The 72,089-nt window shown below is 47.4% G+C and overlaps 1 protein-coding gene and 1 non-coding gene across 3 annotated transcripts; one reads left to right on the top strand and one right to left on the bottom strand.

The window, feature by feature from the left end:
- The first annotated feature begins 25,009 nt into the window (after positions 1-25,009).
- Positions 25,010-25,082, top strand: TRNAA-AGC (transfer RNA alanine (anticodon AGC)). Its single transcript has one exon. It is a non-coding gene; the product is annotated as a tRNA-Ala (tRNA).
- A 10,887-nt stretch (positions 25,083-35,969) lies between these two features.
- LOC143768334 (uncharacterized) lies at positions 35,970-63,383 on the bottom strand. 2 transcript variants are annotated; one of them, XR_013213815.1, is made up of 3 exons: positions 62,945-63,383; positions 60,201-60,298; positions 35,970-37,619 (listed from the first exon to the last, which is right to left on the bottom strand). XR_013213815.1 is itself a non-coding variant. In XM_077257017.1 (3 exons), exons 1-3 carry the CDS (start codon positions 61,727-61,729, stop codon positions 37,581-37,583), a joined length of 774 nt encoding a protein of 257 aa, XP_077113132.1. In that variant the 5' UTR covers positions 61,730-61,733; the 3' UTR covers positions 35,970-37,580. The 2 variants fall into 2 exon arrangements, 1 of the variants encoding a protein (XP_077113132.1); XM_077257017.1 differs by lacking the exon at positions 62,945-63,383 and adding an exon at positions 61,093-61,733.
- Between the last annotated feature and the right edge of the window lie 8,706 nt (positions 63,384-72,089).

Below are 72,089 nucleotides of genomic sequence, written 5' to 3'. Positions count from 1 at the left end.
ACTCGGGACCCCTATTCTTGACATTGTGGGACCCTGTGATCAGCAAATTATTACCTATCCTGCAGATATTTTGCAATCTTGACAAAATACCCATAACCGCCATGCTTTACACTACTATTTTGTTCCAGGGTAATGGAGCACACCTTAATCTGGTCATTTTTATGACTATTCTTAAGACCATGATTCTGTCATGGATGTTGTTTGTGGATCCACTGTGCCACGGACAGCGGAGAGACCATGATTCTGTCATGGATGTTGTTTGTGGATCCACTGTGCCACGGACAGCGGAGAGCATGGGGGGCGTAACTAAGCAAACCGGAGACTGTTCACTAGAGCCTCTGACTTGTCTCCCGATGAACGCCAGGTGCCACTCCAGGACAGACAAATGGTCGCGCAGCAGCTGGACCCAGAAGGACAGACTGGATGGAGCAGCAGGCAGAGCTTGTACCAGAATGCAGAAGACCAAGTTCGTATCCGAGTGCAGCAGACAGAGTTTGTGTCAGAGTGCAGCAGACAGGGTCTGCATCAGAGTGCAGCAGGCAGGATTTGCATCAGAGTGCAGCAGGCAGGATTTGCATCAGAGTGCAGCAGGCAGGATTTGCATCAGAGTGCAGCAGGCACGATTTGCATCAGAGAGCAGAAGGCAGGATTTGCATCAGAGTGCAGCAGGCAGGATTTGTGGAGCGACCCCCAAACGCAGGGCAGCGGGGTACTCGGTACCGGGTCCCTCGGTTCTGGGGATGTCACGGTGGCCTGACCCGGTCCGTGGCCCTGCTAAGGGGCGCCCAATTAAAGATGTAGGTGACGGTGTAGGTCGCAGTAAATAACGAGGACACAGGGTTGCAGTCTCTTTACCTCTTTACTGAAGGCTTCGGCATCCGCAATCCAGAGCACTGCTAACAGGGCTGGCTGAGACCGGCCGGTCCGAAGGCACATCCAGAGTTCCCTTTACCGGTGGAAATCAGTAGCCTACCTACTAGCGCCTGGGTGTTGTAGTACTTCCCTGCTGAGCACCACGGGATAGTCCTCACAACTGTCGTGTATGTTTCTGTTCTTTCTCTCCGTCCCCCAGATGGTTTGGATAGGACGCACCCGTATGACGGGGTAGGCCTGGAGTTATTTTATAGGGACCCTAGAGACGCCCCTCTCCCACAATTGCCTCCGTTGTCTTGATTAGGTGATTAAGGTGAGACAGCCAACCTAAAATTAACTGCCCTGCCGTTGGTTTGAAGTAATGCGTGGAGCCCAATACTTCCTCAGCGTTCCGGCCACCGGCTACGCGCCTCAGTAGGATGTTGCCGATCTCGGGGCACGACTCCTCCTGGTTCTATCACCTTTGTGCTGTGATCTCGTTTCTCACTTCTCCACAATATACTTCGCTTCGTGTCCTTTCTTAAGATGCCGCCGCAATGAGGTACAGGCGCGGCTCCGTAACGATCTGTCCTTTCGCTAGGCCTCTGTCAGTATCCCACCCCTGACAGGGACCTCCCTGGATCTTCCCAAGCAACGGTCTTCTCTCACTAGATGTTACCTGGGCAAAACCCAGTCAGCTTCTCTCTGACTTCCTATCCAACCCCCAGTTTTACCAGAGTGTGAGGAGTGGCCTAATACATAGGACCCTTTGCTCCCCCTGGAGGCCAGAGTGTGAAGTGCAATGTGTGTCTGTGATACCTGGTCAGGTGAACTCCTTTAGTGCAATCAGACGTAACATCGCTGCCCTTAGTGGCGGAGCGTCAGTACTGCAACGACCAGGACTCTGGGGCGCTGCATTTGCATCAGAGTGCAGCAGGCAAGATTTGCATCAGAGTGCAGCAGGCAGGATTTGCATCAGAGAGCAGAAGGCAGGGTTTGCACTAGTATGCAACCTTACACAACATAGACTGTAAACAGGAAGGTTGCTGAGGCACCTCCCCAGTGGGGAGGAAGCAATATATACATAGTGTCCCACAGCCATTGGCTGGGGAGGAAATAGCGAGTGCACGCACTGACCCTTTAAGAGGGCTGGAGCACCCTAAGGACATGGCTAGAGGACTGGCTGGAAGCATGCAGAGCATGGGGAAGGGAAGAACTGTCTGCAGCACGGGTGAGTGCAGTGACATAATGATGCTGAAGACCCTGCCTGTCAGAGCAGGGATCCGGTGTGGTGCTAACAGATTCATTAAGGATCTTCGGCAGCTTTCTTGAGTAAAACTGCTTGAAATGTGGCCACATCTTTTGCACAATTTGTAATTGCACTAAATTTGGTGTTTTTATGTCCCAGACAACTTGGGTAAAGTGGGGCCAACAAAAGAGGCTTAAATGACGACAGAGACCGTCTCCGGTGCATTTCTTGCGGTGCCGCGGCTGCTGAAGAGGCGCCAAGTTCATTAGGAGATGCAGCCCCCCATGGTAAATTTGGTGTATCTTACATGGGGTACAAAAGGCCACGTGAACGGCTGAGCCACTAAACTCGGAGTTACTGTCCTGGGCAGGATTGTGTCCCAGAGAAAGTAGTTTGTTTTCTCCAACTAGACAGAGACGTTGAGATGAATCTCGCATCCGACCGAGGTCATGGTACAAAGGCGACTTTTATAAAATTGCCTCCCGGCGGCGTCACACTTATGTAATGTGTTTCCCTGTACACGGTTAGATAACAGACCGTGGCACGGGACGCACCGAGCAGCAGCAGCCCCGACGCTTCCAAACACTTTACATAAGAGATGGAAAAGGGCTTAATTGGACATGAAATTACAGTAATTAGATTTCTTCATTTTCTTCTGACGCAGTTTTTCCTTTTATCACCAACTCTGTACAATTGGCCGTATATTAGTAAGTCAGTCTGTAGGTAGCCGGCAATCACCTGGAGGTGTGATGTTCCTTAGTCGGGCTCAGACGGGCATATTTCATGGTCCATGCACAGACCTCAATGGCGGCACTGACCGCGGCTCTCCCAACCCGGACTTACACCTTATCGATGTCTGTGAGGCTGTAGGTTTAGGTCAGGAGACCCGCGCTCAGGCCGGGCATGGTGGGCCGTGTACCCCGTCTACACCCGGGCTTACAGATTTATTGGTCATTTTCTGTTCTGTTGCGGGGACATTTTTGGAGAAGTGCAGCCATATTGGTGTCACATTAGAAAACCAATTGTCATTTTATCATTCATCAGGTTTAAGCATCAAAGTGACAATTTCCTAAGAATCTAATTTAAAAGTGGCAAAAAATATGGAGGCTCTTCCTGTTGTCCATTTAACTGAAATGTCCGCCAAGACCGCTGTAAATTATAGAAATTCTGTGGAAGTATCAAACTTATGTTGCTAACTAATATTCAATTGTAGTCCTCTCGTACACATACACTTCGGTGTTGGCCGATAAAGTCTGCACGCCTGTGTGTTCTCTATAGGAAGAGGTGCTAAAGCGCTATAAGACCTCCAGTCCCCTCCAAAGCCATTTATATCCTCCAGACACCTCTGCCTTCTCCATCAACTCTTCATTTTCCCCACCAAATCCATCTGTCCATTCCAAACTCTTCTGTCCCCTTCCAGAAGCCTCCACCTCCTCCTGATGACGTGTCCTCTTCCAGACCCCTCTGTCCCCTTCCAGAACTTCCATCTCCTCCTGACCCCATGTGTTCACTTCCAGACTCCTCTACCCTCTCCTTCAGACCTCTCTGTCCTCCTCCTCCAAAGTCCTCTGTCCCCTTCCAGAACCCCCATCTCCTCTTGACCCCATGTTTCCCCTTCCATGCCCCTTTGTCCACACCAAGCCCCTCTGTCCTTTCCAGGCCCCTCTGTCTTCTCCAGACCCCTCTGTCCCCTTCCAGAACTGCCATCTCCTGACCCATGCCCCTTCCAAGCCCCTCTGTCCTCTTCAGGCCCCTCTGTCCTCTCCAGACCCCTCTGTCCCCTTTCAGAACTCCCATCTCCTCCTGACCCCATGTGTTCACTTCCCAACTCCTCTATCCTCTCTACTCCTTCAGACCTCTCTGTCCTCCTCCTCCAAAGTCCTTTTTCCCTTTCCAGAACCCCCATCTCCTCCTGACCCCATGTGTCACCTTCCAGACTCCTCTATCCTCTACACTCCTCCTGACCTCTCTGTCCTCCTCCTCCAGAGTCCTCTGTCCCCTTCCACAACCTCCATCTCCTCCTGACCCCACCTGTCACCTTCCAGACTTCTCCATCCTCTCCATTCCTCTTGACCTTTCTGTCCTCCTCCAGAGTCCTCTGTCCCCTTCCAGAACCCTCCATCTCCTCTTGACCCATCTGTCCTCTTTTAGATTCCTCTGTTGCCTTATTTCCCCTTACAACAAAATGTAGCTGACATTCAGCATGCCCAATCCTTCGCACTGGGGCAGTCGGGAGGCGCTCGGATGACGGTACCAGCCGTGCGGCCATGGGAGAGGCAGAGATGGTAAGAAATGACTTTTAGCCTCTTCAGTTTCCATTACACCCTTTAGTTTGGATGGAGAGAGCGCTGTGCAGCCACCGCTCATGTAGGAGACAGTGGATGAGCCATACATGTCCGTGTTAGGAGTTCCCCTTTAAGTCTGTTTTTACACTGAGTTTGTAGCTTGATTCAAAGGCTTCTACCGGGGATTTCCTGAAAATCCAGAACTAATAGGCTCTTATTTAAAAAACATACAAAACACATGCCTTCAACTTAGAAAACGGAAACCACAAGGGGTTAAATAAACTTCACAGTAATAAATGAAATCTAATAAGAGAACGATCAGCCCTTGTCACCCGGCGGAGGCGGCTGCGGATCAGCGCTGTGACCTCAGTCCTTGGACACCGGGATGAGTAATGTGGCCTCTCTGGTGTAATCGCACCCACGAGCAGATTAGTCCGTGGATGGTGCGGCCCTCGGGGACAGGGTCCCTCTCGGTCATGATGGAGGAGATAGCGATACCGTCCTACACTCCACACCTCATCCCTGGGCTTATTCCCAATTTATGTGCAGAGATAATTGGGAAATATTCCACTCTCGTCAGAGGCGGCTGGGCCATGAGTGCTGGGCTTTGTGCTCCTCTCGGTCTATGCTCGTCATTCTTACTCAGGATCATATGACCTGAAAATAACTCAAAACTTTGTTTTTAAAGATAGTTGTAGAAATGCCAAGCAGGAACGTCCACATCTCAGTGAACTTAGTGGAAAAGCAAGTGTATAAAACAGTCCATGTTCTCTAGTTACCTCTAGTTATCTTCATAGTGTTACAACTCCATATATTAGATATAAAGCTCCAAATCCCCTTCATAAACATTGCCTATCAGCAGCCACCACTAGGGGGAGCTCAGGATCACTCTGCATACAGATTATACAGTGACTGCTATAAGAACACCGACTGCAGGAATCTCCTGAGCTCCCCCTGGTGGCCACTGCAGACAAAACATATGGTATGATTTAAAGGGAGTTTATCAGGAGATTTCTATGTGCTAAGCCAATAACATTTCTGTAATTTTTATTCTTTATGTAGATAATGCAGATCAGCTCGCGAGTGCCCCGTGGGCTTGGCCGGCAGTGCTAGTGCTTTGGCTTTAATCACTAAACCCTCCCCATCTTTCCTTTGCTGTATACAGACAGTCCCGTATTCATTTCCAGCACTGAAATCCCTCTCCTGTGCAATTCATACTGCGATCGGAGCATGCGCATTCACTGTCACGGGACCGGAAGCAAAGACACGGGCGAAGGATTTCAGTGCCACCATATCACACCAAAATCGTCAATCAACCACGAAGAGTAAGAGCCAAGAAAGGCGTGGACATCGGTGCTGGTTCTGCTGACCGTCCCTTTAAGTCGCTCTCTATGCAGGAGATTTGGGGCTCTGTATCATTTTCTAAAAAGGGGAACATTTTCTTTAAAAGTCCCCTTCCCTTTAAATGACAGTAGTTCCCCCAACGTCTAATCAAGTGGGATGGCATTTATTACATTTCCGGGGAGTAAAGGAAAATCTGTCTAAAGACTTCGTAAAGCTGAAGGTTCGTCACAATTGCACTAATGGATAAGAAACTGTTGCAGCAGAACTGCGCCACTGATGCCCGTTCTACTGCACTCTACTTACAGCTGAGGGTTTGTTACAGTTGTATCCAGTATAAATAATCCTCTGTGCTTTTAACACAATGGGCCCCGAGTCATGATTTGCAATATTCTTAAAGTCACTTTTATTTTTTTGTCTTTTGTTTTTCTCCAAATATTTCACTTGTGATTTTTGCACAAAATGCTCTTCATTTATGTCTTTACCTTTTTTGTGTGTCTTTTTAGATCAAAAGTTGTATTTTCCTCTGTTGCACAACATAAAATCACTCCGGGGGGGCCTGTAGAACTTTGAGCAAAAGTTATGTGAGCTTTTAAAAAGTAGAAATAAGCCAAATACCCGGGGTTTACTAATAAATTTCACAGGCTGATAGGCCAGCTGCTTATGGCCGCTAAGCTACATATAGCTACCAGCTGGAGGTCGTCGTTTCTCTCTGTCCAGGCAGTTAGAGATAAAATGAATTCAATCCTCTTAAATTATTATTATTATTATTATTATTTATTGTTATAGCGCCATTAAATTAACATATACATGCGACTAGGGAAGATCTGTGGGAGGCCTTCTACCAGATTTGGAAACCGTGGATGGATCTTAACACGAACTTAAGGGTATGTGCACACTAGGGTGACCGGATCCTATATGGGTTTGAAAAAATGTGGGAATCTTGTCCGTCTGGACCCCACAAAACGATTCCCCTTTCCGGATATTGAGATAGCCAAAATTTGAGCTCGATCAAACGACGTTAACCCGTGCCGCTCGTCGCTCAAAGTTTGAAAAAATCTGAATTTTTGCCCAAAAAGCTGACATATGAAGCCATAACTCCAGAATGGTAAATAATAAAAACACGCTTAATATCTCAAAAGAAAGCTAATGTTGTTCTTCAAAATGTATATTTTATACATAATTGTTATTTTAAGTCAAACTGAGTTAAAACATCTTTTAGCCCCAAGAACGTGACCTGGTACCACTAGGAGCATACTTCGTATATTTTGTTATTAAGTGATACATTTTTTTTTTTTTGGTATATTTTTGAGTTTAAAGTAGAAATATAATAAAAAAAACAAGTAATACTGATAAGTCTAATGACTTTTTTTATTTTAAAATATAAAAATGAGGTATTTAATACATACAAAACAGACAGAAAAGATACAGACGTAGTACCTACATGAGTTGATAATTTTACATAGTTATCTAATCTATTCTAGAGGTTTTGTTAAAGTAGTTTTTGAAACGTCAGAATATAATGCTCGGCATTTGCTTACAACTTGCAGGACATATTGCTTTTGTTCTTCATTTTTTGTCAGAAGGTCGTTAAAGTCAGTTATTAATTTAACACCACGCTCAGCCATATCATTAACTACTTTTAATGTTTTGACAATTTTCAATCCTTCTTGGAAGTCATTATTTTGAGGCCAGGTGTTTGGATTTTGTCTTAGGAAATCCGTTTTTATATTAAATCGGTCAAAGAATGTAAATGTTTCTTTGGTAAGTAAATTTAACAATCCTCCATCAACGACCTCTTTTACTTTTTCTTTCTTAACTTTTGGATTTACAACCCTAGCGTGCTCTGATGGTTCATCTGTGCTACTGAGCAATTTATTAGCCATTAACAACTTTTCATCGTCTGTAATGTTGGGATCAAAAAACGATAATCCCACCAACTCTGCATTCAAATACCACAAATGGTTCGAAAATTTGGTCAGGGCTATTTCTGCAATGTCGTTGTCACATTCTTTATAGTCTAACAGACTATGCAAAATACCTAAATCTTGCTTTGGCACAAGATGAGCTTTTGGAGCATTGAACCAAGCTTTACAATAAATTTTAACTAGGAAAACAGAAATGGCATGCACAGAACTTTCTTCTTCTTTAGACATCTTAAATTGACGACGAAAAATGAACATTTTTAAGCAGTAAATAGCCTTTGCCATCCACCTAGCATGATGAATGGCTCCAGGAGTTCTAAAACCCACAACATTGCTGTCTAGTGATCCAACAAATACGAGAACCAACTGCAACAGCTCCTTGTAGTCATCTCTGGGGTGGCTCTCAGTTAATTTGGTCTCGAATTCAGCAGTAACATTTGCAATTACTTCTGTAGTTAGCTGCTTTTGTATTAGCTTGTCACTGATACCTGTGTCGTATTTTCCTTTGTCTATCTTGGGCCACGCAGTGAGGAATCTTTTGAAAATGTCTGCATGAGGTCCAGTGGTTGATCCCATTTTTGTGTCGAATACGCCTCTTAACACAATTTCCAAGATATGGTGACGGCAAGCTAGGTGTAGCAATTCTCTTCCTAACATTTGCTCCAATAGGACGCATGCTCCTTTGAGTCTTCCCGTGTTCGATGCTGCAGTGTCGAAGCACATCGCCTTGACGGTGTTGGGAAGACCCCATTCCTGTAGGCATTCATATACGGCTACGGCTTGCTCCTCTCCAGAGCTGCTTGCTGTTACAGGAACTCCCAGCAGCTGTTCCTTTTCGCCATATGAAATAGCAATAGCTATTCGCTCACATTGCTCATTTTTTAAAACACCCGGTAAAAGTTTACCGTCCCAATGGACAACCACGGGCTCTTTTTCAGGAATGTTTACTTTATCTAACATGTTTTTAGTATATTGTTCTCTGAACGTTTGCCTTCTAGCATGTAATAAAGTTTTCGAGACTTTGTACTCAAGAGGGTCAAGGTATTATATTATAAATTAATATATTTATATATATTAATATATTAATATAATATTAATTTATTATAAAATAAAGCACTTAAGACTTGACGATTTGAGGGTAGTTTACAACCGGTGATCTGGTGAATGGGATAGCCCACAAGAAATAATTTATCCTTGTTCCGGCTTTGTACACCTGATGTGAATGCCGTTTCAGAGTCCAATAGGTAAATAACAGTTAACTAGAAAAACGAAAAAAAATATATTAACTTAAATTTCAATAAAATATTTTCAAATATCTTTTAAAATAATACTATAATAGCTATAAAAACAATAACACACACTTGGAAAATTTTAATCAGCATGTGCTTGTTTTTATGAGGAGCGCAGTCAGATTAGATTAGATAACTATGTAAAATTATCAACTCATGTAGGTACTACGTCTGTATCTTTTCTGTGTCTGTTTTGTATGTATTAAATACCTCATTTTTATATTTTAAAATAAAAAAAGTCATTAGACTTATCAGTATTACTTGTTTTTTTATTATATTTCTACTTTAAACTCAAAAATATACCAAAAAAAAAAAAATGTATCACTTAATAACAAAATATACGAAGTATGCTCCTAGTGGTACCAGGTCATGTTCTTGGGGCTAAAAGATGTTTTAACTCAGTTTGACTTAAAATAACAATTATGTATAAAATATACATTTTGAAGAACAACATTAGCTTTCTTTTGAGATATTAAGCGTGTTTTTATTATTTACCATTCTGGAGTTATGGCTTCATATGTCAGCTTTTTGGGCAAAAATTCGGATTTTTTCAAACTTTGAGCGACGAGCGGCATGGGTTAACGTCGTTTGATCGAGCTCAAATTTTGGCTCTCTCAATATCCGGAAAGGGGAATCGTTTTGTGGGGTCCAGACGGACAAAATTCCAACATCGATTTTTTGTGGTCACCCTAGTGCACACGTTCAGGATTTCTTGCAGAAATTTCCTGAAGAAAACCGGAAATTTTCTGCAAGAAATCCGCATTTTTTTTTTGCGTTTTTTTTCCGTTTTTTTCGCATTTTTTTAGCATTCTGCAAGCGTAATTAGCTTGCAGAATGCTAAAGTTTTCCAAGCGATCTGTAGCATCGCTTGGAAAACTGACTGACAGGTTGGTCACACTTGTCAAACATAGCGTTTGACAAGTGTGACCAACTTTTTACTATAGATGCAGCTTTTGCAGCATCTATAGTAAAAGATAGAATGTTTAAAAAAAATAAAAAAAATAAAAAAAATGGTTATACTCACCCAGACATCTCCTCAGCGGCGTCCGTTCCTCTTCCTATAGCTGGTGTGTGCGCACAGGACTTTCCGTGACGTCACGGTCACGTGAGCGGTCACATGACCGCTCACGACCAATCACAGGACAGTGACGTCATCGGCTAGGTCTTTCACCGCACACCAGCTACAGGAACCGAAGCAACAGCGTGCAGTGGAGGCGGGAAGACATCGAGGGTGAGTATAGGACTATTTTTTATTTTAATTCTTATTTTTTGACCACTTATATGGTGCCCAGTGCGTGGAGGAGAGTCTCCTCTCCTCCACCCTGGGTACCAACCGCACATAATCTGCTTACTTCCCGCATGGTGTGCACAGCCCCGTGCGGGAAGTAAGCAGATCAATGGACTCCTAGGTGTGCGGAATCCCTGCAATTCCGCATTTTAATGAACATGTTGCTTTTTTTTCCGCGATGCGATTTTTTCGCGGAAAAAAAGGCTACATTTGCACAAAAAATGCGGAATACACTTAAAATAATAGGAGGCATATGTAAGCATTTTTTTCGCGTTTTTATCACGTTTTTATAGCGAAAAAACGCGAAAAAAACGCGAAAAATACTTAACGTGTGCACATGGCCTAAATCTTGAACAAACCTTGACTTTATCTATTTGAGACTCTATTGTCCTGTGAGAGATCCTGATAACACTGGGGTTGAGCCGGAGTGGGGTGGGGTGCGGGGAGGTGGGAGGCAGAACTCATAAAACGGAACATAGTACAACCTTGTCTGGTAAATATACTATAGCTTACCACGAAATAAAGTGCAGTATCTCATTTCCCTTCCCACTTTCCCTCTTTTATGTCTCCCTATGTTCTTGTCTTGTCATATTTGTATTTTTGATTTTGAGTTAATATACACTCACTGGCCACTTTATTAGGTACACCTGTCCAACTTCTTGTTAACACTTAATTTCTAATCAGCCAATCACATGGCGGCAACTCAGTGCATTTAGGCATGTAGACATGGTCAAGACAATCTCCTGCAGTTCAAACCGAGCATCAGTATGGGGAAGAAAGGTGATTTGAGTGCCTTTGAACGTGGCATGGTTGTTGGTACCAGAAGGGCTGGTCTGAGTATTTCAGAAACTGCTGATCTACTGGGATTTTCACGCACAACCATCTCTAGGGTTTACAGAGAATGGTCCGAAAAAGAAAAAAAATCCAGTGAGCGGCAGTTCTGTGGGCGGAAATGCCTTGTTGATGCCAGAGGTCAGAGGAGAATGGGCAGACTGGTTCGAGCTGATAGAAAGGCAACAGTGACTCAAATCGCCACCCGTTACAACCAAGGTAGGCCTAAGAGCATCTCTGAACGCACAGTGCGTCGAACTTTGAGGCAGATGGGCTACAGCAGCAGAAGACCACACCGGGTACCACTCCTTTCAGCTAAGAACAGGAAACTGAGGCTACAATTTGTACAAGCTCATCGAAATTGGACAGTAGAAGATTGGAAAAACGTTGCTTGGTCTGATGAGTCTCGATTTCTGCTGCGACATTCGGATGGTAGGGTCAGAATTTGGCATAAACAACATGAAAGCATGGATCCATCCTGCCTTGTATGGAGCATCTTTGGGATGTGCAGCCGACAAATCTGCGGCAACTGTGTGATGCCATCATGTCAATATGGACCAAAATCTCTGAGGAATGCTTCCAGCACCTTGTTGAATCTATGCCACGAAGAATTGAGGCAGTTCTGAAGGCAAAAGGGGGTCCAACCCGTTACTAGCATGGTGTACCTAATAAAGTGGCCGGTGAGTGTATGTATGGTTTTGCCACATTGTTCAGATTTAAGCTTATTGAACTCCCTTGTAAGGGAAACTGTTGTTCAATTGCTATGTTATTGAAAATAAAAATTATTGAAACTAAAAAGTAGAAATAACTGAAGACCCCAAACCCGGCCCACAATGACGAACAGAAAAAAAAAAAAAAACAAGACGGGGAAGAGCTTAAAAGAGGCGCAAATAAATAAAAGAATATGGTGGAAATGAAAAACAGGTGAAAAACACCTAAAATTATACAAGAAAAAGTGTAAACGCAACAATGAATGGAGCCCAGTATCTCTCCTGTCCTGTGTGTGCAATGTATCAAGATATTGTCCCTGGCTAGATACAATGTATCAAAATATTGTCACGGCTGGATACAATGTATCAAAATATTGTCACGGCTGGATACAATGTGTGTATATGAATGTGTGTGAAGATATTGTCCCTGTTGGATACAATGTGTGTTCGGTCCACTCATATGATGGTGGGGCACAGTTCTGCAGATCCACGGCAGGGAAGGAGGTTAGGGTCAACCTGAGTCACGCCGGGTCCAGACGAGCGCAGCACAATTATCTATATTTCAGCCCCCAAAAGATAAAATCAAATGATTTCTCTTCCGTATCTCCTCCGGTTTTTGCATCAATCACGAATCACGATTCATTCAATAAACAATGAAAGGCTAAATAGGGTTTGCAATGTTAATATTCCATGAAAAGCGCATTTTGCACATGGACCTGTCAGCGTGTAAACGTGTGAACCATTCCACTGGATTCCACTGGTCCTTATGAGGTCACATGGATCGTAGAGGATCAATAAAACTCTATGGGTCCATGTGCAGTGCAAGAAAAATAACCAGCGCGCACACAGACGTGTCACATGGATGCAGTCTGATGTGGACAGTATATACCCTATAAGTATATCCGCACAGTTTACACCCCTCGTAGCTGCAGCACGCCGACATTATCATCTGTCCGCTGTAATAATTGTATCACGCCGTCACATAGACTCATCACACGACGTGACATCGATCCGCACTGATCATCAATGCATCGTGTAAAGTCACAGAAATGAATGAAATGCTGCAATTATTCCTCACCGTCTGCTCATCACCAGTCACAGAAAATAAGAAACCAGCAGCGGTATTTATAGATCTGTGAGCAAATGTGTAATGAAAAGGAGAAGAAATTCACTGTCACTATTAACACCACAGGAGCAGATATCACACCCGAAATACCAGAAAAAGACCAGAATGTCAGGGTCCAAAATACACACAATGTAATCAACCACCAGTGTTAGGGTGTTTCCACGTTCAGTTTTGCTTCAGGCTTTGGTCAGGATTTTATGCAGGTAAAATCCTGACCAAAACTGCACCTGAGGTCACTGGCAGGTCACCTGCGGTGTACCTGCGTGTTTTGCTCATTGTAGCAACATGCTGCGTTTAGGAAAAACGCACCACGCATGCGTTTTCGCGGCAAAAACGCATGCGTTTTTTAACGCATAGTGGAATCTGGATTTCATGCTGCGGAAAAACGCAGCGTCAAAAACGCAGCGTTTCCTGAACGTGGAAACATACCCTTATATTCCCCAACATAGGGGCAGTATTATAGTAGTTATATTCTTGTACATAGGGGCAGTATTATAGTAGTTATATTCTTGTACATAAGAGCTGTATTATAGTAGTTATATTCTTGTACATAGGAGCAGTATTATAGTAGTTATATTCTTGTACATAGGAGCAGTATTATAGTAGTTATATTCTTGTACATAGGAGCAGTATTATAGTAGTTATATTATTGTACATAGGGGCAGCATTATAGTAGTTATATTCTTGTACATAGGGGCAGTATTATAGTAGTTATATTCTTGTACATAGGAGCAGTATTATAGTAGTTATATTCTTGTACATAGGGGCAGTATTATAGTAGTTATATTCTTGTACATGGGGGCAGTATTATAGTAGTTATATTCTTGTACATGGGGGCAGTATTATAGTAGTTATATTCTTGTACATAGGGGCAGTATTATAGTAGTTATATTCTTGTACATAGGGGCAGTATTATAGTAGTTATATTCTTGTACATAGGGGCAGTATTATAGTAGTTATATTCTTGTACATAGGGGCAGTATTATAGCAGTTATATTCTTGTACATAGGGGCAGTATTATAGTAGTTATATTCTTGTACATAGGGGCAGTATTATAGTAGTTATATTCTTGTATATAGGGGCAGTATTATAGTAGTTATATTCTTGTACATAGGGGCAGTATTATAGTAGTTATATTCTTGTACATAGGAGCAGTATTATAGTAGTTATATTCTTGTACATAGGAGCTGTATTATAGTAGTTATATTCTCCTACGTAGGGGCAGTATTATAGTAGTTATATTCTTGTACATAGGAGCAGTATTATAGTAGTTATATTCTCCTACGTAGGGGCAGTATTATAGTAGTTATATTCTTGTACATAGGGGCAGTATTATAGTAGTTATATTCTTGTACATAGGGGCAGTATTATAGTAGTTATATTCTCCTATGTAGGGGCAGTATTATAGTAGTTATATTCTTGTACATAGGGGCAGTATTATAGTAGTTATATTCTTGTACATAGGGGCAGTATTATAGTAGTTATATTCTTGTACATAGGGGCAGTATTATAGTAGTTATATTCTTGTACATAGGGGCAGTATTATAGTAGTTATATTCTTGTACATAGGAGCAGTATTATAGTAGTTATATTCTTGTACATAGGAGCAGTATTATAGTAGTTATATTCTTGTACATAGGAGCTGTATTATAGTAGTTATATTCCTGTACATACAGTGGGGCAAAAAAGTATTTAGTCAGTCAGCAATAGTGCAAGTTCCACCACTTAAAAAGATGAGAGGCGTCTGTAATTTACATCATAGGTAGACCTCAACTATGGGAGACAAACTGAGAAAAAAAAATCCAGAAAATCACATTTTCTGTTTTTTTAACATTTTATTTGCATATTATGGTGGAAAATAAGTATTTGGTCAGAAACAAAATTTCATCTCAATACTTTGTAAAATATCCTTTGTTGGCAATGACAGAGGTCAAACGTTTTCTGTAAGTCTTCACAAGGTTGCCACACACTGTGGTTGGTATGTTGGCCCATTCCTCCATGCAGATCTCCTCTAGAGCAGTGATGTTTTTGGCTTTTCGCTTGGCAACACGGACTTTCAACTCCCTCCAAAGGTTTTCTATAGGGTTGAGATCTGGAGACTGGCTAGGCCACTCCAGGACCTTGAAATGCTTCTTACGAAGCCACTCCTTCGTTGCCCTGGCGGTGTGCTTTGGATCATTGTCATGTTGAAAGACCCAGCCACGTTTCATCTTCAATGCCCTTGCTGATGGAAGGAGGTTTGCACTCAAAATCTCACGATACATGGCCCCATTCATTCTTTCATGTACCCGGATCAGTCGTCCTGGCCCCTTTGCAGAGAAACAGCCCCAAAGCATGATGTTTCCACCACCATGCTTTACAGTAGGTATGGTGTTTGATGGATGCAACTCGGTATTCTTTTTCCTCCAAACACGACAAGTTGTGTTTCTACCAAACAGTTCAAGTTTGGTTTCATCAGACCATAGGACATTCTCCCAAAACTCCTCTGGATCATCCAAATGCTCTCTAGCAAACTTCAGACGGGCCCGGACATGTACTGGCTTAAGCAGTGGGACACGTCTGGCACTGCAGGATCTGAGTCCATGGTGGCGTAATGTGTTACTTATGGTAGGCCTTGTTACATTGGTCCCAGCTCTCTGCAGTTCATTCACTAGGTCCCCCCGCGTGGTTCTGGGATTTTTGCTCACCGTTCTTGTGATCATTCTGACCCCACGGGGTGGGATTTTGCGTGGAGCCCCAGATCGAGGGAGATTATCAGTGGTCTTGAATGTCTTCCATTTTCTAATTATTGCTCCCACTGTTGATTTCTTCACTCCAAGCTGGTTGGCTATTGCAGATTCAGTCTTCCCAGCCTGGTGCAGGGCTACAATTTTGTTTCTGGTGTCCTTTGACAGCTCTTTGGTCTTCACCATAGTGGAGTTTGGAGTCAGACTGTTTGAGGGTGTGCACAGGTGTCTTTTTATACTGATAACAAGTTTAAACAGGTGCCATTACTACAGGTAATGAGTGGAGGAAAGAGGAGACTCTTAAAGAAGAAGTTACAGGTCTGTGAGAGCCAGAAATCTGGATTGTTTGTTTCTGACCAAATACTTATTTTCCACCATAATATGCAAATAAAATGTTAAAAAAACAGACAATGTGATTTTCTGAATTTTTTTTCTCAGTTTGTCTCCCATAGTTGAGGTCTACCTATGATGTAAATTACAGACGCCTCTCATCTTTTTAAGTGGTGGAACTTGCACTATTGCTGACTGACTAAATACTTTTTTGCCCCACTGTAGGAGCAGTATTATAGTAGTTATATTCTTGTACATAGGGGCAGTATTATAATAGTTATATTCTTGTACATAGGAGCTGTATTATAGTAGTTATATTCTTGTACATAGGGGCAGTATTATAGTGGTTATATTCTTGTACATAGGGGCAGTATTATAGTAGTTATATTCTTGTAAATAGGGGCAGTATTATAGTAGTTATATTCTTGTACATAGGGGCAGTATTATAGTAGTTATATTCTTGTACATAGGGGCAGTATTATAGTAGTTATATTCTTGTACATAGGGAGCAGTATTATAGTAGCTATATTCTTGTACATAGGGGCAGTATTATAATAGTTATATTCTTGTACATAGGGGCAGTATTATAGTAGTTATATTCTTGTACATAGGGACAGTATTATAGTAGTTATATTCTTGTACATAGGAGCAGTATTATAGTAGTTATATTCTTGTACATAGGGGCAGTATTATAGTAGTTGTATTCTTGTACATAGGGGCAGTATTATAGTAGTTATATTCTTGTACATAGGAGGCAGTATTATAGTAGTTATATTCTTGTACATAGGAGCAGTATTATAGTAGTTGTATTCTTGTACATAGGGGCAGTATTATAGTAGTTGTATTCTTGTACATAGGGGCAGTATTATAGTAGTTATATTCTTGTACATAGGAGGCAGTATTATAGTAGTTATATTCTTGTACATAGGGGCAGTATTATAGTAGTTGTATTCTTGTACATAGGGGCAGTATTATAGTAGTTATATTCTTGTACATAGGAGGCAGTATTATAGTAGTTATATTCTTGTACATAGGAGCAGTATTATAGTAGTTATATTCTTGTACATAGGAGCAGTATTATAGTAGTTATATTCTTGTACATAGGGGCAGTATTATAGTAGTTGTATTCTTGTACATAGGGGCAGTATTATAGTAGTTATATTCTTGTACATAGGGGCAGTATTATAGTAGTTATATTCTTGTACATAGGGGCAGTATTATAGTAGTTATATTCTTGTACATAGGGGCAGTATTATAGTAGTTATATTCTTGTACACAGGAGCAGTATTATAGTAGTTATATTCTTGTACATAGGAGGCAGTATTATAGTAGTTATATTCTTGTACATAGGAGCAGTATTATAGTAGTTATATTCTTGTACATAGGGGCAGTATTATAGTAGTTATATTCTTGTACATAGGAGCAGTATTATAGTAGTTATATTCTTGTACATAGGAGGCAGTATTATAGTAGTTATATTCTTGTACATAGGAGCAGTATTATAGTAGTTATATTCTTGTACATAGGGGCAGTATTATAGTAGTTATATTCTTGTACATAGGGGCAGTATTATAGCAGTTATATTCTTGTACATAGGGGCAGTATTATAGTAGCTATATTCTTGTACATAGGAGTAGTATTATAGTAGTTATATTCTTGTACATAGGAGCAGTATTATAGTAGTTATATTCTTGTACACAGGAGCAGTATTATAGTAGTTATATTCTTGTACACAGGAGCAGTATTATAGTAGTTATATTCTTGTACATAGGAGCAGTATTATAGTAGTTATATTCTTGTACATAGGGGCAGTATTATAGTAGTTATATTCTTGTACATAGGGGCAGTATTATAGTAGTTATATTCTTGTACATAGGGGCAGTATTATAGTAGTTATATTCTTGTACATAGGAGCAATATTATAGTAGTTATATTCTTGTACATAGGAGCAGTATTATAGTAGTTATATTCTTGTACATAGGGGCAGTATTATAGTAGTTATATTCTTGTACATATGGACAGTATTATAGTAGTTATATTCTTGTACATAGGAGCAGTATTATAGTAGTTATATTCTTGTACACAGGAGCAGTATTATAGTAGTTATATTCTTGTACATAGGAGCAGTATTATAGTAGTTATATTCTTGTATATAGGAGCAGTATTATAGTAGTTATATTCTTGTACATAGGGGCAGTATTATAGTAGTTATATTCTTGTACATAGGGGCAGTATTATAGTAGTTATATTCTTGTACATAGGGGCAGTATTATAGTAGTTATTTTCTCCTACATAGGGGCAGTATTATAGTAGTTATTTTCTCCTACATAGGGGCAGTATTATAGTAGTTGTATTCTTGTACATAAGGTACATATATATTAGATTAAGCTTAGATGGGTGCTTTAATGATAACATGATATGATTCTTTTTCAGATAATGAAGGCCTGGAATCTTTGCTCTATTACGACACATGGTGGGAGTTTTATTCTGAATATTGCCATATGGTTTTGGATATTTTATGTAGTCTCTGACATATCTTGTTTGTCTCATCTCTGTCGGTGATATCAGACATATAATAGCTGTCGGCCCATTATCCTACATTTCTATTATTTGCCGGTATTTGCTTCTGATCTCAGCTTCTGTAATATACGGCTGAGCACAAGGCTGCTGTGTGATAGCAGGAGGCAGAGGGTTAACCCCCACCCACAACCCGGTGACACCAGGATTACACATTATCAGTGAGGTGGGTGACGAGCGCTGAGTAACCAGGCGTGATAATAACATTTCTTATTCACAAAGAAAACTATTTGTGATTGAGAGGAGAAAAGATGTTCTGCAGGTGGAGTTTATTGAAGTGCTGCAATGTGCAGTGCCGGAACATCGACGCCTTCAGGGCCTATTGTAGTCTCACGTATATCTGTTATTTGATGGAGGCACAAGGGCACCTAGAGACCAGCGAGTCTTATGAAATTCAGTTTTGCCAGATTCACAGAATTTTCCTCTCCCATTAATCTTTTTCACTGCTGAGCTGTCACTATCAGCGTTGCATGGCTTTCTCTTCCTATCGCTATGGCTGAGCCTTGACTTCCTCTCACTATCCAGTTTCATCACATAATGGCTGCTGCATTCCCTGCCTCGGCTTTTAAAAAGTCTATGATAGTCCCTCCTGATTGGCCGTTCTATACCATGTGAAGTGATAGCAGCAAAGCATCATGGGGATGTCTGCACATGTGCACCCGAGGTCAGGTGAGCCTTCTCTGGCTGGTGCAGACTTCGGACTTCATTTTATAATATTTGTCTGAAGACATTAGCAAGTTGTTCAAATCCCCAAATATTTGATACAAATTCAGTTTACATCAAATTGATTTTCTCATCTCTTGTTCCTGATGATACAACGTCCCCCTGCTGTGATCCCCAATCTTCAGCTGTAATCTCAAGGAGAAAGTGCTCAATTTCCCTGCAGTGCCCCCGCAGGTGAACAGAAGCATTACACAGGACTCATTACATTCAGTGGTCGTCTAGGCGGTGCACGGTCCTGCCGGGTCCTCCAGGGGGGGAGACATTGTTGGGAGCCTTTCTTTGCCTTGGGTCATACAGGGACATGTTTTACTGGTGACCTGCAGTTATGTCCTCCACAACACGATATCTAGTTATTGGTTTTCTAAACTATAAGGCGCTGTTCACACTGGTGTCATGGTAGCATTCATTGTAATGGACCAATCAGCAGGTAAAGACAAAGCTATTCTGTTCATCAGAGGAAGCATCTTAAGTCAACTGGATCCAGTGTAAAAGGAATCTGTCATGTGCCCTAGATCCTGCAAACCTGGAACCCATGACGCAAGTCTGAACAGATCCTTAACACAGGGTGATAATCGGGTGATAATCAGCTGATGAAGGAGCTTGTTCATTGGCTCGTCGCATCTTGTATACAGAGTTAAAGGGTCTTTTGACTACTGGTGAAACAACTTTCTTAAGAGCTGCAGTCTGGTGCATAAAATTAAAAAAATCTGCATAGTTATGTCTGGACCTGTGTCGTGTGCTCCACATACAGACTCTACGGGATGCTGGATTTCCTTTAGCCTTTTTGCCTCTCCCTAGACATCTTATTGTTGTTATATAATTATTTTTCTCCTACAGTGTTTCCCAATTATCACAGGTAACAGGGAAAATAGGAGTTTTCTTATATATAAAAAGGACCTTGAGGGCCTCCTTAGACTCCAGGGTCTATGACCTTGAGGGCCCCCCTAGACTCCAGGATCTAGGACCATGAGGGCCCCCTAGACTCTAGAATCTAGGACCATGAGGGCCCCCTAGACTCCAGGGTCTATGACCTTGAGGGCCCCCCCTAGACTCCAGGATCTAGGACCTTGAGGGCCCCCCTAGACTCCAGGGTCTAGGAACTTGAGGGCCTCCCTTGACTCCAGGGACAAGGACCTTGAGGACCCCCCTAGACTCCAGGGTCTAGGACCTTGAGGGCCCCCCTAGACTCCAGGGTCTAGGACCTTGAGGGCCCCCCTAGACTCCAGGGTATGTGACCTTGAGGGCCTCCCTAGACTCCAGGGTCTAGGAACTTGAGGGCCTCCCTAGACTCCAGGGTCTAGTACCTTGAAGGCCCCCTAGACTCTAGGGTCTAGGAGCTTGAGGGCCCCCCTAGACTCCAGGGTCTATGACCTTGAGGGCCTCCCTAGACTCCAGGGTCTAGGACCTTGAAGGCCCCCTAGACTCTAGGGTCTAGGACCTTGAGGGCCCCCCTAGACTCCAGGGTCTAGGAACTTGAGGGCCTCCCTAGACTCCAGGGTCTAGTACCTTGAAGGCCCCCTAGACTCTAGGGTCTAGGACCTTGAGGGCCCCCCTAGACTCCAGGGTCTAGAACCTTGAGGGCCCCCTAGACTCCAGGGTCTAGGACCTTGAGGGCCCCCTAGACTCCAGGGTTCTGGTGCGACTGCAACAACAATATTTATGACCCTGAAACCAAGGATGCACAGCTATTTTTGGTCTGCAAAAGTCATGATGTGATGTCATCTAATTACAGGGATTTATGTGCTTTTATACAAGTAGTTTTGTCATTTGTTTCTTTATCTACGACAGTCAGATTCGAAATGCTTCAGTATTATTTTATGTCCATTTTAATGAAGTCTCAATAAGGAATTTTTTTGCTTTGCTTGATTGAAAAACCTTTTTCATCCCTTCGATCAAAGCTGCCGGATACCTCGCAGCCTTATGGGTGCACAGGAGATCTTGAGGGGGCGATGCGTATGCAGGGCTGTCACCATTGTAGTCTATGGACACGTCCGCAGACAATGGGGAGAGTCATTCTAATGCACCACAACCACCTCTTCCCATCTGAAGCTGTGGACAGACGTGGGGTGCCAGACATGGCGGCGGTCCTCACAGAATGGTGCCCCTCTGGTATAGACTCTGTAGTACCGTCCCATGGAGGCCGCGTCCCATCGTTAGGTATCATCTCTTCCATTAGGCTGCAGGATATTGCAGAACGGACAAAGTGCTCTCCCCCATAGAATCAGACCCAGGAAGGAAACATTAATAATTCATACGTTCAGTTCCGTGCGGAGACGCAGGATTCATTTATTTGCACTTAATATTAGATCTGAGGTGAGCTGCGTCTTGCCAACTTCTAAAAGCCTTCAGGAAGCGCGATTATCAAGATGACAAGTGGATAGGCAAATCCTGCAGAAGACAGCTGTCCTAAGAAAACCTTACCAGCCACAGCAAGAGCAGAACTCCGCACGTGGCCAGAGAATGGCTCCATAATGCCCCGAACATTGGACACTACAACCCCCAACATCCTAATACAGTTCTGCTATATTCTGTGCTTAGAGCACTACGACTCCCAACATGATCCGACCACGGGACATGATCATAATACGGTTCTTTCTGCTATACTCTGTGCATAGAGCACTATAACTCCCAACATGATCCAGCCACTGGATATGATCATAATACAGTACTGCTATACTCTGTGCATAGAATACTACAACTAACAAACATGATACGGCCACTGATCATAATAAGCTGCACTTATACAACCCCTGGCAAAAATTATGCAATCACCGGCCTTGGAGGATTTTCATCCACTAAAAGAAATCAAGAACAAAAATGTGGTAGTCAGTAATGGTTACTTTTTTAGAACAAGCAGAGGGAAAAATTATGGAATCACCCTGTAAATTTTCATTCCCAAAAATAACACCTGCACTAGATTAGATCTGCTCGTTAGTCTGCATCTAAAAAGGAGTGATCACACCTTGGAGAGCTGTTGCACCAAGTGGACTGACATGAATCATGGCTCCAACACGGGAGATGTCAATTGAAACAAAGGAGAGGATAATCAAACTCTTAAAAGAGGGTAAATCATCACACAATGTTGTGAAAGATGTTGGTTGTTCACAGTCAGCTGTGTCTAAAATCTGAACCAAATACAAACAACATGGGAAGGTTGTTAAAAGCAAACATACTGGTAGACCAATGAAGACATCAAAGTGTTAAGACCAGAAACTTCAAGCAATATGTCTCCAAAACAGGAAATGCCCAACAAAGCAAATGAGGACCGAATGGGAGAAAACTGGAGTCAACGTCTGTGACCGAACTGTAAGAAACCGCCTAAAGGAAATGGGATTTACATACAGAAAAGCTAAACGAAAGCCATCACTAACACCTAAACAGAAAAAAAGGTTACAATGGGCTAAGGAAAAGCAATCGTGGACTGTGGATGACTGGATGAAAGTCATAATCAGTGATGAATCGCGAATCTGCATTGGGCAAGGTGATGATGCTGGAACTTTTGCTTGGTGCCGTTCCAATGAGATTTATACAGATGACTGCCTGAAGAGAACATGCAAATTTCCACAGTCATTGATGATATGGGGCTGCATGTCAGGTAAAGGCACTGGGGAGACGGCTGTCATTACATCTTCAATAAATGCACAAGTTTATGTTGATATTTTGGACACTTTTCTTTTCCCATCAATTGAAAGGATGTTTGGGGATGATGAAATCATTTTTCAAGATGATAATGCATCCTGCCATAGAGCAAAACTGTGCAAACATTCCTTGAAAAAAGACACATAAGGTCAATGTCATTGCCTGAAAATAGTCCGGATCTCAATCCAATTGGAAATCTTGGGTGGAAGTTGAAAATGGTTCATGACAAGGCTCCAACCTGCAAAGCTGATCTGGCAACAGCAATCAGAGAAAGATGGAGCCAGATTGATGAAGAGTCCTGTGTGACGCTCATTAAGTCCAGGCCTCAGAGACTGCAAGCTATTAGAAAAGCCAGAGGTGGTGCAACAAAATACTAGTGATGTGTTGGAGGGTTTTTTGTTTGTTTGTTTTCATGATTCCATAATATTTTTCCCTCTGCTTGGTTAAAAAAGTAACCATTACTGACTAACACATTGTTTGTTCTTGATTTCTTTTAGTGTTTCTTAAAGCCAGAAAGTTGCCATTAGAAATGACTGTAGTTTTGTGCCATGTCTGTGATCTGCTTTTTTTCTACAAAATTAAACAACTGAATGAACATCCTCCAAGGCCGGTGATTACATCATTTTTGCCAGGGGTTGTACTCTGGACATAGAGCACTACTACTCCCAACATTGATTGTTCTCCATAGCAGAATATGTTGATGGCCGCGAGTCTGTCTGCTCGCAGCCTTATTTATCCCATTAGGACACCGGGCAGCTCGGCGGACACTATATGTGACCGATGCTATGGATGGTGACGCGCGCCGTCTGGGGGTGGAGGACACGGGGTCCTTATAATGTGCTGTTCTTGTGTCCTACAGTTTCCCGACACCTGGACGGGGGGAGTGATTGTCCGTGGGCGCTGCCACATCATCCATCTGTTCTTTAGAAGACTTTTTAATCATTTCCAGGAGTATGAATTGGTCATCGTGCTCCTGATAAAGGTTCCCAGATCGTGCGCTGGATCGTGTGGGCATCGGTGCCGCTCTCCCTCCTATCTGGCACCATTAGTCAGAGCCGCTGTGCAAGCCAGAAAAGGGTTAACGACGCCGTGTCCCCGATAGTTCTGCAGCCTAATATGTATCATCCACTTATGTGTCTCAATGTTGCACTGCTGTCAGTGTCTCTGCTTGCTGTCAGTGTCTGAGCTTGCTGTCAATGTCTCTGCTTGCTGTCAGTATCTCTGCTTGTTGTCAGTGTCTACGCTTGCTGTCAGTATCTCTGCTTGTTGTCAGTAACTGATCACAATCTTGTTCACATCATGACAGAGTGACACTGAGCCAACATCACCCCATACAGGGCGACCTAAGCCGTCATCAAGGGAAGACGATTTCCTATGTCAAAAGCAAATGACCCTCAAACAAATAATAAATGAGATCTGGGGATTAATGATCTCGCCCTTGGAAAAAGCTAAATGGACATGAAATTCGACACATTCTCACAGCTGAGGGTTTGTTACAATTACATCCAGTCTAGACAACACTCCCTAGTCAGTGTGGAATTGATACAATGTACAGAGATTTGTGTCACTGATGTTTAGGGATAAAGCTGCAACAATGTAACCGGGCCCAGAAATGTGATTATATGGGGATAAGAAGTGATAAGAAGTGATGTCCCCTGCCCCTCCGCACAGGAGCTGGGACACAGCAAAGCACTACAGCCCCATATATGGCTGATAACAGGGAGCAATAGGTTGCAGTCACCTGTCCTACAGTCACCTCCCCCAGTAATGGCTGATAACAGGGAGTAATAGATTGTAGTCTCCTGTCCTACAGTCTCCTCCCCCAGTAATGGCTGATAACAGGGAGCAATAGGTTGCAGTCACCTGTCCTACAGTCACCTCCCTCAGTAATGGCTGATAACAGGGAGTAATAGATTGTGGTCTCCTGTCCTACAGTCTCCTTCTCCAGTAATGGCTGATAACAGGGAGTAATAGATTGCAGTCACCTGTCCTACAGTCACCTCCCTCAGTAATGGCTGATAACAGGGAGTAATAGATTGCAGTCACCTGTCCTACAGTCACCTCCCCCAGTAATGGCTGATAACAGGGAGTAATGGCTGATAACAGGGAGTAATATCAGGGGGATTAGCTCAAATGGTAGAGCGCTCGCTTAGCATGCGAGAGGTAGCGGGATCGATGCCCGCATCCTCCATATTTTCTGTCTATTCCTAATATTTTCATTCTGAATATTATCTTCATTATCCATAATTTCCCACGGGATCAATAAAGTGTATCGTATCGTATCGTATCGTAATAGATTGCATTCCCCTGTGTCACAGTTGGCCTCTCCCCAGCCCCGGGGGCCGTGTACCCCCAGGAGATGGTGAGCAGGCAGAAGTCCGCAGTTATGACGTCCCTATAACTGATGTCTTTACTCTCCTCCCTGCTGACCTGGATGTTTGCTGTGGTCGTAGCCCTGAGACAAATGACTCAGGATTCCTGCAGTGAAGGAGTTAATAAAGTCCCTTCTGGTTTAGGTGCTGCAGGAAATGCCCAGGGCAGCTTGTGCCCATTTGCATGAGAGGCTTGTAGTCATTCATTATCCTTGCTGTGCGGAGCTGTATGCAGATGTCTGGGCACGCTGCGCTGCGCTGCGCAACTCCATTACAGAGCAACAAGGCATTAGAAAAATGTCTGCTAGTCACAGTGCCCGGGGGAAGTGTGTGAAGTATGTTTCACTCTCTGCAGCTGTGATGCACAGCCCCAGGGCACCGCCAGCTGAAGACACGGGCTGCAGGGAGCCCCCCTACCATGGGGGTCTTCTTACACGATGAGCCTTTGGACCCCACCACCTTCTGATGGCTGTAGAACATCAAGGGGGGATTCTGCTATTTCCATCCTCGAATTAGTGATGGGGCATGATCATGGGCGGCAGCGCCTGGATGCGGGTTGTCCACAAATAAATGGTCACTTTAATAAACTTTGTAAAAGTTTAAGCGAATGTAAGAAACGTTGTAATCTATCTTATTAGAGAAATCTGCTTCTTTCTCCACTCCCTATATTCCCATTAACAGCTGACGGACCTGAGATGGGATTTACTTTTTTGTGGGTAGAAGCTTTTATTGGTGGCATTTTGGGGTACAAAACATTTTGGATCAGTTCACATTTATCCTGCACTCTACGCTGAGCACTTACATCTAAGTCTCTGAATGGCATGATTCAGACGATACCCCCGAAGGATCCATTCACTATTATGAGGCAGCAGAGTTACTATGGACTCCTTTGTTCAACGTTGTCCTTTTTTTCAGAGGTGAAGAAAACTGTGGCTGATGGCACTTTTATACTCACCTAAATAGACGGACACCACCGGATCACAGGTCCTATGGCGTCTACAGTGCCTCCATCTGCCTCATTACAGTAAATCTTCTGCAGGGGTCTCGACTGAATCATGTATTTCAGAGATTTACACAGAAACCCCGATGCAAGTGCTCAGCGCAGAGCACAGGATAACTGTGCGCTGAGCCTTCCTGCGATCTTTGGGAGGCAGAATGAACAAATCAACAGCATGTGAAGAATTGGTCTTATTTATTTTTTTACGCCATTCCCCGTGCAGTATAAGTGACTAGACAACTTTATTGTTTGGTTTCCTGATTTATATCGTGGTTTTATGTTTGGCTGCTGTCACACTAAAAGATGCTTTTCATTGCAAAAACTATTTTTGCTTCGCCATATTTTGAGAGCTATAATTTTCTTATTATTCAGCCCACAGTCATGTGATGGCTTGTTTTTTGTGGGACGAGTTGATGATTTTTTATTGGTACCATTTTCGGTCACATGACATTTTTTGATTGCTTTCTATTCTGATTTTTGGGAGGCAGAATGAACAAAAACCAGCAATTCAGAAATTGTTTTTAGTCCGTTTTGCGTGTGGTAAAATTGATAAAGCGGCTTTCTTCTGGTCAGTACGGTTACAGCATATAGTTTATTTTTGCATCGCTTTATCCATCGGCTGATGGAGCTTGTTTTTTTTCTGGGACAAGATGACGTTTCCAGCTATACCAATTTTATTTAAATTCATTTTCTGATCGTGTTTTATTCCACTTTTTTCCAGCAGTATGATGAAAAAGCATCGTTTTTTGCCACTTTTTTTTACGAACTTCACCGTATTAAATAACTAGTGTGACAGTTTTATAGATCGGGTCGTTCTGGATGCGGCAATACCAAATATGTGCACTTTTGTTGTTTATTTTTGTTTTTACATAAATAGGTGGATTTATTGGTATCATTTTTTGTGTTCTTTATTTTGTTTTTATTTTGTTTTCTAATAATTTTTTCAGTCTTCTCAACATTTTTTTATATTTTTTACTTAGTCCCTCTATGAGACATTAACACAGTAAAGACATAACGGGTTTAGCCCGTCATGATGGCGACCTGACATCTGCTCATGAGGTGCTATAAGGGGTTAAATATTACTTATCTAGTTCTGCCTGGAGGAAACCTGGCCTGCAATGAGCAGAATATGGGGCCAGCTGTCAGCTGAGAGGTGATTTCCACCTTCTTCCCCTTCCACTTCTGTTTTCGCTGACCACAGAGTACAGCGGCCGGGCGATCTGTCAGCAGAAATCCCCTCACTATGATGATGACCATTATATAAGGGTTTCCTCTAATAACCGAGCAGATCCCACAAGAAAACTCAAAGCAAAATTCCACAATTTGTAAAAAGTTTCCAAACTTTTTCTTTACTGTTTTTGTCTCAATTTCATGATCATTGATCTCCCATTATTCCCCCCAAAAACACAAGTTATCCTTTACCTATGTGCTGATCGCTGGAGGTCCAACCGCTGAGACCCCCAAAGATCCTAAAATGAGGGCTCTTGAATGTGATCATGAGGTGACCATGCTCGGTCAGTGGGACTATTGGACCCACGTGATCACTAACTTACTTTGGGAATAACCCTTTAACGCTCCGGATCATTTCTTACAGTCTCTTGCGGTCTCAGCTCGCCACAGATGGCCTGAGTCTGCAGGTGGGAGTCTCATCCTGGGATTACTGGTGGTCCCAACAGTTGGAATCCCAGTGATCTTAGGATCAGGGAAAACTTGCTATTTTGGCAATGACCCTTCAATGGAGCAGAAATGCCATGGATGTTGGACCATCAGTATTGGGGGAACCTCTTCAGCTTCTTCGCCCCATCTTCCCACCATTCATGCTTTCCTTGGCTCTTCTTAGATAAAGCCCATTGATATATGTCTTGTCCTTGTGCCTCCAGGTAGTGCACACTCGAGGGTCAGACAGCCCCATCAGAGCATCCAAGGAGGAGGCAAGAATCCAGCATGCTGGGAGTTGTAGTTCCTCCACAGCTGCACAGTTGCAGGTTGGAGACACATTAGGAGACGAGGCATCATCCAGCTCCGCGCAGCTTCCGGCCCCAGCGTCTGGCGCGTCTCCCTCCATTTATTTAATAGCTCTGTAAATGGTTTCTGGGTCGATTTCCTGCAGGAAATATACGGAAACGACCAGAATAGAAACACCTTAATGAACTACTTGTGTCCGGCTCATCCCAGACTTGGCACGGTCGTATTTCTATTCTATCGGTAGTGTAGATATTGTCCAGAAAGTCCTACAGGATGAGCCGGATAAACCTTGGAAGTGTCCAGGGTGGACAGGCGGACGGAGATCATTACTGTGCGAGTCTACGACAGAGAAGCCTGTGGGTGTAAAACACAAGTGATGGCACTCAATGCCAGCCTGCTGCACCGAAAGCTGCTAAAAAGTTGTGTGATATTGGGAAAAGTGTTTTATTCTACCCTAAACCTTAAGCACCCTGGCATAAATCAGTTTTGGGCTGGTGTGTTGTACAGGGATATGCTCCATTCTTTTCTTTCCTTTATCTGTGGCTGTAGCCTAACGTGCATCATAGAAGTCAGTGGATCTGGCCCATATAGAGGGGCCCTCTGTGGTTTACTAAGAACAGAGCACCGAATAATCCCCGGCTGTAAAAATGTCTCCACATTCACATTACACATCCGACAGATCCACCACATGTAAACGAGGAGGTAACGAGCGCGGACAATGTTGTTCCAAGGTTTGCAAATATTCTAATCCACAAGTCACAAGACTGAGATCCCGACATCCAGGTGCGGAGGACACGACGTCTGCAGATACCGACCGTCCGTCGGCCCAGAGTCACCGAGGATCAAATAATAATCCAAACCCCAGTGATCGCTCGAGGACGACGGCGCCTGTCCGGGAAACGATATATTCACCCGAAAGTGATCACCCACTATTTGGAAGCCAGGAAAGTAGGCAAATGTAAGGCTTCATTCACACTCCATTGTCCACCGTGTTCTATGAGTGTTTTTCACGGATAGGACACACATCCATTATAGTCTATGGGACTGTTAACAAGGTCATGTTTTTTTTTTTTGCACAAATGTACATTTTCTGTCCAAATCACAGATACAAGTCTGTGGACCTCACAAATAAGAAAATCACGGATCCATTCATGTCAAATATGGGAAAAAAATGGACGACTGAAGGCCTAAGGGTCTGTTCTCTTGCGGTGTACTTGGTATATGTGTATATATATATATATATCTATATCTAGCACGGTGGTGCAGTGGTTAGCACAGCAGCCTTGCAGCGCTGGAGTCCTGGGTTCTAATCCCACCTTGGACAACATCTGCAAAGAGTTTGTATGTTCTCTCCGTGTTTGTGTGGGTTTCCTCCAGGTTCTCCGGTTTCCTCCCACATTCCAAAGACATACTGATAGGGAATTTAGATTGTGAGCCCCATCGGGGACAGCGATGATAATGTGTGCAAACTGTAAAGCGCTGCGGAATATGTTAGCGCTATATAAAAAATAAAGATTATTATTATTATTATATCTATATATATTCTCGGATCTTGTTGGATGTTTTAGGTATACAGTTGTTCTTGTTCCCTGTATACGGCCGCTCTTGCGGGGTGTTCCCGGTATATGGCAGGTCTTGTGGGGTGTTCCCAGTATACAACGTATACAGCTGGTCTTGTTCCCAGTATACGGAATAGACTGTTATTTATATGTTGACTTTTGAATTTATGCATTTTTTCATCAGTTGGTCTAGAGTCTGAAATGTTGACTCTTTTTTCATGCAGGGTAATTGAACAATGATGTTTCCTGATATGCTGACTACACATTGTCCAGGCCAGCTAGTTTGTTGACTTGCAAAAAAAGAGGGGGAAAACTGTGCAAATACATTACATAATCTAACAGTACGAGTTAATCTCATCTCCATTCTTCCGCTTTACCTGTGACTGCTGGATGAAGGACAGTTGTAACTATAAAAAGTATAGATACCTCCATATACAGATATATCTCCAGACTTCCAGACAGCCAAGAGGTCCAGAGATCCAAAGAACCAGAGACTCCTTAAAGGACAGCAGCCAAGACATCATGGCTCCATCACGAGGGACACAGATTTGACATTCTACAGGATGCCAGCTTAGGGGACCATGGCCCCTGCAGGAAGAATACAGATTTGCTCCATTGACCATCACAAATCTATTGATACATTTGGGGTAGTCAGGATTTGTGGGGGCCAGGAGCAGGGACCTGCCAGTTGCCTGGCTCCTTGGAGATGTTTGGAGAATCCAGGTTGTGACCATCCAGTCAACTGGCCATGTGCCTAAATGGACTGTCAATTTCTAAGCTTGTCGTTACCTCCTCTCTGTGAGTGCCACAGGTGGGGTAGTCGGCTCTCAAAGCTCTGGAGTCCCAGCTGCTATTATCCCGGCGAGTCAGCGGAAGGGTGAGACTCTGTATTGTGCATCATCTTGGGTATTTGCTAGGACTGTTCTATGTTTTAACTGCCTGTTTTGTGGTTCAATAAAGTATTGCCACAATGTTTTACCCTCACTCTATGTTGTCTTAATATTATGCCCACAGGAAAAGGAGAGCGGGCGTTTGGTAAGATGATCCCTGGTCAATGCGGTTTCGTCTAGCAGAACAGGGCACCCGCTGACCCCCTGAGACTTCACAGATGAGTCTTGTGGGGTGTTTCTGGAGTACAGCGGGTCTTCCGGGGGGGTCTCTGAAATACAGTTTGGTTTTTTGGGAAGTTCTCAGGTCTTGTGGGTTGTTCTCAGTATACAGCAGATCTTGTGGGGTGTTCTCTGTAAACAGCGTGTCTTTTGGGGTGTTCTCCTTATACAGCGGGTGTTTTGGAATGGTCTCGAGACATGGCTGTGGCTGCAGACCGCCGCTGACCTGTCTCCACCTCCTCGTGGGCTCATGATCTTCTCACCTTGTCCTTGGAGATGGCAGCGGATCTGCAGGATGAATCACATTTTCCATCACGCGGACGGTCACGTGCGTCATTCATGTGAGGAAGAGATGGCAGCAGGGTCCAACATGGGGGAAGACAAGCTGGTGGGTCAGGGTGATCGGCGATGTTCGGCTGGGAACCCTTGTCTCCTGGCACAATGGCGGAGGGGACATGTACCAGATTATCAGGTTTTCTGGACTGTTGGGTGTCAGATTTTTGAATCTACCATGTACACCTACTTTATCATCCCCGCTGTGCAGCACATGCTGGACGTGGTTGTCTCTCCACAGGATATGGACCTACACATAATTCCTGTCTCCAGCATACATGGGGCAGGTGGAGAATGGGAAGCCGGGAGCCCCCTCCTGCCCGCAGGTGCCACCTCGCCCTATGCTCTCAGTTGCCCTCCAATAAGTCGCTATTGATTATTGAAACAGACAGCGCAGCGTTGTCTCCTGTCATCCCCCCAGGAGGGAGACCCTGAGTCATAGAAGCCGACTGACGTACAATCCCCATCTGTGACACCGAGGAGGCCGGATACACACGTAACCCTTTCCCTGCCTTGCTCCATTTCTTCGTGCAGCTTGCTAATCCAAATGCAGCCAAAGCTGCGAAAAGCGAAGTTCCCTCATCACATCATCCTGATATTATGTGTGTGCAACAATGTAACAATGCAACAACGCAACAGTGTAACGATTAAACAATTTAAAAATGTAACTACACAACTATCTAACAACACAATGTAATGATGTAACAATACAACAATGTAATGATGAAACGATGTAATAACATAACAATGTAACGTTATAACAATATAACAATGCACCAGTGTAACAAAGCACTAATGTAACAATGCACCAATATAGCAATCTACCGACGTAACAATGTAAGAACACAACAAAGTTCCGGCGCAACAATGTGAGAAGGCAACTAATGTAACAATACAACAATGTAATGAGGCAGCAATTTAACGTTACAACAATGTTTGGACGCAACTAAGTAACGATGCACTAATGTAACAATACAACAAAGTAACGAACCAACAATGTAATGACACAAAAATGTAACAATGCATCAATGTATCGAGTAACGATTCAATAATGTTTGGAAGCAACTATGTAACAATGCAATAATGTAACCTTGAAATCCAGAGGAGATTCTCCACCGTTACAGCTGTGGAAAACTGACATTCATGATCTGTAAAAGGGGATTGCACCACCAGCAAATCCTTAAAGATGGTGTCATATATACAGCAAATTTTATCTGGTGGATTTTAGCGGGATAATGGTTTTGGGGTTGATGTCAGCTTTGTATTGTCTGGTGACATCAAGCCCAGGGGTTAGTAATGGAGAGGCATCTATAAGACACCCCCATTACTAACCCTACAGTCAAAAGTAATAAACACACACACACAGAAAAGTCCTTTAATTGTGTGACCATGTGTGACCTGCTGTTACCTTACTGATGTCACTGTTCGCATTGTGAGAATTTAAGGTTATCGCAGTTCACAGGCCGGCTGACACGGAGGTTACCGTGAGACCCTCCGCCTGTGACCTGCAGTAACCTTACTGATGTCACCGCTCGCATTGTGAGAACTTAAGGTTATCACAGTTCATAGGCCGGCTGACACAGAGGTTACCGTGAGACCCTCTGCCTGTGACCTGCGGTAATCTTACTGACGTCACCGCTTGCATCGTGAGAACTTAAGGTTATCGCAGTTCATAGGCCGGCTGACACAGAGGTTACCGTGAGACCCTCTGCCTGTGACCTGCGCCAACCTTACTGACGTCACCGCTCGCATCGTGAGAACTTAAGGTTATCACAGTTCACAGGTCAGCTGACACAGAGGTTACCGTGAGACCCTCTGCCTGTGACCTGCGGTAACCTTATTGACGTCACCGCTCGCATCGTGAGAACTTAAGGTTATCACAGTTCATAGGTCAGCTGACACAGAGGTTACCGTGAGACCCTCTGCCGGTGACCTGCGGTAACCTTACTGACGTCACCGCTCGCATCGTGAGAACTTAAGGTTATTGCAGTTCATAGGCCGGCTGACACAGAGGTTACCATGAGACCCTCCGCCTGTTACCTGCGGTAACCTTATTGACGTCACCGCTCGCATCGTGAGAACTTAAGGTTATCACAGTTCATAGGCCGGCTGACACAGAGGTTACCGTGAGACCCTCCGCCTGTGACCTGCGCTAACCTTACTGACGTCACCGCTCATGACTGCAGCCGCTTCTGTCAGTGTTTTCAGGCAGCCATACTAAGAAGTCACATTACTGATGTCACCGCTCAGCACAGCATCCAGATGTTGCAGAGTCGAGGATCATCCTGGGATGGATTTACAGCAGACCACTTTGAGTTATTCTATTAGGGTATGGTAATAAATGGGTAACAGAGGATCGGGACCTGAATTTGACAATTAAAGGACTTTTCTCTGTGTGTTTATTACTGTTGACTACGGGGTTAGTAATGGAGGGTATTACTATTTATTTATTTCATGTGCACTATTCACAGACAGCGGGTTCTGACTACACCTCTCATCACCTGGTCTCACTGATCGCAGGTAGAACAGGCGAGGATGATGAGAGTTGTATTCAGCACCCGGCGCCTGGGAACAGCGCTAAGGCTAGGTTCACATTGAGTTAGGGCAATCCGTTTAGCGCATAGCGCTAGCGGGTTGTGCTAACGCAATGCTTACCTAGGGTCCGCGTTCGGTGTCCCCGCTAGCGCAGATCCCCGATCTGCACTAGCGAGGAATGGACCTCGGGCGCGCCGCGGACGCTGCAAGCAGCGTCCGAGGCGCGTCACAGAAGAACGGCACATCACTAGCGCGAGCCGAAAAAGGCACGCGCTAGTGATGCGCTGCAGGAGAAATTTACATTGCTGTCAATGGGCACGCTAACGGACCCGTTGCACGGCGTTAATTGCGACATTTTCGCCGTGCAACGCTGTCCGTTAGCGTGCACACATTAACGCAATGTGAACCCAGCCTAACTGTAATGCTTTACCCAGCCACCGGAGCATTTCATTCCGAGCCGTGTCACACATATGTCATCCGTATGTCATCCATGTGTCATCAGAAAGGACGTCTGCGGGGTTTCTGCACGGACACATGTGTGAAAACCCTGACATGTGCACACAACCAATGAATACAATGGGTGTACGTGTGTCTGGATTTGTGGCCTTAAAAAATGGGCCATATACGGAGACAAAAAACGGACGTGCGAAGGGGCCTAATGTGAATCCGCTCTCAGCCGCCCTCTTATAACGCTCCAGCACCATTATAGACTGGTTACACCCGCTGCCACGTTAGATGATGTTGTGATCTTTACATCATTCATTCTGGAGGGCGACTGACATTTATCTCCTTAATGACATCAAGAAAAGCTGAAACCAGAGTTGATGAGGGAAACCCCTGAGTGGAGTGTGTGGAGGCTGCTTTTTCCACTAGAGTCTTCAAGTAAATTCCTCGTCTTCCTCTTCTGGTATCAGGCAGGAAATGGGGGACAGGTGTCTCTCCTGTTCTGCAGCCGCCACCAGGGGATGAACGGAAGCAGCCGGCGTTGTGGTGGAGCACAATGTGCCGCCAGGATGTGCTCCGCGCTCAGGGCTGTTCCATTCCGTCACTCAGCTGCTGCAGCGCCTCTGTGGCCCCTGACTCCCCTTCATTTCCTTCCTGTGGCCTTTGCCTTCCTGCCCTCGCAGGTGACATCTTGCAATCATGAATTACTGAAGTAATGGCGGGGTTACACACGTAGCGACCGCCATGCGTCTATCTGGCAGCCGGGTCCTGACAGTCGCCGTCAAATAGTTTACGGGGGAAAATCGGGAAAATATATTAGTTGCAGATGATGGCGGCGGGGCTGTACAAAAATCCGCTTCAAAATCCACATCAAAAACTGCTTCACAGACTCTGAATGAGCTTCTTATTATAATTGGTGGGAAATGGCGAAAAATCAAGTGGAGAAAAACCAAAGTAATCGACTTTCACCAATTTCCCCATAATCTGTCACCCACAGAGCGACGCCTGCGTTCCTCCCTCCGCCGGTCGCCATTGCTGACTACTGTTAGTTTAATCATAGTGGATCTGCTTTGTATCACGTATCGATACAAGGAATCACGCTGTCATGTACATCGCATGTATCTATTCCATGTATATGGGGGTGTCGGGGGATCAATAATCAGGTATGTTGGATTTGGTCCCTGCGGAGGAGAAGTCTCAGCCTTCATGGGGGAAGCGGCAGGAACGAGCATTCGGCCAGCACTTGTCTAAGGTGCCCAGATGCAATGAACCATTTCATGGCTAAATGATGAATCCGCATGGGAATTCCGAGATGTTTTACGCAGATTTTGATGAGGATTTTGGAGCAGATTTCACAAACATTGCAAAGTATAAAATTTAGTGGTAAAACACAAGACAAATCCGAGACAGAAGTGACGGCTCGTACAATTCGCAGAATTCCCTCAATTCTGCCCAGGCCAAAATCAATGATGTTTGAGGGGCCGACGCTTCACGTTGCATTATTCACATGTGATGTATGGGGGTCTTTGAGTAGTGAAGGCTCGGACCCCCAACCATTCCCCGCACGCAGGTGCTTATTAATTACAGGCTTATCTTGTATCACAGAGAGTATGGACACGGAGGCGATTGTTTGCTGATCTCGGACATGGATGAGGGGGCACAGGTTCTGCTCGCCATGATTCATCCAATTAAGTGTGTCCAGATCTTGTAGAAATCTGCCAAGGAAGTGATAATCCCACGGTGACATCACCGGCGTCTTGTGCTTTTCATCGACGCTGGAGAGAGCTGTGCTGAGGACGTTGATGCGGCGGTTACGTGCTGCCGAGGACACGCTGCATACAATGCAGACACAAGATGAATGAGTAATGAACCCCGAGCCCGGCCTTCAGCGCCCATCACTCAGTGACGCAAGAGACATCTTCAACCGACTGCTGCTTAAATATTTCAGGAGACGCCGCATTACACCGACTACTTATCATTCTCTTACCCCGACCTCGGCGCTGCACCAAGGGCCCACGATACCTTCCAACAATGAGTCATTCCAAACATTTCTACTGAAAAAGAAAAAAATACAATTGCAAAAAAAAAATAATAATAATCCGGCATCTGAACATATGGAAAGTCCAATAATCCAAGCAGCAAAGAAATGTAATAACGGCAAGGACAGAAATTAATGATACATTTTCCACTTTCTTTTGTGAAGGTTCCCGTCCGATCCGATCACAGGTTCAAGTCCCCAAAGTAGACGAAAAAACAAAGCGCATAATTAAGAAAAAGTTTTCAAAAACAACTAAAACAATAAAAAAAAACTTTGAATCTCAGATCTTTACCCCATCTAATAATAAAGAAAATAAAAAAATAAAACTATTTTGTCTCCACAAAAGTCGGCTCCAAGAGGAAATAAAATTATGTAACCACACAGGAAAAGAAATGCAAACACCAGAACATCTCTCCGAATAAAATGCAATAGAAAGCGAAGAAAACATTTGAACCCCAAAATAGTATCAAGAAAAATTACAGCTCCGTACACAAGAAATAAAGCGCAGCGCCGTCAGCGGAAAAATTAAAAAAAAAAGTTATGGCTCTGAAAAATGGCGGCGACACAAACCAAAGTTCAGAATTTTTTAAGCTCCTAATAAAAAAATCAGCACAAGTTTGGTGTCATCGTAATTGTAATAAACTGGAGAATCGCGTTTCCAGGTCATATTTACTGCAAGATGAACGCCGAAAAAACAAAACCCAAATTGTGGAGGGTTTTTTTTCACCATTTTTTTCTACATTTGAAAAACGGATGGAGTCGTTCAAAGCTGCAACTCATCACGAAAAAAACAAGTCCCCATATGGGTGAACGATAGAAAAATAAAAAAGTGATTTCTCTAGGAAGAAGGGGAAGAAAAAACAAAAGGGAAAAATGTAAATTGTTGGAGTCCCGGGGCTTCATTTGGGGAATATTTCTACATTTTCCTCTACGTCACAATGTTACCTGAATCTGTGAGAAGTGTGCAGAGCGCAGTGTGTTTATGACGGAGGACGAGCAGTTAATTATGTCGCTGTCTCCGCAATTGTCGGAAATCAATTCTTCTTGTGACCCTTCCTGCTGTCACAATGTAGCGATTTGCAGCGTTCATTGCTGGTCTTTACATCTGAGCGCGGCCCCTTCATGTAAAGAGACGGCCTATTGATCGAGTGACTCACGCAAGATCCAATCTCAAGTAATTGTTTAATGGTCCAACATGGATGATTGTGCTATAATTGTGCCGAGTAAAAATCTCCCCGGCTCCATTCACTGCAAGATCCGAGATAAGGAGAATAAAAGAGCGTCATAGGTGGATCAGTGCTGAGAGTCACTGCGGTGACGTAGGTAACAGCACAATGTCATCTGGTCCGGCTCCCACCGCGCTGACTCCTCCATTGCTGTGATTGAGACAAGAAAAACACATAATAAATTGTAAGAAATATTGTGAGAGACACCGAAAATACAAACAATATATCTCCAGTACTGATCCTGAGTTACCTCCTGTATTATACTCCAGAGCTGCACTCACTATTCTGCTGGTGCAGCCACTGTGTACATACATTACTGATCCTGAGTTACATCCTGTATTATACCCCAGAGCTGCACTCACTATTCTGCTGGTGCAGTCACTGTGTACATACATTACATTACTGATCCTGAGTTACATCCTGTATTATACTCCAGAGCTGCACTCACTATTCTGCTGGTGCAGTCACTGTGTACATACATTACATTACTGATCCTGAGTTACATCCTGTATTATACTCCAGAGCTGCACTCACTATTCTGCTGGTGCAGTCACTGTGTACATACATTACATTACTGATCCTGAGTTACATCCTGTATTATACTCCAGAGCTGCACTCACTATTCTGCTGGTGCAGTCACTGTGTACATACATTACATTACTGATCCTGAGTTACCTCCTGCATTATACCCCAGAGCTGCACTCACTATTCTGCTGGTGGAGTCACTGTGCACATACATTACATTACTGATCCTGAGTTACGCTGCACTCACTATTCTGCTGGTGCAGTCACTGCGTACATACATTACATTACTGATCCTGAGTTACCTCCTGCATTATACCCCAGAGCTGCACTCACTATTCTGCTGGTGGAGTCACTGTGTACATACATTACATTACTGATCCTGAGTTACATCCTGCAATATACCCCAGAGCTGCACTCACTATTCTGCTGGTGCAGTCACTGTGTACATACATTACATTACTGATCCTGAGTTACCTCCTGTATTATACTCCAGAGCTGCACTCACTATTCTTCTGGTGCAGTCACTGTGTACATACATTACATTACTGATCCTGACTTACATCCTGTAGATCTTTTATTATAAAAATGAAAAACATAACAACAATAATAGCAGAAAACATAACAAAAATATTAGCCAGAAAATAATCAGCATACTGAACACTGGTCCAGCCGCTCATTCTCTCCTCTCACACATATTATACAGTATATACAGAATAACTACTTTGATTTTCAGGTCCGGTCACCAAACAAAATAATAATAACAAATAAAATAAACAATGGAAAACAAAGACTATATACATGAACTTTTTTTTTTTTTTTTAGTTTTAAATAAAATAACTACAAATTAAACAAATATATACAATACTAAGCTATCCTCCATTCCCAACCCCCCGCACTGACCTGAGAGCTGGTCCTGCGTCTCATGCCTCAGTCCATGTCCAACGTCCATAGGCCAGATCAGGCAGTGCCAGTTTTTCCCCCAAACAACCCGGTGTCCCATAGTCCCACAAGATAATCCCACCTCCCCCCTTTTCCCACCACCCAACCTAACACCTACACCCAAATCTATATCCCCATATACAATATATACATTATATACAGCAGCACACACCACAATAATTACAAAACACGAAGCCCAAGTTCGGCGCCTGCAGCCCTACATCACTGTATAATGATCAAACAAAACAAAAATCTACAGTGTCAGCAGCAGCCCACCACCAGGAAAGGAGATGACCAGACTAGGGCACACTAAAAGAAAAGCCCCTCCAGAGGAGCGCGGCCCTCCGTGCGCCCAGTCTCCCATACTCCAGAGAGCGCACCTTCACCAGGTCACCGAGTATGGTCCTAAACACATCGTCCACTGGGAGGATTTTTCGTTGCGTCGATACTAAGCACCGTGCGTTCCACGTGTGATACCTAACCACTGCGCTAACTAGAAATAAGGTGCAGCGGTCCCGACCACCCAGGTCTCCGAATGCTCCATAGGCCCATTCCGCATAGGAGAGACCGGCCAGCCGAGACCAGCCAATGAAGGCGCCCACCCTGTTGTACACCTCTGTGTTGAAGGGACAATGAAGCAGGAAGTGGTCCATGCTTTCCAGCAAGGTACCACAATGCTCCCGAGGACAATTCCTGTCCTCAGAGCTCCTACACTTCAGATTGTCCCTCACACACAGTTTCCCATGGAAGCAGCGCCAAGCCAAGTCCCAAAACTTCGAGGGGATCCTGATAGAATTCAAAAGATGCAAACCCACCCCAAGATCCCGACTTGGGCAGTCCCTGAGCGTCAGAGGCCTCTGGAAATGGGTCAACAGAACCCTACTGTCAAGTATTTTCCTTGGCAGAGTCCTGATCTCCCACATTCCCGGACCCCACCGACGAATTACCTTCAGAACCAAGGTAGCGTAAGCCGGAAGATGTCCATGCGGTGTGCGAAGATCCTTCACTTGCCCTCCTGTCTCCCATTCCTGGAAGAAAGGCTGAAACCATCCCCTACAGGAGAATACCCACGGAGGAGCCCTCTCTTTCCAGAGGTTTGCGATATTGATCTTAATGAAGGTATCCACAAGGAATACCACAGGGTTGACCATACCCAACCCTCCTAGTCTCCTCGTACGGTAAGTAACCTCCCTCTTGACCAGGTTCAGTCTATTCCCCCATAACAGTTGGAAGAACAAACTGTAGACCCGAGTCCAGAGAGATTCCGGCAAGATGCACACACTGCCCAGATAAATCAGTAAAGGGAGCAGGTAAGTTTTGCTCAGGTTTACCCTTTCCCTTAGGGTCAAAGACCAACCCTTCCATTGGTTCACCTTCTGAGTGGCGATCTCTAGCCTGCTGTCCCAATTTTGTTTGGGGTAATCCCCCTGGCCAAATTCGATGCCAAGGACTTTTGCAGAGACTTTGGGTCCTGGAAGGGTGTCCGGGAGCTCAAAACCAGGATCTCCTCCTCCCAGCCAGAGACTCTCACACTTATCCCGGTTGATCTTGGACCCGGATGCCTCCGAGTAGCGATCTACCTCTGACATCAGCCACCCTGCCTCCTCGTGAGAGGAAGCAAACACAGTGACATCATCGGCATACGCCACCACCCTCAGAGTGGCTTCCGGTGCTGCCTGATCCATCCCGATCCCGGCCAACGGTCCACGCTCAACCCTCCTAAGAAGAGGGTCAATCGCAAACACGTACAGCAGCGGGCTCAAGGGACAACCCTGGCGAACACCGGACCCAACCTCAAAAGAGCTACCAATCCAACCATTCACAAGCGGGAAACTCTCTGCCCCACTGTACAAGGTCTTAAGCCAATCAACAAACCCCCCCGGCAGGCCATATCTCAGAAGGACGGACCAGAGGTACTCGTGATTAACCCGATCAAACGCTTTTGCCTGGTCCAGTGACAGCATGTACCCCTTCCAGTGACCAGCCCTACCCTGCTCCACTGCCTCTCGGACACAGAGCACAGCACTAAATGTGCTGCGGCCTGGAACAGAGCAATGCTGGGCCCCCGAAAGGAGTCGGGGTGCAAATTTCACCAGCCGATTAAACAGCACCTTTGCCAGAACCTTCCAGTCTGCATTGAGAAGCGCTATGGGACGCCAATTCTCAATGCAAGACGGGTCCTTACCCTTTGACAAGATGATCAGAGCAGACCTCCTCATTGACTTCGGCAGAGTGCCCGAGGAAAGACACTCATTGAATACCTCAGTCAAGAGGGGAACCAAAACGTCCTTAAAGGTCTTATAGAATTCAGATGTTAAGCCATCTGGACCAGGCGATTTTTTGGGAGCAAGCCCTTCAATCGCCAACTGAACTTCCTCTTCCCTGATCATTTCTGTCAAAACGTCAAGAGAGGGGTCTACCCCTGGTTCGGGGACAGCTTCTGCCAGGAAAGCCGACATCTCATCCCAATCAAGATCCCTCTTCCCCAAGAGGTGCGAGTAGAAGGATCTGACAACCTCCAGGATCCCTGATCTGGATCGCCTCAGGGACCCCGTAGTGTCGACCAGTCCTGTAACCACTTTACTATTCACTGACATCTTGCAGTTTCTGTAAGGGTCGGGCGAGCGGTACTTCCCGTAATCCCTCTCAAAAACCAAAGATGCGTGTCTATCGTACTGACACCTCATAAGCAAAGATTTCACTCTGGAGATCTCCTCGCGGCTACCTCCAGTTGAGACAAGATGCTCGAGTTTCCTCCTCAGACCCTGATACAGGCGGTACCTGCTCAGACTCCTGAGGCTCGAGAGCTGGCGGAAGAATCTCGCCACCCTTTCCTTGAACATCTCCCACCACTCTGACCTACTACTACAAAGATCCAGTAAGGGTACCTGGCTCTGAAGAAAATCCTCAAAGGACTGTCTTATCTCCGCTTCTTCCAAGAGAGACGAATTGAGCCTCCAAAAGCCTCTTCCCATCCGGAGGGTCTCTGTAACATTCAGAGAAAACAAAATTAAACAGTGGTCGGAGAACTCCACCTCAACAACAGACACTGCTGAAGAGACAGCTTCCTCCTTTAAATAAAACCTATCTATTCTGGACCTACAGTTACCTCTATGATAGGTGAACCCCTCGTGGCCTGGGGTGTGCCGAATGTGGACATCCACCAGGCGAGCCTCACTAGCTATACTATTAAGGGCGACGCTATCATAAGTCAGCTTGTCTCTGGAACCTCCTCTATCTCGGGGCCTCGTGACAGCATTGAAGTCCCCTCCAAAGACAACCTGCCGACTTGTAAAAAGGTAGGGCTTGATCCTCATAAAGAGACACTTCCGGTCCCACTTAGATTGGGGACCATAGATGTTAATGAGCCGGAGCTCTTGTCCCTTCATGAGGACATCTAAGATCAGGCACCTCCCCATTTCTAACTCAATAACCCGTCGGCATTCCACCGGTGCGGTAAAAAGGACCGCCACTCCGCTATACGGCTCGGCCGCAAGAGACCAATAGGAGGGCCCGAGTCTCCACTCCCTCTTAGCTTTAAACACATCTGCCATGTTTGGCAGCCTGGTCTCTTGCAAAAAGAAAATGTCAGCTTCAACCCGGCTGAGAAAATCAAAGGCCGCAAATCTAGCTGTAGTTGACTTTATGCTGGCGACATTAATGGACGCCAGCGTCAACGGAGTGGGTTCCGCCATCATTGGTGATTGAGTTAGATGGCTTTCTTTTTCCCACTCCCCTTATCCTCTGCCTCAGAGGAGGAATCCTTCCCCCTCTTTAATGACATGGAGGTATCCATTTCCACGCGTTTTTTATTTTTTTCCGTCCTCGTCTCCGGACTCTGGGCCAGTCCCTCCCTCCAAGGATCTTACGTTCCCAGAAGGAGGAGACTCGGCGCCCCCTGTGAGCCCCGCCGAAGCCAGAACCTCACCCTCAGCTTCCTCCTCAGAGGAAGAAATGTTTTCAAGGGCTTGGAACCGGTTAGAAAGACCAACCAGAGGGGAGTCGGTTTTTCCTTCCTTAGGTACCTTGGTCAGAGTGAGAGAAGATTTTTTATCTCCCTTCTTTCTCTTCTTTTTGGTGCCGAGCTTACGCTTGTCCTCTAGCCACTGCCTATTATCCTCATCCATACTTTCATAATGGGAGGACTCTGAGGCAGTGGCACTCTCCTCCCTGTGGATCCTCCTGACCTCCTCATCCAACTCATCATCCCTTGGGGCCTCAGCAGCAAGACTGGCATCCAGGACAGGGGCCGCCCCAGTAGCCCGAGGCTCGCCCGGCTCCCTATCCTGTCTGCGCTTGTCTAGACGCCTTAGCTGGGCAGGCGTCTTTTTATTGCTTTTCTTCCTTGGCCCCTCAGCTCCCTCACCCTTGCTAGTCCCTTCCCCAGCAGAATCAGCCTCACGGCTTTCTCCCACCGGGGTCACGACTGCGTTAGCGAAGGAGCGAGGACAACGGCTGAATGGGTGACCTAACTCACCACACAGGTGGCACCTAATCTCCACACAAGATGCAGCAAGATGGCCAACATCCCCACACAATGCACACTTCTGCACAGTGCAGTTTGCGCTGAAGTGTGTGGGGTCGCTGCACTTGTGACAGAGCTTCGGTTGCCCCTGGTAGAAGACCAGGATACGATCCCTACCCAGGAAGGCAGATGATGGTATGTGGGCAACCGTACCACCTGAACGCTTAAGTTTTACCATAAACGTCCAGGCCCCTGACCAGATACCAAACTCGTCACGGTTTTTCTTTGGCATCTCCACTACCTCTCCATACCGGCCAAGCCACGTCATGATGTCATAACAAGAAAGCGACTCGTTACATGTCATCACGGTCACTTTCTTGACTTGATTTTGGCGAGACACCGCCTGAACGGCAAAGTCTCGCCAGCCGGGCTCATTTTTTGCCAACTCATAGTTCGACCAGAAAAGTTCAAGCCCCTCCGGCCGAACAAAGCTGACATCAAACTCAGGTGTGGAATAGGGATGTATCAAGGCGTAGATGTCAATCGCCTTGAAGCCCATCCTCAGCAGGAGCTCCACAACCTTCGACCTTGGAGGACACGCATCACTGCCCCTCCACCGAAGACGGACCACATTCCTACGCACACTACCCGGCCCGGCTGTTGGGAGGGACCACACTGTATCCCCCCCTCTTTGCGCTCGGAAGGCCCCGAGGCCATGCCTCTCTATCCAGAAGGATAGATCAACCTCTCGACCCTCTACCATTATTGATCTCTCTCCCTTCTTTAGAGCCTCCAGGAGACGCCGTTGCAACATGCCGTCCCCAGAGCCCAGAGACGAGGAGGACGCCCTATTTCCCCCGGAGGTGACAGCGGCATAACTCCTGACAGGCGCTGCCACCACCGGGGGGGCAACCGGACCAGTGACCACATCCACACCAACAGTATCACCATTACCCACCTCCATAACCTCCTCACCCTCCACCAAACCAGCAACCACACCACTAGACAAAGAGTTTTCCTCATCCATACCCACCACCACATTCACTCCTGCTGGACCAGTGACAACAGGGGGTGACATTTTGGCCTCCGCATCATCAGGCACAAGGGGCTGAGTCTCCTCCACAGAACTGGAGGTGACCTCACCCCTGGTTTTATGTGTGCCCTCCGCATCATCAGTTAATATTTTCCGCTGCTTCATGGTTGCTACCAGGCGCCGCTGATCTTTCGCTGTTGTGAGGCACCGCTGTTCCTTAGCATCAGGATCTTGTTGACCAGCGGCGCCAACACAGAACAGGACTTTGGTGGGAGGACCGGAACGCCCAGCCCCGGTAACCCCCTCACACTGCCGCCGCTTCTCAACTAAGTGATCAGCGGCAACAGCATTCAGGGGCACCGAGGCTACCGGAGCTGCCCCTGACACCGGGCTGCTCCCCCCTCCCACTGGGGAGCGCACCACAGTATCTTGGCCTGATTTTTCGCCCGCCGCCGGGCCGCCCTCACTGTCCAGCCTCTCGGCTGATGCACCTGCTGCTACGTCCCTGCTACTACAAGCAGAAACGGAGCTCTGCGCCTCACTACATTGCTTTGTAGTCTCCCCGCGCCTTTGCACCGGATCCACAGCAGAACCCGGGCTGGGCTGGGCAACGGGGCTTATACAGCGAGCTGACCCTGCAGCCGACTCAGGGGGTACAGGGAGGGGGGCATACACATAGCTTACCGCTTCCTGCAGCTTAGGTTTGATCTTCTTCACCTTTTTTTTCCGGCCCCCAGGTGCCTCCTCTGGCAAATCATCACCAAGATGGAAGTTCTGAAGGCACACTGGGGACTCCAGGAGCTTGATCTCTGCCATTAGCGCCCCTCCCTGGCCGATGTTGTCACTGTCCTCCCCAGAGCCAGCAGAACTGCGACGAGATGTCATTGTCGCCTGTCCAGCAGGGAGCTCGCTGCACGTGGCCTGTGAGTGACTAAGCAGGCTGCCAGGTGGGGCTTTCTGCTGGTCATCATCCTCCTCCTCATCATCATCATCCACCTGGCACTCAGGCTGCAGCCCCATCTGCCTTTGCTCTCTGTTATCAGCCATTTCTCTGAATCGATCTTCATTAATAAGTTTTTCCTTAAATGGTCCACTTTTTTCTCTGATGAAAGCTTTTCTGACTTCAAGCTCATTGATGTCATCCTTCAGTCTCCTTACCTCTGCCTGGAGCTGATTCTTCCTCGGTTTGGAGGAACCTGCAGCTTTGTTGCTTGTGCAGCGCAGCTCCTCTCGGAGCCTCGTGATGGTCTTGCTTGCGTCTTCATACTCACGGAGGTGGCTCATGACCCGGGAGGCATAGGTGGACACAGACTCCCGGGGGCTCTGCAGCGCCCAACCCTCCTCAGTAAGGTCGGCCTCACCTCCGTGAGCACTCAGCTTTCCTCTGGAAGGGCCGTCATCCTGCACGCTAGCAGGCTTCTCCTCCATGGAAGCCTTGCGGCTTCTCTGGGTCTCTGCAGACCTGGGGGGAGTAGGAGCCACATTGCTGTGACTCCTGGTGGAGCGTCTCACCCCCGAATCCTCTGATGTGCAGGCTGGTTGCTGGTTCTTTCTGCCCCCCGCCAGCCTGGTCCGGGAAGCAGAAGCCTGGGACTTGGCCCCTTCACTCATCCCAGGAAACCCACTCCCTCCCTGGGTAAGAGAGAGAGCAGGTCCCCGGGTGGAGAGGTGGTGGTTCTCAGGAGCTCAGGAGCACACTGCAGGTTCAGCAGCGACCGCACCCACAATCAGCACAGTGAGTAGCAGCTGAGCAGAGCTGCACCCACTATTCTGCTGGAGCAGTCACTGTGTACATACATTACATTACTGATCCTGAGTTACCTCCTGTATTATACTCCAGAGCTGCACTCACTATTCTGCTGGTGCAGTCACTGTGTACATACATTACATTACTGATCCTGAGTTACCTCCTGTATTATACTCCAGAGCTGCACTCACTATTCTGCTGGTGCAGTCACTGTGTACATACATTACATTGCTGATCCTGAGTTACCTCCTGTATTATACTCCAGAGCTGCACTCACTATTCTGCTGGTGCAGTCACTGTGTACATACATTACATTACTGATCCTGAGTTACATCCTGTATTATACTCCAGAGCTGCACTCACTATTCTGCTGGTGCAGTCACTGTGTACATAATTACATTACTGATCCCGAGTTACATCTTGTATTATACCCCAGAGCTGCACTCACTATTCTGCTGGTGCAGTCGCCAGTCACTGTGTACATACATTACATTACTGATCCTGAGTTACATCCTGTATTATACTCCAGAGCTGCACTCACTATTCTGCTGGTGCAGTCACTGTGTACATACATTACATTACTGATCCTGAGTTACATCCTGTATTATACTCCAGAGCTGCACTCACTATTCTGCTGGTGCAGTCACTGTGTACATACATTACATTACTGATCCTGAGTTACATCCTGTATTATACTCCAGAGCTGCACTCACTATTCTGCTGGTGCAGTCACTGTGTACATACATTACATTACTGATCCTGAGTTACATCTTGTATTATACCCCAGAGCTGCACTCACTATTCTGCTGGTGCAGTCGCCAGTCACTGTGTACATACATTACATTACTGATCCTGAGTTACATCCTGTATTATACTCCAGAGCTGCACTCACTATTCTGCTGGTGCAGTCACTGTGTACATACATTACATTACTGATCCTGAGTTACATCCTGTATTATACCCCAGAGCTGCACTCACTATTCTGCTGGTGCAGTCGCCAGTCACTGTGTACATACATTACATTACTGATCCTGAGTTACATCCTGTATTATACTCCAGAGCTGCACTCACTATTCTGCTGGTGCAGTCACTGTGTACATACATTACATTACTGATCCTGAGTTACATCCTGTATTATACTCCAGAGCTGCACTCACTATTCTGCTGGTGCAGTCACTGTGTACATACATTACATTACTGATCCTGAGTTACATCCTGTATTATACTCCAGAGCTGCACTCACTATTCTGCTGGTGCAGTCACTGTGTACATACATTACATTACTGATCCTGAGTTACATCCTGTATTATACTCCAGAGCTGCACTCACTATTCTGCTGGTGCAGTCACTGTGTACATACATTACATTACTGATCCTGAGTTACATCCTGTATTATACCCCAGAGCTGCACTCACTATTCTGCTGGTGCAGTCACTGTGTACATACATTACTTTACTGATCCTGAGTTACCTCCTGTATTATACCCCAGAGCTGCACTCACTATTCTGCTGGTGCAGCCACTGTGTACATACATTACATTACTGATCCTGAGTTACCTACTGTATTATACTCCAGAGCTGCGCTCACTATTCTGCTGGTGCAGTCACTGTGCACATACATTACATTACTGATCCTGAGTTACATCCTGTATTATACCCCAGAGCTGCACTCACTATTCTGCTGGTGCAGTCACTGTGTACATACATTACATTACTGGTCCTGAGTTACCTCCTGTATTATACCCCAGAGCTGCACTCACTATTCTGCTGGTGCAGTCACTGTGTACATACATTACATTACTGATCCTGAGTTACATCCTGTATTATACCCCAGAGCTGCACTCACTATTCTGCTGGTGCAGTCACTGTGTACATACATTACATTACTGATCCTGAGTTACATCCTGTATTATACCCCAGAGCTGCACTCACTATCCTACTGGTGCAGTCACTGTGTACATACATTACATTACTGATCCTGAGTTACATCCTGCATTATACCCCAGAGCTGCACTCACTATTCGGCTGGTGCAGTCATACATACACTCCGGAGCTGCGGAGGTTTTCTCCCTTCCCTCCTGTGCTGCGCTCTGTGTGCGGGTTGCGGTGCGGTGTATGGACATACTATATAGGTGACTTCTGCCTTTTCTCTGGATGAGCGCAGCCCCCACTTCTGACCTCTGCGGGGTCCCATATGCTGCAGCTGCTGTTCCCTCCAGGCGCCGCTGATCTCTACTATTTACTTCCGCAGGAAATAAACAAATCTGTCTCATTAGAGCAACGTGCGTTATTCTCACATATTAGTTGGCCGATAAATCCCGGCCCCCCCAAAGATTCAGCACCCCAGCACCGGGTCACATACAATGGGGGCTTGATTCAGGGTGTCGTGCACTATTTTCGGGTAATGTCCCCTGGACCATTGACCATCGCACCATGATGTATACTGGAAGGGTTTTCGGTCTCCCATCACTGACAGCAAGCAGAGATTTTGAACATTGTGACAAAATGAGACACAAAATGTCAGAGATTCGCTGAGCTCATCTGTAGAAGGATGATAAAACCTGATTTCCCTGTTCCAGATGCAGCGCCTCCCCCGTCCTCAGGCTGAGTGTGGTATTGCAGCTCAGCCCCAGTGAAGTGAATACATAAGACGACCTGTGGACGAGTCCAAGCCGTCGGCCCCCGCCATCAATAATAACCCTTAATGATGCTGATTATTCCCACTGCGGCGTTTCGCTGCGGTCTCATGAGGAGACTACAGAGAACCTGGGGCCGCAGGTGGGAGTCTCATTCATGGACAGGAAGCCGCTGATCATCAGAGGGACTGACCACAAACTCCTCCAGCTCCAGAGTCATCAGAGGAACTTCCCCCAGAGACTGCCGAGAAGACCGACATCAGCGCAGCATCAGCAGCCGCACATTACTGGAAGAGCCGCGCGGAGGATGGGGGGAGTAGTGCTGACTGCCATCCAGGGGAGACAGTATCACACAGGAGAGGATGAGATACACGGCTCAGCAGACAGTATCACACAGGAGAGGATTAGATACACAGCTCAGCAGACAGTATCACACAGGATAGGATTAGATACAGCTCAGCAGTCAGTATCACACAGGAGAGGATTAGATACACGGCTCAGCAGTCAGTATCACACAGGAGAGGATTAGATACACGGCTCCGCTGACTGTATCACACAGGAGAGGATTAGATACACGGCTCAGCAGTCAGTATCACACAGGATAGGATTAGATACACGGCTCAGCAGTCAGTATCACACAGGAGAGGATTAGATACACGGCTCAGCAGTCAGTATCACACAGGATAGGATTGGATACACGGCTCAGCAGTCAGTATCACACAGGATAGGATTGGATACACGGCTGAGCAGTCAGTATCACACAGGAGAGGATTAGATACACAGCTCAGGAGACAGTATCACAGTGGAGAGGATTAGATACACGGCTCAGCAGACAGTATCACAGTGGAGAGGATTAGATACACAGCTCAGCAGACAGTATCACACAGGATAGGATTAGATACACGGCTCAGCAGACAGTATCACAGTGGAGAGGATTAGATACACAGCTCAGCAGACAGTATCACACAGGATAGGATTAGATACACGGCTCAGCAGTCAGTATCACACAGGAGAGGATTAGATACACAGCTCAGCAGACAGCATCACACAGGAGAGGATTAGATACACGGCTCAGCAGTCAGTATCACACAGGAGAGGATTAGATACACGGCTCAGCAGACAGTATCACACAGGATAGGATTAGATACACAGCTCAGCAGACAGCATCACACAGGAGAGGATTAGATACACGGCTCAGCAGACAGTATCACACAGGAGAGGATTAGCTACACAGCTCAGGAGACAGTATCACAGTGGATCGGATTAGATACACGGCTCAGCAGTCAGTATCACACAGGATAGGATTAGATACACAGCTCAGCAGACAGCATCACACAGGAGAGGATTAGATACACGGCTCAGCAGACAGTATCACACAGGAGAGGATTAGATACACGGCTCAGCAGACAGTATCACACAGGAGAGGATTAGATACACGGCTCAGCAGACAGTATCACACAGGAGAGGATTAGATACACGGCTCAGCAGTCAGTATCACACAGGAGAGGATTAGATACACAGCTCAGCAGGCAGTATCACACAGGATAGGATTAGATACACAGCTCAGGAGACAGTATCACAGTGGAGAGGATTAGATACACGGCTCAGCAGACAGTATCACAGAGGATAGGATTAGATACACGGCTCAGCAGACAGTATCACAGAGGATAGGATTAGATACACAGCTCAGCAGTCAGTATCACACATGATAGGATTAGATACACGGCTCAGCAGACAGTATCACAGAGGATAGGATTAGATACACGGCTCAGCAGACAGTATCACACAGGATAAGATTAGATACACGGCTCAGCAGTCAGTATCACACATGATAGGATTAGATACACGGCTCAGCAGACAGTATCACAGAGGATAGGATTAGATACACGGCTCAGCAGACAGTATCACACAAAACAGGATTAGATACATGATTGGATGCGGTGCACAAATGTGATTGTTTTCCTTCAGCGATTTGGACATTTTCTAACATTTTATTACTTGTATTTGCAGATTTGCGGCCGACGACTTGGCTATGTGCCCATGTTGCAGATTCGTATGCGGATTTTTCAGCACCATTTTTGAAAAATCCACAGGTAAAATGCACTGTGTTTTACCTGCGGATTTCCTGCGGATTTTGTGTGGATTTCACCTGCAGTTTGACACCTCCGGATTCCTATTATGGAGCAGGTGTAAAACGCTGCGGAATCCGCACAAAGAATTGATATGCTGCGGAAAATACAACGCATCGTTTCCTCTCGGTATTTTCCGCACCATGGGCACAGCGGATTTGGTTTTCTATAGGTTTACATGGTACTGTACAACGCATGGAAAACTGCTGCAGATCCGCAGCCAAATCCGCAACGTGTGCACACAGCCTGATGAGGGAATTCTTACTGGTCGCATTATTGGGAACCTTCACTGATTGATAATCATCCTGTATAAAAGACCCCCAGAAATGGCTGACAACAGAAAGGAGTAGCTCGTAAACAGCTTTCTTACAGTCAGCAAGAAATAGCTGATAACAGAGAAGAATTGTTTGCATTCACCTGCAAAGATGTCCATACTGACTAGACTGGGGCAAACCGCCGGGATAAGTCACATTTTGCACAGAGGTGTCCAGACCGTCCGCTGCCTGCAGATGTGGGGGAAAGAATGATGGAGCATGTCGGACTTCTTCATGCTCGATCCCTTGTTGATCAGCGGCCCACTGCTACCATGCTGGGCCCTGGCAATGCCCTGCCGCCCCTCACCCCTCACTGCTGCCATGCTGGGCCCTGGGCCTCTCATTGCTACCATGCTGGGCCCTGGCAATGCCCCGCCACCCCTCACTGCTGCCATGTTGGGCTCTGGCAATGCCCCGCCGCCCCTCACTGCTGCCATGTTGGGCCCTGGCAATGCCCCGCCACCCCTCACTGCTGCCATGTTGGGCTCTGGCAATGCCCCGCCGCCCCTCACTGCTGCCATGTTGGGCCCTGGCAATGCCCCGCCACCCCTCACTGCTGCCATGTTGGGCTCTGGCAATGCCCCGCCGCCCCTCACTGCTGCCATGTTGGGCTCTGGCAATGCCCCGCTGCCCCTCACTGCTGCCATGTTGGGCCCTGGCAATGCCCCACCGCCCCTCACTGCTGCCATGTTGGACCCTGGCAATACCACACCGCCCCTCACTGCTGCCATACTGGGCCCTGGCAATGCCCCACCGCCCCTCACTGCTGCCATGCTGAGCCCTGACAATGCCACGCCGCACCTCACTGCTGCCATGATGGGCCCTGGCAATGCCCCGCTGCCCCTCACTGCTACCATGTTGGGCCCTGGCAATGCCCCACTACCCCTCACTGCTACCATGCTGGCCCCTGGCAATGTCCCGCTGCCCCTCACTGCTGCCATGTTGGGCCCTGGCAATGCCCCTCTGCCCCTCACTGCTGCCATGTTGGGCCCTGGCAATGCCCCACTACCCCTCACTGCTACCATGCTGGCCCCTGGCAATGCCCCGCTGCCCCTCACTGCTGCCATGTTGGGCCCTGGCAATGTCCCGCTGCCCCTCACTGCTGCCATGTTGGGCCCTGGCAATGCCCCTCTGCCCCTCACTGCTGCCATGTTGGGCCCTGGCAATGCCCCACTACCCCTCACTGCTACCATGCTGGCCCCTGGCAATGCCCCGCTGCCCCTCACTGCTGCCATGTTGGGCCCTGGCAATTCCCCGCTGCCCCTCACTGCTGCCATGTTGGACCCTTGCAATGCCCCGCCGCCCCTCACTGCTGCCATGTTGGACCCTGGCAATGCCCCTCCGCCCCTCACTGCTGCCATGCTGGGCCCTGGCAATGCCCCTCCGCCCCTCACTGCTGCCATGTTGGGCCCTGGCAATGCCTCTCCGCCCCTCACTGCTGCCATGTTGGGCCCTGGCAATGCCCCTCCGCCCCTCACTGCTGCCATGTTGGGCCCTGGCAATGCCCCTCCGCCCCTCACTGCTGCCATGTTGGGCCCTGGCAATGCCCCGTCGCCCCTCACTGCTGCCATGTTGGGCCCTGGCAATGCCCCGCCGCCCCTCACTGCTGCCATGTTGGGCCCTGGCAATGCCCCGCCGCCCCTCACTGCTGCCATGTTGGGCCCTGGCAATGCCCCTCCGCCCCTCACTGCTGCCATGTTGGGCCCTGGCAATGCCCCGTCGCCGCCGCTCATTCAGTTCTTTTCCAGCTGGCACCTGTTAGAAGTGAAATAATTTGGGTTTGTTCACATGTTGCATATTTTCAGCATTTTTGGCAGAAAAACATTGGGAACATTTTTATCGCCTTTTTCTGTGCGACTTTCTCACATCCTTCAATTCATTGCACAAGTGAGAAGCTGCAAAAACGCAGAAAGAACTGAAATCTGCGCCTAAAAAAAAGCATCGTGTGCACAGGCGCGCTCAGAAACGCCGCCACGTGTGAACACTCCCTTACTGATCTCACGTCGCTCGCTGCGGCTCCGGGGTCTTGGCTGCACTTGGTGGCGCAGATTAGGGGGCTTCACCCTTATCTGCATTACTACAGGCACTGCAAGGGGAGTCTACGGGGTCAGTGTCTGGCAGTGAGGGTCTCTGGCTGCATTCACCCCCAGAGCTGCATTCATAATTCTGCTAGATCCTGTAAGTCGCTGCACTCTATAGCTTTGCATTCTGGGAAATGTGGTTCATTTCTGCCCCTGGAGTATTGGCAGGGCATGATCTGTGCAGACACTGAACCAGCAGCGGCTGATATGGGGGCAGCGAGGCTCCGGCCTGTCTCCTCATTGGCCCTATCCAAAAACACTACAGTTAGGGACCCTACTCTCCCTCCCCCCTCAAAAAAACCCTGGAACTGACTGATAACAGAAAACAATAGAGCACTGGCGGATGACAGATTACATTCTTATTTTACAGCGTAAACTAGCTGAAAGCAGGGAACAATAGAACGTTTTCTATGCCGCACAGCCGGAGTGAAATGGCTGATAACTGGGAGCAATAGAGGTCAATCCCCTGCACGGAGGCAGAATATGTGGCCGCTGGCCGTGCACCAGGTCTAGAGTGTGTTTAACCCCTTAGTGGACAGCTTTGGCTTTAATAAATGAGCCAAAATGAGACACAAACTGCGCCAGTTAGTGAATGGCGCGCTATTATTTAGGCGCTAAAAGTCGTTGGTGGCGTAAGTATGAATGTCTCATCGGATGCGGCGGATCTCTGTCTGTGATCACACTCCGCTGTAAGGATGACGATAAACTTCCCTCTATGATCTGACGCTTTCTCCCTCTCCTCAGTGGGAGCTCAGCGTCCGTGTGCAGCGCTGCGGCGGGTGACAGCCTCACTTCTCAGGGCTGTTGATGGCCACGGTTCGTCAGTCTGGCGAGTTTGCTATTTGCTTCCACTCATAAGGAAGAAAGTGCACGACGTATTTCACATACTTTTCACATTTCAAAAGCAGCGCTCCTCACCCGTCACACCCGAGATAGTGATTGTCAGCGCCAGCATATAACTGTGCCCATCATCGTCCTCATTCTGTGTAACAGGTCGGGAATAAAGCCCTGAATGGTTTGAATATTGCTGATCGCTCGTTTATCGGCCTGAACTCAGCGCATGTAAATGCAACCGAAATGTTTCTGTGTGACGGAGCAATGTGTCAGGGGCCCCACTTTGTACTCGTGTATCATTCGGCCACTTTTTGGGGAGGAGTGTGAAATCATATCCTCCCTTGTTCTTAGTACCATCCTCAGCAGAAAGGACTTCCCGTCCACGGGGGCTGATCAGCTAATCAGAAGGAAGTGTCCTGGGGTTTACACCTCCCATGAGGAGCACGGACTGGGAGATATGAATGGGATCCATGCTGTGCCTCTGTAGTGAGCGCCTGAACCTCGGCACTGGTTGTAGGCAATGAGTCCCTTTAAGAAGCCGCGGTTCTTTCTATAGCAAGTAGCACATTAACAGGGCCGCCTCCTGTATGCAGAGGGATGAATAATCTCATGTAATTCCCAGCGCTCTGCACAGATGATTCACAGATCTCTGCGGCTCCACAATATTCTCTGCCCTAATATGTACATCATGTCTGCAGCAAAGGACTCTGCTACATCCTGCAGACTGATGGGGGCGCTCTGCAGCTGCTAACAGGCACTGACATGAAGGAGCTGGGTAACTATAACACTGGATAGCCTGTACTGATCCCGAGTTACCTCCTGTATTATACCCCAGAGCTGCACTCACTATTCTGCTGGTGCAGTCACTGTGTACATACATTACTGATCCTGAGTTACCTCCTGTATTATACCCCAGAGCTGCACTCACTATTCTGCTGGTGCAGTCACTGTGTACATACATTACATTACTGATCCCGAGTTACCTCCTGTATTATACCCCAGAGCTGCACTCACTATTCTGCTGGTGCAGTCACTGTGTACATACATTACTGATCCTGAGTTACCTCCTGTATTATACCCCAGAGCTGCACTCACTATTCTGCTGGTGCAGTCACTGTGTACATACATTACATTACTGATCCCGAGTTACCTCCTGTATTATACCCCAGAGCTGCACTCACTATTCTGCTGGTGCAGTCACTGTGTACATACATTACTGATCCTGAGTTACCTCCTGTATTATACCCCAGAGCTGCACTCACTATTCTGCTGGTGCAGTCACTGTGTACATACATTACATTACTGATCCCGAGTTACCTCCTGTATTATACCCCAGAGCTGCACTCACTATTCTGCTGGTGCAGTCACTGTGTACATACATTACATTACTGATCCTGAGTTACATCCTGTATTATACTCCAGAGCTGCACTCCCTATTCTGCTGGTGCAGTCACTGTGTACATACCTTACATTACTGATCCTGAGTTACATCCTGTATTATACCCCAGAGCTGCACTCACTATTCTGCTGGTGCAGTCACTGTGTACATACATTACATTACTGATCCTGAGTTACATCCTGTATTATACCCCAGAGCTGCACTCACTATTCTGCTGGTGCAGTCACTGTGTACATACATTACTGATCCTGAGTTACATCCAGTATTATACTCCAGAGCTGCACTCACTATTCTGCTGGTGCAGTCACTGTGTACATACATTACATTACTGATCCTGAGTTACATCCTGTATTATACTCCAGAGCTGCACTCACTATTCTGCTGGTGCAGTCACTGTGTACATACTTTACATTACTGATCCTGAGTTACATCCTGTATTATACCCCAGAGCTGCACTCACTGTTCTGCTGGTGCAGTCACTGTGTACATACTTTACATTACTGATCCCGAGTTACATCCTGTATTGTACTCCAGAGCTGCACTCCCTATTCTGCTGGTGCAGTCACTGTGTACATACATTACATTACAGATCCTGAGATACATCCGGTATTACACTCCAGAGCTGCACTCACTATTCTGCTGGTGCAGTCACTGTGTACATACATTACATTACTGATCCTGAGTTACCTCCTGTATTATACCCCAGAGCTGCACTCACTGTTCTGCTGGTGCAGTCACTGTGTACATACATTACATTACTGATCCTGAATTACATCCTGTATTATACCCCAGAGCTGCGCTCACTGTTCTGCTGGTGCAGTCACTGTGTACATACATTACATTACTGATCCTGAGTTACCTGCTGTATTATACTCCAGAGCTGCACTCACTATTCTGCTGGTGCAGTCACTGTGTACATACATTACATTACTGATCCTGAGTTACATCCTGTATCTCTTTTTTATTATAAAAGTACAAAACAAAACTTACAGACAAACTCAATAACAAAACAAATTATTCACAGTCCCCAAAAGTCCAATGTCCAGCATATTTATACAAACAAAATGTTCCTCCATTTCATTAATACCCCCAGCAAGGGAAGAGACCTCAACCTATATCCTTTTTCCTCTCCCCTTGTACCTTTTTCCCTCATACACACATACCCATGCATTCATCCCTAGAAAAATAAACAAAAGTCGGCCAACTGCCCTAAAGAAAGCAAATAGGCCACCTGGCCAAAACTTAATCATATATTTTTTATATATATATATATATATATTTTTTTATTTTTTTTTTAACCTCCTAAACTAAACCACCACCATTCCCCCAAAGGTCCCACGAAAGTCTGTGGCCTATCACACCAGGTCCCACGAGAGTTTGTGGCCTATCACACAAGGTCCCACGAAAGTTTGTGGCCTTCACTATAGAACAAGGTCCATAGAAGTTTATGGCCCTTTTTTCCTCTTCTTGGCATCCCGCCGGACGTCCATTCTCCAAAACCCATCCCCCCACCCCCCAAGAAACCCCCCACCCCACCTAAACTAAATCCCCCCTACACGCATCATAGTACACATGTAACATATATACAACCTTATAATAACATATAATCAATAATAACATAATAATAACCAATACACACCTTAACCATGACCAAAGAACAGGCCCAAGTTCAATGCTTGCAAGCCCTATACCCGGGTTACCAATTACAAAACAAAAATCTATAAGTGAGGGTTACAGCCCACCACCAGGAACTGGAGACCATAGAGGCTCTCACCCTAATCTACCACACATCACCCTGACCCTCCCTAACAACACAAAAGAAAAAATCCTGTCCCTATAGCCCTACTAATCTCTCCCTACCTGCCCCTACCTGTCCCTCACTGACCCTCACTACCAACCTAATACTAACTACCTGTCCCTAAAGACTGTCCCTATCTGTCCCTCCCTGTCCCTACACATCTATCTGACCCTACAAAATAAAGATAAAAAGATAAAAAAGACTAACTCAACCCTATCACAGGCACACAGAACCTAACTCTCCCTAGGGCACATTAAAGGAGAAACCCCTCCAAAGAAGAGAGGCCCTCCCTGCACCCAGCCTCTCAAACTCCAGCAAGCGCACTTTTGCCAGGTCACCCAGGATGTTCCTAATCACCTCTTCCCTGGGGAGGACTTTCCGCTGAGTAGACACTAGACACCGTGCATTCCACGTGTGGAACCTAGTTACTAAACTAACTAAGAAAACAGTGCCCCGATCTCGGCCACCAAGGGACCTGAATGCCCCATAGGCCCACTCCGCATAGGAAAGGCCTGCCAGCCTAGGCCAGCCAATGGAAGCACCCACCCTGCTGTAGACCTCTGTATTAAAGGGACACCGAAGCAGGAAATGCTCCATGCTTTCAAGCATACCGCCACACTCTTCGCGGGGACAATCCCGGTCATCAGAGCATCTGCACTTCAGGTTGTCCCTCACATACAGCTTCCCATGGAAGCAGCGCCAAGCCAAGTCCCAAAACTTCAAGGGGATCCGCTTAGAGTTCAATAACCCGAGCCCTACCTCCAGATCCCAGCTTGGGCAATCCCTGAGCGCCAGGGGCTTCTGAAAGTGGGTCAACAGGACCCTATTGTCAAGTAACCTTCTCGACATGGTCCTGATCTCCCACACTCCCAGACCCCACCGACGGATCACCTTCAGAACCGGGGTAGCATAAGCCGGAAGATGCCCATGAGGTGTTCGAAGGTCCTTTACCTGCCCTCCTGTCTCCCATTCCTGGAAGAAAGGCCGAAACCACCCCCTACAGGAGAATACCCACAGAGGAGCCCTCTCTGACCAGAGGTTGGCGATGTTTGCCTTAAGAAAGGTGTTTACTAGAAACACCACTGGGTTGACCATACCCAACCCTCCTAGTCTCCTCGTGCGGTACGTGACCTCCCTCTTGATTAGGTTCAGCCTATTTCCCCATAACAATTGGAAAAACAGGCTGTAGACCCGTGTCCAAAGAGGCTCTGGCAAGATGCAGACGCTGCCCAAATATATTAGCAAAGGAAGCAAATAGCCCTTGGCAAGACTAACCCTTTCCCTTAGGGTCAAAGACCAACCCTTCCACTGATCCACCTTCTGGGCGGCAATCTTAAGTCTGCCCTCCCAGTTTTGCTGGGGATAGTCCCCCGGGCCGAAACTGATGCCTAATATTTTTGCTGTGGCCTGAGGCCCTGGAAGGGTGTCCGGGAGATCAAAACTTGGATCTCCCCCTCCCAGCCAGAGACTCTCACACTTGTCCCGGTTGATCATGGAACCGGATGCCACCGAGTAGCGTTCAACCTCAGACATCACCCAATCTGCCTCCTCTCTCGAGGATACAAAAAGGGAAACATCATCAGCGTACGCCACTACCCTCAAGGCGGCCTCTGGCTCCGCCTGGTCCATCCTGACTCCCACCAACGGTCCACGCTCCACCCTCCTTAAAAGGGGGTCGATCGCAAACACGTATAACAGCGGGCTCAGAGGACAGCCCTGGCGGACACCAGACCTCACCTCAAAAGGGTGTCCGACCCAACCGTTCACGAGCGGAAAAGTCTCTGCCCCATTGTATAAAACTCTCAACCAATCAACAAACCTCCCAGGCAGACCATACCTCAGAAGGACGGACCAGAGGTACTCATGGTTAACCCGGTCAAAGGCCTTCGCCTGGTCTAAGGACAGCAAGTACCCCTTCCAGTGACCTGCCCTGCCCTGCTCCACTGCCTCCCGGACACCGAGCACAGCACTAAATGTACTGCGGCCTGGAACAGAGCAGTGCTGGGCCCCCGAAAGGAGCCGGGGCGCAAACTGCACCAGCCGATTAAAAAGCACCTTTGCCAGAACCTTTCGGTCCGTATTGAGAAGCGCTATGGGACGCCAATTCTCAATACGGGACGAGTCTTTACCCTTTGACAGGATAATCAGGGCTGACTTCCTCATTGAACTGGGTAGAATGCCCGAGGAGAGGCACTCATTAAAAACCTCAGTCAAGAGGGGGACCAAAGAGTCCCTAAAAGTCTTGTAGAACTCGGATGTTAAGCCATCCGGACCGGGCGACTTTTTGGGCCGGAGCCCATCAATCGCCCGTCTCACTTCCTCTTCCCTGATTGCTTCTACCAAAACATGAAGAGAGGGGTCATCCCCTGGCTCAGGGATGGTTTCAGTCAGGAAAGCCGACATCTCATCCCGATCAGGATCCCTCCTCCCCAAGAGGTGCAAGTAGAAGGATCTGACCACCTCCAGGATCCCTGATTTGGATCTGTTCAGGGACCCCGTACTGTCAATCAGTCCTCTCACCATCTTACAATTCACTGACAACCTGCAGTTTCTGTAAGGGTCGGGCGAGCGGTACCTCCCGAAATCCCTCTCAAAAACCAAGGATGTGTGCCTATCATACTGGCACCCCTTGAGCAAGGTCTTCACCCTGGAGATTTCCTCTCGGTCCCCTCCAGTCGAGACGAGCTGCTCGAGTTTCCTCCCCAGCTCCCGATACAGGCGGTACCTGTTCAGGCCTCTGAGGCTCGAGAGCTGACGGAAGAACCCTGCGATCCTTCTTTTGAAGATCTCCCACCACTCAGACTTACTGCTACAAAGACCCAAGAGAGGTACCTGGCTCTGAAGAAATTCCTCAAAGGACTGTCTTACTTCCGCCTCTTCCAGAAGGGACGAATTCAGCTTCCATAGGCCTCTCCCCATCCGGGGGGTCTCTGTAACATTCAAAGTAAAGAAAATGAAACAGTGATCGGAGAACTCCACCTCAACAGCGGACACTGCAGAAGAGACGGCTTCCTCCTTTAAAAAAAACCTATCTATCCTAGACCTACTGCTTCCCCTAAAAAAGGTGAAACCCTCGTGACCTGGGGTGTGCCGGATGTGGACATCCACCAGGCGAGCTTCGCTTACTATGCTATTCAAGGCTACGCTATCATAAGCCAGCCGGTCTCCGGGGCCTCCCCTATCACGGAGTCTGGTTACAGTATTAAAATCCCCACCGAAGACCACCTGCCGGCTCGTAAAAAGATAGGGCTTGATCCTCAGGAAGAGACATTTACGGTCCCACTTGGATTGTGGGCCATAGATATTGATGAGCCGAAGCTCCTGTCCCCTCATGAAGACGTCAAGGACCAAACATCTCCCCATTTCTACCTCGATCACCCGTCTGCATTCCACCTCCACGGTCTTAAAAAGGACCGCTACCCCGCTATACGGCTCGGCCGCAAGAGACCAGTATGAGGGCCCACTCCTCCATTCCCTCTTTGCTTTGTAGATGGACCCCAGGTCCGTTAGTCTGGTCTCCTGCAAAAATAAAATATCAGCCTCAACCCGGGTGAAAAAATCAAAGGCCGTAAATCTAGCCGTATCTGACTTTATGCTGGCGACATTAATCGACGCCAGAGTCAACGGGGTAGGTTCCGCCATCATGGGTGATTGAGTTAGATGGCCTGTTTTTTAACCGTACCCCCTGTTTTCCTCTCCCCTTCTGAGGAGGAGCCCGACTCACCCCTCCTCTTTAAAGATACCGAGGTGTCCATATCCTCCTTTATAGCACTGGATTTCCCAGAAATAGATTCCTTGCCCCTGGACCCCGAGGTAGTCCCCCCTCCAGAGGAGTGTGAATCCCCCGGAGGACAGACCTCACCACTCCCCGAAGGCACCCCAGATGTTGCGACCGGCCCCTCACCCCCGACCTCCGACACAGCAGAGTCATCGAGGGCTTGGAACCGATTGGAGAGGGGGATCAGAGGGGAGTCAGCGAGCCCTTCCGTAGGCACCCCAGTGGCCAGGGGGGGGGGCTTAGATTTTTTAGCCTTGTTCTTCCTCTTCTTCCGACTCTTACTGGTACGATTGTCACCCGTTTTTTTAGGCTGCTCCACCACCTCTTCATCCAGACTTTCATACTGGGAAGAGTTATCAGAAGCAGCCAACTCCTCCCTCTCCATCCTCCGGATCTCCTCGCTCACCGCCTTCTCCCCCAGGGCCTCAGAGGCTTCGGCTGCCGTCTCCAGGGTGGGGGCAGTCATCACCCCAGTTGCCTGAGGCTTATCCTGCCCCCTGCCCTTACGGCTCCTCACCTGTTGCCACTGGTGGGCAGATGTACCAGCCTCGCCTTTCCTCACCGACCCCTCAGCTCCCCTCATGCCTCCACCCTCAGCCACAGCAGAAGTTGCACCACCGGGGACCCCCCCTTGGCTCCCCCCTGCCGGGCCAGAGATGGTGCTGGAAAAGGAACGGGGGCAGCGGCTATACGGGTGACCAAGGTCACCACACAGGTGACACCTAATGTCACCACAGGCCGCGGCAAGATGGCCTACCCCGCCACACAAGGCACATTTCTGTACCTTGCAGCCTGCGCTGAAGTGGCGGGGATCACCGCACCTGTGGCAGACCTTCGGTTGCCCCTGGTAGAAGATCTGGATTCTGTCCCTCCCCAGAAATGCTGAGGAAGGGATGTGGGTGACCGTACCTCCTGAAACCTTCAACTTTACCATGAAGGTCCAGCCCCCTGACCAAATGCCAAACTCGTCCCTATTTTTTTTAGGGACCTCGGTGACTTCCCCATAACGGGAAAGCCACGTCATTATGTCGACCCCAGAGAGTGACTCGTTACTTGTCAGAACGGTCACCCTCTTTACACTATTTTGGCGAGACACCGCCTGCACGGCAAAGTCTCGCCAGCCGGGCTCCCCCTTTGCCAGTTCGAAATTCGACCAGAAAAGCTCCAAGCCCTCTGGCCGAACAAAACTGACATCGAAGAAGGAGGTGCCAAACGGATGAATCAGGGCAAAGATGTCCGTCGCCCTGAAGTCCATCTTCAGAAGGAGCTCCACAACCCTCGCCCTTGGCGGGCACGCTTCACTGCCCCTCCACCGAAGACGGACCACATTCCGCCTGGCCACCCCCTGCCCGGCTGTCGGGAGGGACCAAACCGTTTCCCCTTCCCTTTTATCTTGGAAGGCAGCCTGGCCGTGTCTATCCAGCCAAAAGGCCAAGTCCACCACTCTTCCCTCTACTTCGATCGTCCGTTCTCCCTTTTTGAGGGCCTCCAGGAAGCGGCGCCGCAAAACGCTATCCCTGAGGTCCAGAGGCGAGGAAACCCCCTGACTAGACCCCGGGGCTCCAGCCACCACCCCCGAATAACTCCGAGAACCTGTGGCTGGGGGGGCAGATGGACCGGCCCCCTCCCCCCTTCTCCCACTACCATCAGACACCGTACTCACACTTGCCACCTTAGACGCACTGCCACTCGCATCCTCAACCATAGACACTTCCATACCCGCACCCTCCTCATCCACTCCATCAGTCACCCCACTCTCACTCACATGCACACTGGGGTCAGTTTTATTTTGCCTCACCTTTTGGGTATTTCCAGGTTCACTGCTACCGCCACCTACTGGTGGCATCTTCCCTGCTGGGGGGTTTGGCACACACAGCGCTGCTGTCTCTTTAAGAGTCCTGCTGCCATAGGACTTATGCAGCACAGCCTGACTGTCCACCACAGCAGGCGCAGAGTCTCCTCCCTCACTGGCAGGTAGGAAGCCAGGTGCAGACCCGCCTCCAGCTCCATCCTGCCTTGTCACCGGAGCCCCCACCGCAGGTAAGCCCCCAGACTCAGGGGACCCCGCCAGGCAGGCGCCCTTGCTGCTGTCTGCTGCAGTCCCTGCTCCATTGCTGGCTAAGACCATTTTTTTTTCTTTTCTTTGGGAAGCCACGCCCCCAGCCTTCAGCCGCACAGCAGAGCTATCCAAAGCTGCTCCTACATGGGCAGCGGGTGCCGAGGAGGCCACGCCCCCTGAGACCGGCCGCAGCGGGACCCCCAGAGCCGACCCAGAGCTGGATCCACCCCCAGGAATCCCCCCGGCGGTACCAGTCCCCTGAGGCACAGCGCCCCCCACCACCACACCCTGGGCCACAAACAGCCTGGCCACAGCAGCTCCAGCAGCCGGCCCCAGGCTAGGCCACTCCCCCTCAGCATCCACCAGCGGCGGTGCCCCCAATGCAGGAGACCCCGACTTCACCGCAGACCCCGCCAGGGGAGGCCCCACCATTTTCTTTTTATGAGCCTGTAATGCCGAAGCCGCAGGCCCCTCCCCCTTTACTTTACTAGGTGCCTGGGACCCCAGAAGCGATCCAGATTTAGCGGATCCGTAAGTGGGGGACCCGGACACCCCAGCGCTCACCGCCGGAGATGCGGTCCCGGCTGCCACTCTCTTGCCCACCTCTGGGCCACCTTCCACACCATGCTCCATATCAGACACATCACTACCCCCTCCGTTACCACAAACAGAGGCAGCGCCCTGCGTGTCATGGCCTGTAATCTCCCCGCTCCCTCGCTGCGGACCCACAACAGAGTCCGAGCCGGGGTGGGTAGCGGGTGCCGCACAGCGGGATCGGGGGGCCCCAGAGAGGGGGACATACACATATTTCTCTACAGTAGATGTTTTCTTCTTACTTTTCTTTGCCTTTCTCTTCATCCCCCTCCTGGTTGCCTCGTCCTCACAGATCTCATCCCCGAACCTCAGCTGGTTAAAACGGACCGGGGACTCGATCTGCCGGATCTGCTGCATGACGAGGCAGCCCCCCTCGCTGCTACTACCACCATCCTCATCCTCCCCCTCGCTCCCGCTGTCCCCTGAAGGGCCAGAATCTGACGGGAGAGCCACCTGCTCGGGGGCTATCCCGCTATGCGACGCCTGGAGATCTCTTACCAGGCCACCAGGCGGTGGGTAGGGCGCGACCTCCTCCTCGCATTCCTCATCATCCTCCTCCACCACCTGGCTGGAGCTCCGTGACCCCTCCGGAGCCCCACCGGTCATGGCTCTGAACCGGTCGTCGTTCTCCAGCTTTTCACGGAAGGGCCCGCTGCCATCCAGGATCTCACACCTCCGGCTTTCCAGGTCTTGTATGGATTGTTTGATCTTCTTGACCGCGGCGGATAGCTCGGCCTTCCTATTGCCGGAGGCCCTGTCAGACCTGTCCTTAGCTACCCTCAACTCCCCCCAGAGGGATTTTAGCTTCCTTGAGGCGTCCTCATACTCGCAGAGGTGCGCATGGATGCGTGAACCATAGCCCACGGCGGATTCTCTAGCCGCCTTAGTACCCCAACCAAGGGGCACCGCTGCAGCACCCCTGCTCGTACTCGGCCTACCTCCGGGGGAAGGAGCCGCCGCGGCCTCAGGGGTCCTACGGGTCTTCATGCTGGATCCCTTGCCTGATCCTTGGCCAGATCTTGTGGCCCTAGCCGGAGTTGGAGTCCTCCCACCCCCCGCCGGCTTGGACCGGGAGGTGGGAGCCGGGGGCCCAGCCCCGGAGGCCAGTCCCAAAATGAGTCTTCTTTCCTGGGAAGGGGGCAGACAAAAAAGTCCTGGATGAAAAAGTTTACCTCCCTTCCCAGGAGCTCTCTCTATGCAGCACACAGAGCACACGGCAAGCAGGCTCCACCTCTTCCGGCTGTGCAGTCACTGTGTACATACATTACATTACTGATCCTGAGTTACATCCTGTATTATACTCCAGAGCTGCACTCACTATTCTGCTGGTGCAGTCACTGTGTACATACATTACATTACTGATCCTGAGCTACATCCTCTATTATACTCCAGAGCTGCACTCACTATTCTGCTGGAGCAGTCACTGCGTACATACATTACTGATCCTGAGTTACATCCTGTATTATACCCCAGAGCTGCACTCACTATTCTGCAATCTTCAGACCTGAACTCTCCCTGATTGCCTGTTGCTTTCTCTGGAGATTTGCTCTCAGGTTATTGGACTCCATGCTGGATTACAGTTCCGCTCTTTGTTACTTTGTATCATGCTTGTTGCCCCGGCCTGATGTAGATGGTGCCCCCCCCCCCGCTGGCTCAGGACCCCGGCGCTGGGTGCTGACGCCGGCCCCGATGTAGATGTTGGGCCCCGTGGCCCCCGTAGAGCTGACGCTTTGCTGAGTTATCTTAGTTTCTGTGTGGCAGATTGTTACTGAGTCACCAGTAATGTTTGGTTTCGCTTTGCAGCGTTCCCCGGTGGGATGGCGGCAGATACAGCGCCCGGAGGTGTCGGCCATTTGCCAGGAATCTCCATTAATCCTGAGCGAGGTATTGTGCCATCTGCTCTCAGTAAAACCTGCTCGTCTTGTTATCGCTCATTTCACCGCTGAGATCATACATGAAGTAAAGCCCCTTTCACACATCATTTTTTTTGCTGTCAGTCACAATCCGGCGAATTCTGAAAAAAAACGGATCTGGCAAAAGCTGCGGCCGGAACGGTTTTTTTTTCTCATAGACTTGCATTAGTGACGGACGTTTCATCCATTTTTTTGCCGGATCCGTCGAAAATTGGTTTTCCGGCAGCTGGAAAAAACGGACATAATGTTTCTGGTGTCCGTCTAAAAAATGGACAGCGACAGATCCGTCACCGTCTGTCGTTTGCTACAATGGAAGCCTATGGCACCAGATGTGTCAAATGACGGAATTCCGTTTTGTTTAACTGAGCATGCTCCAATTTTTTTGGATCCAATTAGCTGGATCAGTTAGTCGGATCCGTCGCATCAGTTTTTCACAATCTGCGACGGATCCGTTTTTGTCACCTTTCAACGGATTGTGAGTTATGGCAAAAAACTGATGTGCGAAAGCAGCCTAATGCAGACAGCGCGGACGCCGCAGGACGTGGCGGTGACTCACTGGAGGTCACGTGAAGCGTCACTGATGTCTAATCAGTGTTTATATTCCCACCTCTTGACTTCTCAGCGCTTGTTCACACGGCGCAGGTTTCTGTGCCTGATCCTGTACACGTGAGTGGGGTCGGACCTGTGGCGTGGATTTCTGCAGCCCCCCGTTCACCCACTGAGCAGAGATATGATCATCTCTGAGTGATCGGATTATGGGGGGATTTCCAGAACTGAACGTCTTCTATTTCTCCTCAATTCCGCCACATTCATTTCTATCTTAATACAATGGTTTCTTAAAGGGACGGGCGTGTGTAGAAACACTTCTTACTACGCCTTAATCAGAGAGCGGGGATCATCTACCAAGAGCCTCTCTGTCTGGTGGACCCCGCACCTCGATACATGGACAGAGTGCAATGCCTCCTTCCCCCTGTGGGGGCGCTGCAGGAAAGCTGAGCACTTACCATAGAGTTACCCACACAGATTGTTACTGAAGGCGACGATCCCAGTGTGGGCAGCACGGTGGCTCAGTGGTTAGCACTGCAGCCTTGCAGCGCTGGAGTCCTGGGTTCTAATCCCACACAGGACAACATCTGCAAAGAGTTTGTATGTTCTCCCCGTGTTTGTGTGGGTTTCCTCCGGGTTCTCCGGTTTCCTCCCATATTCCAAAGACATACTGATAGGGAATTTAGATTGTGAGCCCCATTGGGGACAGCGATGATAATGTGTGCAACCTGTAAAGCGCTGCGGAATATGTTAGCGCTACATAAAGATTATTATTATTATCTACGTGCCAGGTGTCGTCGCTGGGTCTGGGATTGGTGGGATCTCCTTACAGTTGGGGTCCAGGTCAGGTTCAGACCTCAGTTCTGTAAAAGCCATAACTTGTCCGTCCGTCCCCCCCAACTATCCTGACTTTAATCTGGATAGTTTGGGGGTCCGGGCGACGTCCCCTTATATCTGCAGCTGTGAAGGGCGCCAGTCATGGAGTCTATATCGCACCAATAACCCAAACATAGAGGACAAGCCGCCCCCCTCTGTATGGAGTGCTAGAAATAGAAGACGTGAGTGTCGCCGGCGCCCCCCGAGGCACAGGGTGGGTATAACGCTGCAGAAGGCTTGGAATAGAGCTCACATGGGAGAAAGGACAGAAGACGGCGCCGATTCCTTACAAGAAGCTGCGGAACAGCAGGGAATGGAAGCTGCACAACCTCCGGCCAGGACGAAGCGGCTCCTCAGGATCTCTGCTTGCTGTCAGGGACTGCAAACCTGCACGTCACAATGTAACCCGCACCGAACAGTCTATTCACTGACAGCAAGCGGAGACTTGCAATTGGCGACATATTGAGAGGGACAGAGATTCTCCTGATACACCTGGGAATGCGCTGGATACTGCGCCAGGTGCGAGAACCGCGGCTCCGCCTGCTCGTAAACGCTACGGCCGATAATAAAGCATTTTATGGGGAGTACGCAGCACCCATGAAAAATCTTCTCGCCTCTGGGGCCTGGCGCCTCTCATTGGGCTGTGTGTAACGGAGCAGCGTCTGCCGGGAATTGTCAGCGGGTTTCAATACAATTCTTTTACTAACTGCAAACGTGAAAAAAGCAGGGCGAGGGTCCGGCGCAGAGACCCCCACTGATCGCCCATTATCTCCCTGCTCGCAGCTTCTTATTCCAGAATACCCCGATCTGCCCTACAAAGATATTGTGCTGAAGACTCCGCAGAAGGATCTGCATTCATCATACGTGCAGAAGTATTCACACCCCGCACCCTCCCCTGGGGCTGTACACTCACCGCCATGGCAGCCGTATATGAGAGGGCCAGGACTGGAAGCAGCGGTGACAGCACCCGAAATCCTGTACATCCATATCTGTCACCGTGCCTCATATAACGCTGTGACCCCAACATGGATGACGGGGGTCATATAAAGAAAGGGTCACAAAAAATCATCGACCATCCATCAGAAACTATTCCAGACCATTAAATTATAACGACGTTCTGTCTACTGAAAAGCAGAATAAATGTGACTCCACCAGCAGAATAGTGAGTGCAGCTCTGGGGTATAATACAGGATGTAACTCAGGATCAGTAATGTAATGTAATTCTTTCATTCTCTATCAAGAACTGCCATCCCGCTCAGGTCATCCCCACTTTCCACACTTATAGAAACATACAGGCCATTAACACCCAGAAACTTATGAAGAACTTGCAGTCTTCATTGGCCCCAATCTCCTCCATCTCTTGTCCTGATTCTGCTCTGAAACATTACAATGAAACCCTGCAAAGTGCCCTGGAAGAAGCTGCACCTCCTATACATAGAACAACTCGGCACAGACGGCGACAACCGTGGCACACGCTGCAAACACGTTTCCTGCAGCGGTGCTCCAGGTGCGCCGAACGTCTGTGGAGAAAATCTAATCTGCCCGAAGATTTCATCCATTATAAGTTCATGTTAAAAACATACAACTCTGCCCTTCACCTCTCCAAACAAACCTATTTCAACACCCTCATCACCTCACTGTCCAATAACCCTAAACGTCTCTTTGACACTTTCCGGTCCCTACTCAACCCAAGAGAGCAGGCCCCAACCACAGATCTCCACGCTGACGATCTGGCCAATTACTTCAAAGAAAAAATTGACCACATTCGACAGGAAATCATTTCCCAATCTCTTCATACCAAGCACTGTCCTCCCTCCCCCACTGCATCTAGTTCACTCTCTGACTTTGAACCAGTTACAGAAGAAGAAGTAAGCAGGCTCCTTGCATCTTCTCGCCCGACCACTTGCACCAGCGACCCCATTCCGTCGCATTTACTCCAGTCCCTTTCCCCGGCTGTCACCTCTCACCTAACAAAAATATTCAACCTTTCCCTCACTTCCGGTATTTTTCCCTCCTCATTTAAGCATGCCATCATACATCCACTACTTAAAAAGCCCTCCCTCGATCAAAATTGTGCCGCTAATTATAGACCTGTCTCTAATCTTCCCTTCATCTCTAAACTCCTGGAACGCCTGGTCCACTCCCGTCTTACCCGCTATCTCTCAGATAACTCTCTTCTCGACCCTCTTCAATCTGGTTTCCGCTCTTTACACTCTACTGAAACTGCCCTCACTAAAGTCTCTAATGACCTACTAACAGCTAAATCTAATGGTCACTACTCCATGCTAATTCTCTTGGATCTCTCCGCAGCATTCGACACTGTGGATCATCAGCTCCTCCTCACTATGCTCCGCTCCATCGGCCTCAAGGACACCGTTCTCTCTTGGTTCTCCTCCTATCTCTCTGACCGATCCTTCACTGTATGTTTTGCTGGTTCCTCCTCCTCTCTCCTTCCCCTTACTGTTGGGGTTCCTCAAGGATCAGTCCTAGGCCCCCTCCTCTTCTCTTTGTATACTGCCCCTATTGGACAAACAATCAGTAGGTTTGGTTTCCAGTACCATCTCTATGCTGACGACACCCAATTATACACCTCTTCTCCTGTTATCACGCCGACCTTTTTAGAAAACACCAGTGATTGTCTTACCGCTGTCTCTAACATCATGTCCTCCCTCTATCTGAAACTGAACCTGTCAAAAACTGAACTCCTCGTGTTCTCTCCCTCTACTAACCTACCTTTGCCTGACATTGCCATCTCTGTGTGCGGTTCCACCATTACTCCAAAGCAACATGCCCGCTGCCTTGGAGTCATCCTTGATTCCGAGCTTTCATTCACCCCCCACATCCGATCACTGGCTCGCTCTTCTTATCTGCATCTCAAAAACATTTCCAGAATTCGCCCTTTTCTTACTTTCGACTCTGCAAAAACTCTTACTGTCTCACTTATTCATTCTCGTCTGGACTATTGTAACTCTCTACTAATTGGCCTACCTTTTACCAGACTCTCCCCGCTCCAATCTGTCCTGAATGCTGCTGCCAGGATCATATTCCTCGCCAACCGTTACACCGATGCCTCTACCTTGTGCCAGTCATTACACTGGCTACCCATCCAATCCAGAATCCAGTACAAAACTACTACCCTCATCCACAAAGCACTCCATGGCTCAGCACCACCCTACATCTCTTCTCTGGTCTCAGTCTACCACCCTACCCATGCCCTCCGCTCTGCTAATGACCTCAGGTTAGCATCCTCAATAATCAGAACCTCCCACTCCCGTCTCCAAGACTTTACACGTGCGGCGCCGATTCTTTGGAATGCACTACCTAGGTTAATACAATTAATCCCCAATCCCCACAGTTTTAAGCGTGCACTAAAAACTCATTTGTTCAGATTGGCCTACCGCCTCAACGCATTAACCTAATTATCCCTGTGTGGCCCATTAAAAAAAAAAACCAACATAATCACGTTCCTCCATCATGTTCTCATACACTTTATGCAGTTAGCAGACCTCTGTGTCTGTACTGCTACATACTTAGGCAGTTAACTGGTTCATGCAGCTTTACATGAACACCCGAGCCTTACACTATGGCTGGTCCAAATAACTAAAGCAATTGTTACCATCCACCTCTTGTGTCTCCCCTTTTCCTCATAGATTGTAAGCTTGCGAGCAGCAGGGCCCTCATTCCTCCTGGTATCTGTTTTGAACTGTGATTTCTGTTATGCTGTAATGTCTATTGTCTGTACAAGTCCCCTCTATAAGTTGTAAAGCGCTGCGGAATATGTTGGCGCTATATAAATAAAATTATTATTATTATTATTATTATGTACACAGTGACTGCACCAGCAGAATAGTGAGTGCAGCTCTGGAGTATAATACAGGAGGTAACTCAGGATCAGTAATGTAATGTATGTGCACAGTGACTGCACCAGCAGAATAGTGAGTGCAGCTCTGGGGTATAATACAGGATGTAACTCAGGATCAGTAATGTAATGTATGTGCACAGTGACTCCACCAGCAGAATAGTGAGTGCAGCTCTGGAGGATAATACATTACATTACTGATCCTGAGTTACATCCTGTATGTGCACAGTGACTGCACCAGCAGAACAGTGAGTGCAGCTCTGGGGTATAATACAGGATGTAACTCAGGATCAGTAATGTAATGTATGTGCACAGTGACTCCACCAGCAGAATAGTGAGTGCAGCTCTGGAGGATAATACAGGATGTAACTCAGGATCAGTAATGTAATGTATGTACACAGTGACTGCACCAGCAGAATAGTGAGTGCAGCTCTGGGGTATAATACAGGAGGTAACTCAGGATCAGTAATGTAATGTATGTACACAGTGACTGCACCAGCAGAATAGTGAGTGCAGCTCTGGAGTATAATACAGGCTGTAACTCAGGATCAGTAATGTAATGTATGTACATAGTGACTGCACCAGCAGAATAGTGAGTGCAGCTCTGGAGTATAATACAGGATGTAGGATCAGTGATAAAAATGCAGTTTTTTCCCAACTGCTGTAGGAACTTGGAGCCTCCTGGTCAAAGCCTTCAGGTTCAAGGTGCAATATGTCATTGGAGCTGTCCCTTGAGGGACCCTGAAGACAACTTGGGGGTTTGGAAACCTTTGACTCCTGGTGCGCTGGGGGTGGCCGGCTTCCCCTTTTATTTGCAGAGCTTGTTGACTGACATCTTCGGCAGAATTGGGATGTAGTGCATTTCCGTGTGATCCCCGAACACTCGCCCCACAGACAAAAACCACAGCAAGGAAAATAAAACTACACGCAGATGTGGATCTGGGGCTAAGAATGTTTCCTGTGCAGATTCCCGAGAATCAGAAGAGGGGGGCGGGGCGAAGGAACAGACTACACGGAGTTTGTTTGTAGTCTGTTGCCGTGGAGACGCCTCAATCAGCAATTTTATTTCAGGTGTTTTGGAGCAATAAAAGGGAAA

Source organism: Ranitomeya variabilis, chromosome 4 (assembly GCF_051348905.1).
Source record: "Ranitomeya variabilis isolate aRanVar5 chromosome 4, aRanVar5.hap1, whole genome shotgun sequence".
Lineage (NCBI taxonomy): Eukaryota > Metazoa > Chordata > Amphibia > Anura > Dendrobatidae > Ranitomeya > Ranitomeya variabilis.
The sequence above is the reverse complement of the archived record's forward strand: the minus strand, read 5'-3'. Positions and strand labels throughout refer to the sequence as shown.

What these genes read in the sequence shown, in the direction of transcription:
- LOC143768334 (XM_077257017.1), bottom strand. Translation starts at nt 61,729, where the DNA reads ATGAGGGGAGCTGAGGGGTCGGTGAGGAAAGGCGAGGCTGGTACATCT. An exon ending in GGTATCTTTAAAGAGGAGGG is followed by an intron (nt 60,299 to 61,092) that starts GTGAGTCGGGCT and finishes TGAATGTTACAG; the next exon opens with AGACCCCCCGGATGGGGAGA. An exon ending in AGGAATTTCTTCAGAGCCAG is followed by an intron (nt 37,620 to 60,200) that starts GTACCTCTCTTG and finishes TCTCAATCACAG; the next exon opens with CAATGGAGGAGTCAGCGCGG.